The 72,089-nt window shown below is 38.8% G+C and overlaps 2 protein-coding genes across 2 annotated transcripts in view; both read left to right on the top strand.

The window, feature by feature from the left end:
• The first annotated feature begins 30,211 nt into the window (after window positions 1-30,211).
• Window positions 30,212-43,367, top strand: LOC114316588 (phytochrome-associated serine/threonine-protein phosphatase 3). Its single transcript, XM_028263271.2, has 10 exons — window positions 30,212-30,595; window positions 33,335-33,481; window positions 33,596-33,663; window positions 34,151-34,208; window positions 41,099-41,209; window positions 41,298-41,348; window positions 41,882-42,025; window positions 42,106-42,201; window positions 42,702-42,773; window positions 42,890-43,367. The coding sequence occupies exons 1-10, from the start codon at window positions 30,512-30,514 to the stop codon at window positions 42,971-42,973; spliced, it is 915 nt and encodes a 304-aa protein (XP_028119072.1). The 5' UTR covers window positions 30,212-30,511; the 3' UTR covers window positions 42,974-43,367.
• Window positions 43,368-68,176: 24,809 nt separating this feature from the next.
• Window positions 68,177-72,089, top strand: part of LOC145812688 (uncharacterized) — a 16,347-nt gene continuing 12,434 nt past the window's right edge. Inside the window, exon 1 of the mRNA XM_082907695.1 lies at window positions 68,177-68,535. Within this exon, the coding sequence (XP_082763821.1) occupies window positions 68,266-68,535 (270 nt within the window). The 5' untranslated portion in view covers window positions 68,177-68,265. The remainder of the gene's footprint in view (window positions 68,536-72,089) is intronic.

Raw genomic sequence — 72,089 nt, 5'->3', positions numbered from 1 at the left:
AATCATTGGCCACCTTTTCAACATTATGCAGGCATGTGTAATGGGGATCATCAGATCCTGGAATAGTTACCAGCCCATCAGACTTATGTTTTTCTTCTGTTGACAATCTACTCCAATCCTTTCCAAAGCAGTGACGAATTCCTCATACATACTTTGCAATGATCATGAATGCGATGCCCCTTATATGGGCACTCGCAGCTCGTTCATGAATTCCACACATGGACTTGTTTAAGAGCTTGGGGTGAACCTTCGGTTATGGAATTTAGGCAATGCCACTTTGTTAAACTTTTGAGCGATAGACACATTATGGTAACTCGATGAAAAGTGCTTTTGAGCGGCAGACATGCTATGGTGACTCAATAAAGAGCACAAACTAAGACAAACACCGTGCATGACACAACAGAACTCACAACTGACCCAAGAGCAAAAAAAGACTCAAGGTAACTGATCATTCATAGTGCCCCTAGTATTACTTAGGCTCCCTTTAAAACTCTATTTCGATTCCTATTTTGCTCAAGATAGAGACTCTACTAATAAGTTCAAGTATTGAAAATTTCCCCACTTGTTGATTCAAGTTAGTTTTTTCTTACCCAGCGCAAGTATATGATATGCACAACAGTCAGTGTAGCTCATGGATTAATGCGAATCTGACGATGTGAATTGGGCAAGGTGATTGGGTTGAGATAGATATGGTTGAGACCGAACTTCAGGATGAAGTTGCCTATGTATCCCAAAAATGGGAATCAGGTCAACGTAGTTCATGACTGAGATTCACTTGGGTGTTGACACTCTCATTTTGCGCTGTAACTTTTGCCAAAGTCGGCCCTTCGGGATTTTCAACCTTGCGAGTTATATTTTTTTGATTTCTCATTTGTCATGCTCTAACTTTTGCCTAGGTCGCCCTTTCGGGGTTTCGGCCTAGCAAGCCTCTCAAGGATAGCGTTACAACACTTGTGGTGAATTTGGTCAATAGTCAGCCTTACCCTAACATAAGAACTGGCTTCGCCTTGATTTGAACTTGGTTCTCCATTTTCTTATGCATGTCTTCTTCTTTTTTTTTGGCTCCATTTGCAGAGTTGGTTCTTCTTGCACTGTGGTACCTCCTCGCATCGGCTTCCCCAAATTTAGACGAAAGTTCCTTTTCTCATGGTTGATTAAATTTCATTCCAATGGATACCCCTAGCTTGATGGTTGACTTCTCTTCATTTTCTTTTTTCTTTTATTTCCTTCTTTTCTCTTTCTTTTGTTTTTTTTTTTTTTGGTTTCTTTCTTTTTCTTTTTCTTCTGTTTTCTTTTTTCTTTTTCTTTTTTTTTGGTTTCGCTTATCATTTTCTCTTTGAAATAATGAAAACACCAGTGGAGCAATTCTATGATTATGAGGTCTGAAAGCCACCTTGCACTTGCAGGTCTGAAAGCCACATTGTGCTTGCCAACAATGATCGCCTAACGGCAAAGAGAATCCCAAGGACAATATAAAATACCACGCACAATTTTGAACCTATCTTTGCAAGTCTGCAAAAGAAATAGTTTAAACTTTTAAATCATGAAGGATTTTGTGCTGATAAATCGAAATTCACTCAAACCATTTGGCGGATCCTTCTCAATACCCGAGCTGATAAACGGAATCTCATTCAAAACAATTCAAAAACAAATTCAAAGCCTTTTTCTATTTGTAAAAGGTCACACATGCATCACTATAAGCACAACAAAATGATCAAAAACTTGACTGCCACTTTCTTATAAAGATGAAGACTTGAGGGTACATGAGAACGACTCAAAGGAAAAGACTCAACTGACGTAACAACGCAAGAAAAGACAAAGAAAACAAAACTCACAACAACTATTTACAAGACACAACTCAAAATAAAATAAGCATTTCTAAGACAAAATGGGGTTTTCCTTGTCCAAGTCCATCTGTAGAATTTTAAAAACAACTTCAAGTAGCCCACGGGAAGGTCCAAACCTGCCTTCAATTCAGCAATACTAACATTCACACCCAGAAGGATTGATTTTCAACTTTTAAATTGGGTCTCACAGACTAAGCCTCACAATTACGTTATCTCCACACATCTTCTTAACCGAAACAATTGTTTTTTCACACCATGCCCCTAGTTCAGAAGGTCTTTTCCAAATGCTTTCGACAATTCCCTAAGCTGAGACTGAGGTTCATCATTCCAACCATCAATGTTGGCATCTCTAGAGAGCCCAATGCTTCATCCAGCTTGAACTCACCAAAATCGAGTAAACTTTCTATCTCTTTAAAGATTTTGTTCCTTTTGCTTAGATCAGAATCAGAAGATTCAAGAATGAACAAAATGGGTTTGGGCTCATTGGCGGGTATGCTGTGTTGGCTAGGGTAATAGTTGGTTATTGGCAAGCTGTGGGTGGGTTTTATGTTATGAAGTGGCAATCTATTGCGGTCAAGAAGAGGGTTATTGACAGCTTTGGGATTTTCAAGTAGGGTGATGACCTTATTGTCAATCAAGTCTTGAATTTCATGGCGAAGGTGAAAGCAACGGTCAGTATGATGATCGTACTGTTGAAGGAATGCGCAATATTAGGTAGAGTCATGTTTAGGTGGGAGAGGATTAGGGAGAGGTCGAGGATTGAGTGGTTTGAGATACCCTTTCTCCATCAATACCTTCAATGCACATGTTAGGCTCATATGGAGTTGCGCGAAGGTTCGTGTCACGACCCCAAACCGCCCCTAGTAGGATGGTGCCGTGATGGCCAATAATCCGAGATTACCGAAGGCCAATTTTCAAAATCCATACACAACAGAGTATAAATATATGGGACTCACAAGTACGGAAGCAATACATACAAATTAGATTAGTCCATAAGAGCTGTGCGTAAGTCAAATGAAATGGAAAACATCTTCACATGGGTTACAACTTAGTACAAATGAAGTAAAGTACTTATTACATCTTGATCAAAAGGCTTCTCAAGCCGATGTATGCAAAACACAAGTGTTACAAGTCGAGAAGCATAATTTTCAAGACTGCCGACATGAATACAAGTCAAGCCGACATAACAAAAATCCAAAACAAGCTCGCGAATCACATCTAGGCGTCACCGCCTTCTTGCTCATCACCTACATATATATAGAGAGGGTGAGCTTGGATACTCAGTGAATGATATAAATAATAAAAGGTTTGCATGAATAATAGCCGAAGTCTTTTCAAAACGATACATATCAAAATTTTATATAACAAGGGATGGACCTCGTCCATCTAGTAAATCTTCAAAGCCTCAAGGGGTGCTTACTAGCATCAACATATTACAAAGGATGACATTCCGGACAAACAAACCCACGCGGTAAATCATCAGTGACAAAACAAGACGAAGCAAGGGAGATATCTCAAATAATGGTGTAGTTGCATTATAGTCCCCTGGCACTAAGGACTCTCAAAACAAGATGTGCAGTTGAATTATAGTCTCCTGACACTAAGGACTCTCAAAACAAGATGTGCAGTTGCATTATAGTCCCCTGGCACTAAGGGCTTTCCGAGAATGTCATCAAAACAAGATAATACTTGATATATAAAATAGGGACAATCATTCATGCTTAACAAATACTTTTCAAAACAAAGCAAAGCAAAGCTCATCAAAACATTGATAACATGACTTTATTAAAAATACCACTCACATAGTTCTTCAAACGTCGGAGTCAAGGCAAAAGTCCGAGTCCTACAAACACACAGCAAAGTCTATTGAACGTACTTCCAAACAAGATTCACATGCAACCGAATGATCTCGGCGTTCATCAAAACCAAGTTAAATCAAAACAAAACACTGTTTTTCATCTCGGGAAAAAATATGCTGGGCATTAACCAGGTCTTGGCCGAGGTCCCACACCTTCTCGCCGAGGTGTGGTCCCGATGGCCACATTCAAAAGCGAAGTCGGGAAAATCTGGGTTTCCCTTTAAAGAACATGAAGAACATGAAGATGGAGAAGATGAATGCTAAAATCATAACTTATTACTACAAAGTCTGAGATTTCGTGCTATGAGTTCGAAAACATGGACCTGGGTACCCATACTCAAAGATCTTGTGAGAACAAACACAAAAACATGGTTCTTGATGCAAACTTTCGGATCAAAACAAGACTTTTCTTTGAGAACACATGAACACTATCTTCTCTTACTAAACCAACTTTAAATCGATGCAAGGCATGCAGAACAGGTTCGATCATGCAATGCAGCTAGACGATCAATAAAAACAACAAGAATAGTTTAAGATTCTAACCTCAAAACTCGGATCTAACGGTTCAAACTCCCACGGTCAAGCTTGGAGGTCCACTCTCTCACTCAAAAGCTTCTCCTTCTTCTTCCTAGAGTCTCTCTCTCTCTAGAAGACAAGATTTGATACAAAAATGATATGTTTTCTCGACAGTCACTGACTTAACCCTCTGTTGGGACACGTGGCATCGGCTGATTGGCTCTACTAAAAAAGGTGACTGACTGACAAGACAAGACCATGACAAAGTGTATTCAACAAGCTAGACGGCAAGAGCACTCCGGCAAGTGATGATCTCGGCTAAGGGCAAAGCTTCGGCAAGTAGGGTGACAACGACATCGGCTTGGAAGGACAACACTTGACTAAGCTGTGCCACACCTTGGCCTAGATGTGCCACACCTCAGTCTAGGTCATACCATTCCAGGAACAAAATCACTAAGTGCAAGGATCAAGGATCTAAAACGCCTAGATAATAACATCTCGGCCTAGATGATGCACATCTCGGCCTAGGTGACGCACTCCTCGGCCTAGATGATGACATCTCGGCCTAGATGATGACATATCAGCCAATATGCCAGGGTGAAGATGGAGGCCAACAGAAGTGGTTCCAAGATAGTTCTAAGTGTGGAAGGGTTCCTAGGTGTCTAGGCTTAAGATGACCTCGGCAACACACCAGGCAAGAACAAAGCATGCAGTAACACTCAAGCAAAACAAGACAAGATTTGGAAATGCACATAACAAAACAAGATCATACATAAATGTATGCAAGTATGACTAAGTTGAAGTGAGGGTTGTTACATCCTACCCCCCTTAAAGAAGTTTGGTTCCCAAACTTGAGTTACCTTGTTCCAAAAACAATTCTGGATGTCGGACTTTCATTTCTTCTTCCATTTCCCATGTAGCATCCTCACCGTAATGCTCCTTCCAATCAACTTTCACCATTGGTATCGACTTACTTCTCAACTGTTTCACCTGCCTATCGATAATTCGTATCAGCTTCTCTTCGTAGCCTAAATCCTCATTAACTACAATCCCGAAATAGTTGATCACATGCAGTGGATCACGAATATACTTCCTCAACATCGAAATATGAAACACATTATGGACTTGGCTCAATTCTGGCGGCAAAGCAAGTTTGTAGGCAGCGAGGTTAACCTTCTCAAGAACTTCAAAAGGCCCGATGTAACGGGGTGCTAACTTACCCTTCTTCCCAAATCTTGTAACTCCTTTCATCGGCGAAATATTCAGGAATACATGGTCCCCGACTTCAAATTCCAACTCTTTTCTTCTTTGATCGGCATAACTCTTCTGTCGACTCTGAGCGGTTTTGATTCTTTCCTGAACGAGCTTAGTCTTCTCGGTTGTTACTTGAATTAACTCGGGACCAAGCAGAGCTTTGTCTCCCACCTCGGTCCAACATATCGGCGACCTGCACTTTCTTCCATACAATGCTTCATACGGCGCCATGCCAATGCTAGCTTGATAACTGTTGTTGTAAGTGAATTCCACCAATGGCAAATGTACTCCCCAACTTCCTTGGAGGTCCAATACACATAGTCTAAGCATATCTTCAAGTGTCTGAATCGTCCTCTCTGTCTGCCCATCAGTCTGGGGATAAAAAGCTATGCTAAACCTCAACTCGGCTCTGAAAGTTCTTTGTAGGCTCTGCCAAAATCTGGAAACAAACTTCGGATCTCGGTCCGACGCAATTGACATCGGCACTCCATGAAGTCTAACAATCTCATTCGTATACAACAAAGCAAGTTTATCGGCGTTACAGGTGGTCTTAACAGGCAAGAAGTGTGCTGACTTAGTTGGTCTATCCACGATGACCCAAATCGAATCCATACCCTTTTGCGTCTTCGTCAAACCAACCATAAAGTCCATGGAGATGTGTTCCCATTTCCATTCAGGAATCAGCAAAGGTTGAAGAAGTCCTACTGGCCTTTGATGTTCTGCTTTCACTTGTTGACAATACAGACACTGGGACACGAACTTGGCTATTTCTCCTTTCATATTCGGCCACCAAAACGTCTGCTTCACATCTTGATACATCTTGGTGTTCCCTGGGTGAACAACAAACTTGGAACCATGAGCTTACTGCAAAATTTTTCTTTTCAACTCTGGGATGTCGGCCACACACAATCTTTCTTCAAACTTGAGCACTTGATTTTCTATGGTGTACCCTGATCTCGGCTTTGTGATAATCTCATCGGCTACCTTCTTGAAGAATTCATCCTCCATCTGACTTGTCTTTACTTCCTCAACAATAGTCGGCTCCACTGAGATCGTGGTTAGACATGCCAAATTTCCAACCGTCTTTCTGCTCAAAGCGTCGGCTACAGTGTTAGCTTTACCTGGGTGATATTGAATCTGCATGTCGTAGTCTTTCAACAACTCAAGCCATCTTCTCTGTCTCATATTCAATTCTTTCTGAGTGAACAAGTACTTCAAACTCTTATGGTTTGTAAAAACCTGACAAGAAGCTCCATACAAGTAGTGACGCCAAATCTTTAAAGCAAATACCACGGCCGCTAGTTCTAAATCATGGGTAGGATAATTCTTTTCATGTGGCTTCAACTGACGAGATGCATATGCTATGACCTTACCTCTTTGCATTAATACACAATCCAAACCCTTATGCGAAGCATCACTATAAACTTGAAACTCTTCATTACTTGATGGTAGTACCAGAATTGGTGCTGTGACTAATCTCGTCTTCAACTCCTGGAAAGCTATTTCCCTATCCTCAGTCCATTCGTAAGCCGCTCCCTTCTTAGTCAGTTGTGTCAACGGAATTGTAATCTTTGAGAAATCCTTCACGAACTTTCTGTAATAACCTGCCAATCCCAAAAAACTACGAACCTCGGACACATTAGTCGGCCTCAGCCAATTCACAACGGCTTCAATTTTACTAGGATCGACCGAAATACCATCGTTATCAATTACGTGGCCCAAAAATAAAATAGTGGAAAGCCAAAACTCAAACTTGTTAAACTTAGCATATAATTTTCGATCCCTCAACGTCCGTAAGGTAAGTCTCAAATGATCCTCGTGTTTAGCTTTACTCTTAGAGTAGATCAATATATCATCGATGAAGACAACCACAAACTCATCTAGATATGGCTTAAAGACTCTGTTCATCAAATCCATAAATGCTGCAGGGGCATTGGTCACTCCAAAAGGCATTACTAAAAACTCGTAGTGGCCATACCTCGTTCGAAAAGCGGTCCTCTCAACATCCTCAGCTTTAACCTTAAGCTGATGATAACCCGACCTAAGGTCAATTTTGGAAAAGACTCGTGCTCCTTGCAACTGATCAAACAAATCATCTATCCTTGGTAACAGGTACTTATTCTTAATGGTTACCTTATTCAGTTCCCGGTAATCAATACAAAGACGAAGTGTACCATCCTTCTTCTTAACAAACAAGACGGGTGCTCTCCAAGGTGAAGTGCTCGGCCTAATAAAACCCTTATCTAGCAACTCTTGTAGTTGGAGTTTCAATTCCTTAAGTTCGGCGGGGGCCATCCTATAGGGTGTTTTAGAGATGGGCTGGGTTCCCGGCATGACGTCAACAGTAAATTCTACCTCTCTATCGACTAAGTGACCAGGCAAATCATTTGGAAAGACGTCGGGGAATTCATTAACAACTGGGACGTCGGCTAACTCAACACTTCCATTCAGATTACTTAGTACACTACACAAATAACCTTGACACCCTTTTTGGATCAACCTATAGGCTTTCATAGACGAGATTAAGTAAGGTGGGGATACTACCCCCTTACCTTGAAACGACCTCGACTAGGTTTGGGGGTTTTAACGTGACACTTTTAGAAACACAATTTATGGATGCGTGATTTGCCACTAACCAATCCATCCCCAATATAACATCAAAATGAGTTATGTCCAATGGCATTAAATCAGCTAACAATTCAACATTCCCAATCACAACAACACATGCTCGATAGATGGATGCAACATTCATAGATCTCCCAGATGGAGTAGATACAGATAACACATAATCAAGGGGTTCTAGTTTCCTATTAATCTTCTCGGCAAACTTAGCAGAAACGAATGAATGCGTAGAACCCGAATCAATCAATATATATGCATTTTGAGAGCAAATTGGGAGTATACCTGACACCACTGTCTCAGCATTCTGAGTGTCTCCTGGTACTAGTGCAAAAACTCTGCCCTGCCTCATCTGTCCTTTCCCAACGTTACCTTTCTGTATGGAACCCGAGGTATTCTCATCCTTCTTACTATCATCAGCCTTTGTTTTAGGACAGTCCCTCACATAATGACCTATTTCACCACATTCATAACAAGCTCCAGACGCCCGACGACAGACCCCGAAATGTGGCTTCCCACAACTAGAACATGTCGGCTTAGTACCACTTTCCTGCCTTGGGTTGCTCGAACTGCCAACATTCGCTTTCTTCTTGGTACCAAATTGTGCTCGGCGATTGTCATAATTCTGTCTCTTCCTTTGGCTCTCTCCCGAACTCTGGTATCTGTTTAAGTTAGCTTCGGCCAGAATGGCTTTGTCCAATACTCCGGCGTAAGTCGGCATGTTGAGCATGTTAACTCGGCCTTGTATCGGTCCACGCAGCCCACTTTCAAACTTCCTAGCCTTCATATATTCATCGTTGACCATGTAGGGTGCATACCTCGCCAACTCGGTAAAGGCACGGTCGTATTCAACCACTGTTCTACTGCCTTGCGTCAAAGTCTGAAATTCGGTAGTCTTGCGATCTCGAACACTTAGGGGAAAATGCTTGGTGTAAAACAACTCTAAAAGTCGGGTCCAGGTCAAGTCTGGATTGCCTTCTCGAACCATCATCCACCATCTGCGAGCGTCGTCATCTAGGGTAAAGGCTGCTAATGTCACCTTCTGGGTGTCGGTGCTGGGAAAGATCTCGAACAGCTTCTCCATTTCCAAAACCCATGCTTCGGCTTTCATCGGCTCTATACCCCCTTGGAATCTAGGTGGCTTCATTTTCTTGAACTCTCTGATCAAAGCTATCGTGTCGTCCCCATATAAGGCTGGCTGTGGGGGCACTTGTGGTACTGGAGGAGGTGGAGGTGGAGGCGGAACTGCATTTCGGCCGTTTGTCTGCTTGGCCTGAGTTGAAGTAGCGCTAGCGTACTGCTGTCTTGTCTGCCTTAACTCGCGGGCCAAACCTTCAACTAACCTTTCCAGTTTGTCTAATCTGTCCTTGGACTGGTCTCGGCCAACTGGAGGTCTACCTCTCTTCATGATGCTATGAGTACGCAAAATGCGACTTTAAAACAAAATGAACAAATAAACACATAGGCAAATAACAATTAAGCATGCCGAGACGATGCACACCTTGTTCAAATAGCAAGCAATATGATACAATCCTAACATCCTTCAAAAGGGAAATCCTATGCTCTTTAGGACTCAAAGTGTGTGAATAACGCATACTAAGGAACTTGTGCTCTGATACCATTCTGTCACGACCCCAAACCGCCCCTAGTAGGATGGTGCCGTGGTGGCCAGTAATCCGAGATTACCGAAGGCCAATTTTCAAAATCCACACACAACAGAGTATAAATATATGGGCCTCACAAGTACGGAAGCAATACATACAAATCAGATTAGTCCATAAGAGCTGTGCGTGAGTCAAATGAAATGGCAAATATCTTCACATGGGTCACAACTTAGTACAAATGAAGTAAAGTACTTATTACATCTTGATCAAAAGGCTTCTCAAGCCAACGTGTGCAAAATACAAGTGTTACAAGTCGAGAAGCATAATTTTCAAGACTGCCAACATGAATACAAGTCAAGCCGACATAACAAAAATCCAAAACAAGCTCGCGAATCACATCTAGGCGTCACCGCCTTCTTGCTCATCACCTACATATATATAAAGAGGGTGAGCTTGGATACTCAGTGAATGATATAAATAATAAAAGGTTTGCATGAATAATAGCCGAAGTCTTTTCAAAACGATACATATCAAAACTTTATATAACAAGGGATGGACCTCGTCCATCTATTAAATCTTCAAAGCCTCAAGGGGTGCTTGCTAGCATCAACATATTACAAAGGATGACATTCCGGACAAACAAACTCATGCGGTAAATCGTCAGTGGCAAAACAAGACGAAGCAAGGGAGATATCTCAAACAATGGTGCAGTTGCATTATAGTCCCCTGGCACTAAGGACTCTCAAAACAAGATGTGCAATTGCATTATAGTCCCCTGGCACTAAGGACTCTCAAAACAAGATGTGCAGTTGCATTATAGTCTCCTGGCACTAAGGATTTTCTGAGAATGTCATCAAAACAAGATAATACTTGATATACAAAATAGGGACAATCATTCATGCTTAACAAATACTTTTCAAAACAAAGCAAAGCAAAGCTCATCAAAACATTGATAACATAGCTTTATTAAAAATACCACTCACATAGTTCTTTAAACGTCGGGGTCAAGGCAAAAGTCCGAGTCCTACAAACACATGGCAAAGTCTATTGAACGTACTTCCAAACAAGATTCACATGCAACCGAATGATCTCGGCGTTCATTAAAACCAAGTTAAATCAAAACAAAACACTGTTTTTCATCTCGGGAAAAAATATGCTGGGCATCAACCAGGTCTTGGCCGAGGTCCCACACCTTCTCGCCGAGGTGTGGTCCCGACGGCCACATTCAAAAGCGAAGTCGGGAAAATCTGGGTTTCCCTTTAAAGAACATGAAGAACATGAAGATGGAGAAGATGAATGCTAAAATCATAACTTATTACTACAAAGTCTGAGATTTCGTGCTATGAGTTCGAAAACATGGACCTGGGTACCCATACTCAAAGATCTTGTGAGAACAAACACAAAAACATGGTTCTTGATGCAAACTTTCGGATCAAAACAAGACTTTTCTTTGAGAACACATGAACACTATCTTCTCTTACTAAACCAACTTTAAATCGATGCAAGGCATGCAGAACAGGTTCGATCATGCAATGCAGCTAGACGATCAATAAAAACAACAAGAATAGTTTAAGATTCTAACCTCAAAACTCGGATCTAACGGTTCAAACTCCCACGGTCAAGCTTGGAGGTCCACTCTCTCACTCAAAAGCTTCTCCTTCTTCTTCCTAGAGTCTCTCTCTCTCTCTAGAAGACAAGATTTGATACAAAAATGATATGTTTTCTCAACAGTCACTGACTTAACCCTCTGTTGGGACACGTGGCATCGGCTGATTGGCTCTACTAAAAAAGGTGACTGACTGACAAGACAAGACAAGACCATGACAAAGTGTATTCAACAAGCTAGACGGCAAAAGCACTCCGGCAAGTGATGATCTCGGCTAAGGGCAAAGCTTCGGCAAGTAGGGTGACAACGACATCGGCTTGGAAGAATAACACTTGACTAAGCTGTGCCACACCTTGGCCTAGATGTGCCACACCTCGGTCTAGGTCATACCATTCCAGGAACAAAATCACTAAGTGTAAGGATCAAGGATCTAGAACGCCTAGATAATAACATCTCGACCTAGATGATGCATATCTCGGCCTAGGTGACGCACACCTCGGCCTAGATGATGACATATCGGACAATATGCCAGGGTGAAGATGGAGGCCAACAGAAGTGGTTCCAAGATAGTTCTAAGTGTGGAAGGGTTCCAAGGTGTCTAGACTTAAGATGACCTCGGCAACACACTAGGCAAGAACAAAGCATGCAGCAACACTCAAGCAAAACAAGACAGGATTTGCAAATGCACATAACAAAACAAGATCATACATAAATGTATGTAAGTATGACTAAGTTGAAGTGAGGGTTGTGACAGTTCATTTTTTGAAGGAGGAAGCATTAGGTTTAGAAATATTGGCAAATGGGTTGGCGGGTGTTGGTCGAGTATTTATGGGCTTGGGACTAGAATCAGGATGGGTGTTTCTGGTAAAGCATCCATTTTCATTGTTTGCCCCTTGATTCAAAATGCTCTTAACTTGAGCGATAAAAGTGTCATTCACAGTCTTGGCAACAACTTTGAGCACTTGCTGCTTATTCAACCCTTTGACCTTCAAAGTCTCAATAGCCCACCGAAGATGTGCATAGGGATCCATACTTGTCCCGGCCTTATTATTGTCACTTGCTTCAACTTAGCCAAGGGATTGGGTGGCTATATTGAAGCAAGACCTATTTGTTGTTGATCTGTCATCACCCAGACTTGAGATAGCTTTAGGTTAGCCCTTTTCAATTGCAGTTCGTCCCAAGATTTGGGAGCTTTTTGATGGGATCGAAACCCCAAATGTTAAATCTGCCACTGTTCCTTGAAGGTCTTCAATCATTTCTAACATCTCAGTAGTAGTGGGTTCGGCCATTTGGCGCTTTTGGCGTACCTAAACCAGATTGGGTGCATCCATCATACACAAATCAGTACTTTCAACAATGAACACCTTTGGCTTGGGTAGATGGGATAGAGTGATATATATATTGATATTGAAGATAGATAGGAGTATATAGATGAGGTTAAGGTGAGGAAGAGGTACTTGGTCATGGATGAGAAGTGGGTTGGTAGTAACATTAGGTTCTCGGGGTGGAGCTATTATTTGGTTGTCGATGAGATTCTGAAACTCATGACGAAGGCGGTAGCGACGATCGGTGCCATGACAGCGCTACTGATGGTACACACAGTATTTTATAGGGTTATGTCTAGTAGGGAGTGGGTCAGGAAGTGGTTGGGGATCAAAGGATTTGAGATACCCTCTTTCCATCAGGATTTTTAGTGTGTTGGTTAGGCTCATACGCAGGAGGGTAAAAGTTCTGCCTTAAGTTCGGGTTGGGCCAACTATTTGTGGGTTGGTATTGGCAAAAGGGTTGGCAGTTTTGGGATTGGTGGTAACGGTATTGATTTCAGTGGGTTCAAGAATAGTGCTACTGCTAGCATTGGTACTCTCGGAAAACACCCTCCTTGTTGGTTTGCCTGTTCTAGGAATAATCCCCTTCTTAAACACACTTTCAATCTGCACCCCTAATTTATGCAAAATTTTGAAAGTGAACAGTTGAGCGACTATTAACTTTTGTAACATATCAGGCTCAAGGTTCTGCACCACTATTCGCACTTGGTCCCTCTCAAAAGGTTGATCTGTCATTTGTGCAACATTTTCTCTCCACCTTGCAATAAATTCCACAAAAGGTTCTGTAGAATTCTAGTGGGTTACTTCAAGTTTTTGAGTGGTCATTTTAATTTGGGTATTGTAAGAATACTGATTGATAAACGCCTCAGCCAATTCTTCCCAGTTCTGCTTTACTTTATCTTTCAACTTGATGTACCAAGTGGCCACTATACCCGACAGGGTTCTTCCATACAGAGAGAGTTTCTGAGGCCTAGTCAAACCCATCGGTTTCAGGACGTCCAAGAAAAGCCAGCTATGTACCATAGGATCTCCAGACTTGTCGAAACGGTCAATGTATGGCATTTTGAATTTGTCTGGGAGTCTTACGGTAGCCTCGGTGTACCCATCCTCAATGTCGGGAACGAAGTTAAGTCCCTGTGTCTTTTTAAATTGCTCCTCAAGGTTAGCAATTTTTAACAAGGTTGGGTTGAGATCATTAATATCAGGGAGATAAAGCCCCTTATTAGGTTGCACTAGGGGTCTGAAATTAAGAGCTTGAGCCAACCATTCTCGAGGATCTAGGCCGTGCAAATTTTCAGCTGGCGGAAGTGGGTCAAAGTTTGAATGGGGGCCCAGGACTAGATGTATGGTAGATGCCCCAGATGGGCATTGCATTTCAATATTGGTCTCGTTCTACATGGCAATTCCCTGGCTTAGGGCCATTATTAGGGCCACAACTTCTTCTGGACTTTGTGCCATCACGGGTCTGCTGAGTTGAAGATCGGGTAAATGGATAAGTGTAAGCTGAGAGTTGACTAACAAGGATTTCAACCCGGTTATATTTGATGTATTTGAACTAGATTAGTTTGGACGGGGTTTGATTGGATTGGTCTTTTTTGAATGAGTCTTTTGGCATTGAATGGATCTTTTCTGAATTGGCCTTTGGGTATCAGATGGACTGGGCCTTTGCTGAGTGGATTTTTTTTGGGATTGGACGGACTGTGATGGGTTAAGGCTTTCTGGATCGGATTGGTCTTGGCCTTTACTGAGTTGGGTACTACTCCTTTGGCTCAGACAAACCTAGCATTAAAAACAAAATGCCCCATCAGATCAGAATATCGGGTATGCTGGTCAAAACAAAGCAAAATACAATTTTGGCCTTGGTTCTGGTCTTGCTGAAAATTCGTCGATATCAAACACAAACCCTTGGATTTCGACCCAAATTCTGATTCTGATATGACCCTCAAGTTTAAAAAGAATCGCCTCAAGATTAAGACTCTTCCAGGATTGCATCACGCATTTCCAAAGATTTCACATGTTGCATAAAAGCATTCAAAACATCCCTATGAGAGGTTAGGGCTTCCTTGTCCTAGCTTTGGAGTGATATACGGCTTTACTATTCAAACAAGTGGTATCACATCATCTTGTATATGGGAGAGCATCCTGTCCTAGTTTGGAACAGTCTCTATGGTTTTACTATATGCAACTAGGCCAAATGGTCAAAGGGGTACCTCAGCAAGACTACCTACTATACCTTCACACCTAACATCGAGAAGTGAAAGGAGGATCAAGTGGTACAGTGATAGTCCAGATCTAAGGGCTGTGTTCCCAACATGGCAGAGCCCACAACCGATCAGCCATTTGGCAAGCTTTTGGGCAAGCCTTTGGCAAACCGTCTAGGAATAGCAGATGGCAAACACAGTGACTTAAAGAACCAATGCAAATGCAATGCAAAGAACATATAAGTGTAGATAAAATTTCATATCATGATGTCCAAGTCAAGTTCTCTAAATTCCCCAACAGAGTTGCCAAAAACTATAGCTCGACTTTTCGTGCTCCTTTCGGATACGATAGCTCCACAGTTCAGACTCCTGTGATTCTGAATCTGATTTCACAACTGCAATGTGAAATAGATAAATACAAAAGAGTCCAAATCTAGCAAATCTTTTGAAAAATCAATTTTGAATCAAAATACCAAAAATAGACTGCTTTGCCAGATTACAGAGTCGCCACCTACATATTTTTGAGAAATTTAGGAAACCTATGACTCATGCCAAAGGCCACGTGTCCGTCATCATCAAGATTGTCTCGGCTCGGAAACTTAGGTACGAGAAGGGAATGTCATGAATTGAGCACTCCACTCGCCCGATCAAAGATCAGCCTCTACTAATCATGATGTCATTCTTATTAAAATTATATGCTCTTGTTCCGGTTACTAGGCTAACATGACTATGCGTTGCACACAAGTATAGACTAATTTGCAAAAGTTGGAATATTTGATTTCAAGTTTGTTTTGAATAATGTTTTGGATATGTTACTTGAAAAAGTGAATTCATATGTACTTTGATCAAACTATTCCAGTTTAAGCAATTAGCCTCTATCCATAGGCATTCAAACAGGTATAGCAATTAAGCAGTTAGCCATATGGCAAACATGCTAGATATGACAACAATCGCACTCATGCAATATACTAAAGCAATAAAGCTTATCCCAATTCCCGAGGCGAGCCAAAAGAGAAACTAGTTAAAAAAATGCATGATCCTAACTAATGAAATATGATTAATACAACACATGTAAATGCAATTAATAGGCTCAACTACTGATATGACATTTTGAAACAACTTGATAGCATGCAGTTTTAACACCTTTTCAACGAAATATGTAAACTACAATGCTTTGTTAAAATGATGAGCCGAACCTCATACATGCCAAAACAAATGGATACAAACTTGGGAAATGCTAAAAGAAATATGATATTCTAAGCTACTCATCATAAGCGAGTAAATAAAAGGGAGAAAGACGTGGAGTTGAAAGACATACATATTATTACATATTAGCACTCGCACAAGAGGGTCCGAATAAATGTCCTAGCTAATTACCGAATTTACTAACTATTACAACCCAAATGAAATAAATTAACTATGCTAGCTAATTATTATAACCCCATAAATTAACTAACTACTTTAGCTAATTAATTAAGTACAACACAAAACTAACTAGCTATTCTATCTAAACTAACTGATTAGTTACAAGTCCACTACTTTAAGTACAACGTACTACTATTACAACATTATTTTAACTGATCCCGAGAATCGAGGGATGGTTCATGCATGGATGTGGATTTCCACCCGAAAATGCTCTCCGTTTTGCTACCGAAATGCTTCTGTTACACAGTCAGGAGATTGCATTGATTTTTTCACCTCAGTTACTGCTCTGTTTTATTGGAAAAGGGACACTGCCTTGTGGGAAAAAGTGGCCGGCAGCTCAAAAGTAGTGGCCTGCCGCCTAGTAAAGGTAGCCTGCCGGCCACTAATGTTGGGTTTCCCCTGCTACAATAAACAACAAAGAGAGCACAAACAGAGCATTCTCAGGAGATGTTTGTCCACTATGTCTTTCCTTATAATCAAACAGCTCAAAGAAGGGGTGGGCTTGATTCGCAAGCCATCAATCGACGCAATTTCATTGCGTGATGACTTATGAATCAAGGGACACAATTTCAATAAATGGTAAGGAAAGACTAACAAAACCTCCTCCCTATCATGGATTGATCAAGGGAAGTGGTTGACCTTGGAAACTTGAACATTTTCATCACTAACAAGTATGAAATGACTCAAGTCTCCATGTGTTCAATTAACGTCCGATTGAACACCAAATTACTTTATTATCTTGGTCTATTTTATTTCAATTTTAATTACCTTTCCATTCCTTAATTTATTTAGTCAAAAAATGAAGATTAAGTCCTTTAACGGAAAGAAGTGTCAAACAAATGGTTGTTTTAGGCATGAGAGAGATGTCATGCCGTTGATAATGAACCTTCGAAGAGATTAAACCATTAAGCACAACGACCTCAATCTTAAGCTTAATCGAACAATCGGTTTGAAACTACTCTCAAAGCAAAGGAAAAGCCAAGAAATGAGAGAGGTTGCAGAGATGCTTAGAGGTGAACACAAGTATGGAAAACAAAAAATAAATGTTATCAACTTAAATAGGTTGGTGGCTAAGGCTTAAACCACCGTAATAACCCTCACCACTGATTACTGATAACCCTACTGATTACTGCTAAACTGAGATTGATTATGAAAAGTAATTGAATCGACTGAAATACTGAACTGACTGATTAAATGTGCTAGTTTAAATGCATATCTATCTGTTGACTGTTAAACTTATCTGTCCATGTTTTATGTTTAAACTGCAAATTGAAGGCTTATCGGCGGCCGAATCTGAAATTGATTGATGACTTATGATCATTAGAATTTATGTGATTTTAAGGCATATTTAATTAAAATGTGATTTGATATGTTAAAATTAGATTGAATTGAGCTAAATCGCAATAGTAGGCTTAATTACCAACATGCCACTTAGTGGACCACTTAGGCAACACATATTTGAGCTTCATTATACATTCAACAAAACATTTCATCAGCCTCTTTCCTTGTTATTGCCGACTTGAGAGAGAGAGATAGGGAGTTGGAGTGAATTCATCTTGTATTGCTTGGAAATTGAGAAGATTGGAAGAGTTTGTGATCAATTGAGCTTCTAGACTTGTATTTGAGAACTTAGGTAAGGAGTTTATCCTTTTAATTGTGAATTTAAGTTAGTCCTTGCATGTTTCATGCTAATTTGAAGGGTTGAGCCTAGAATTGGTTTAAATTGTTGCATTAGAGCTTGAATCATGCATGCATGTTTATACCCTAGCATTTTGATGTTGAAGACATGGAATTTGGAACATGCATGTTCATATTATTGGTGTAGCCCATGGTTTCATCATGTTTTGGAAAGAATTGGCTCAATTGAGCTAGCTTTTGAATTTGAAGTTGTTGAATTCATACATGTTACACATTCATCATGTTCTTGAAGTATTGTTTGAAATTGGATTTAATTCCCTCACTTTTGGGCCTTGATTTTACAAATTGAGCTTTGAATCATGTCATACTATGTATTTACAAGTGTTTTCCAGGAAATGGGCCCAAAGGAATCGAATTTGTTACATTTGTAGTTGAATATGAGCTTGAGGTTCAAATCTGGGAATTCCAGATCTTGAACTCACACTCGAGCGGGGTGACTGGCGCTCGAGCGTGGAAATCGTGCTCCCAGCATTTTGTTCTGTTTTGAAGTCAGCTCGAGCAGGGTAATTTACACTCGAGCGGGACCTTGTGTCTTACGCTCGAGCGGGTGTCGAGCGCCCAATCGAGCGTGAATTTCACCTATCCAGCACTTTTGACTGTTTTCAGTACGCTCGAGCGGGTAAGTCTACGCTCGAGCGGAAACCTTTGTTTTCATTTCCGCTTGAGCGAAGTAACCGACGCTTGAGCGGGAACCCTGTTTTCTGAAAACTCTAAAAATGCTTTTAAAGTGCATCTTTGCATCCACATTTCATCCTAGGCATTCTTAGGCCTAGTTTAAGGCATCTTATTGAGGATATAAATGTAGAACCACACCGAGTCTAAGTAGGGACTAAGTCTTTGTTTCCCGAATGTGAACTTAGTATGTGTTCATTCTGTAAACTGTGTAGGGTTGGTATCTGAGGACGCGCTCTAGCTTAACTGTAGCCCAGAACTCTGTGAGTAACAACTGTGTAAAGATATGTTCAAATATGATTATCTTCTGAACAATTGAACTGTACTGTTTTCTGAAATGATACTGTTACTGAATGAATGATGTCCTAATTGTGAACTGTATTGTGGCATCCTTAGCAACTACTGTTACTGTTACTGTTACTGTTACAGAGATCTCTGTCGGTTCCCATGTTGGAACCACTACTGTTTACTGATATGATGGCCATCAACTGACTGTTCGGTCTGATAAGACCTACTGTACTGTTTTGCTACTGGATGTACCACATATGACTGTAATGACTGAATAACTGACATACTGATTGAAATGATTGTTTTCAATATTGTAAGGACATTCATTCTTAACCTCTTTATGCATTATGTTATTCACTGGGCTTTAGCTCGCTACTCATATATATATGTAGGTGTGCAGGCACCGGACCGTTGCTAGACGCGTCGGGGTAAACTCCAATTTTGTCAAGCCAACCTATGTGCCTTACTGCGAGGTTTCGAGCCTGCCAAGCTATGGCTTAGGGGTGTTTTAATTTTCCCCCGTCTGTCTCTGTATCTGTTTTGTATTATTGTATAGACTGATATCACTGTACTGTACTGTCTTAATAGGGATCAAGTCCCTGACCTGGATGATTGTAAATGTTGTACAAACTATTTTGCACTGATTGTATATATGTATGAAAAGTCTTTTGCATACAGACTGTCACAGCTCATTGGACATCGTCTATTTACTGTTTTGGCTTCCGCCATGCCCCTGTACTCTGTATTATTGTTTGATTGTTAAGCAGGCCTTCGGTAATCACGGATTACTAGCCGGTTACGGTGCTAAACCCATAGGGGCGGGTTTGGGTCGTAATAGAGTGGTATCAAAGCAATACTTAACCACGAGTTATACCGCACACACGTGTCCAAATGAGCTATAGGGTGTCCTAGAAGAGCAATTAGGGCATCACATGAGCATGAAAGTGTGTGTGGACGTGACATGAATATGTGTTAATGTGTTGAAACATATAACTGCTTATGTTTAAATGTTTAAAGTATGCAACTTCTATGTTTATTATTACTATGTTGCATATAGTGAAATGGATAATGCAAGCACTGTTAATGAAACTGAATCCTCTGAGGTAAGAATGACGAGGTTGGAAAGAATGGTGGAACTATTAACTGCAAGACTAGAACAACAACAGAACCAACAGCCCCCACCTCCTCCTCCGGTATAGCCGGAACCGAATGTTAATGATGGGGATATAATTGCTCTCACCCAGAAGTTCAGCAACATGAAACCGTCATCCTTTTAGGGAGGCCTCGAACCGCTAAAGGCTGAAGCTTGGGTCCTTGAGATAGAAAAATTGTTCGAAGTTTTTCCATGTTCTGAAGCACACAAAGTGCTATTGGCCACCTTTACACTACAAGAAGAGGCCAGAAGGTGGTGGATATTAGTCCGCGACACCAACACTGTTATGACTTGGGCTCAATTCAAGGAGTCCTTCTTCGAAAAGTATTTCCCTCAGTGTGTCAGGGACAGAAAAGTGACTGAGTTTGAACAGCTGAGACAGGGTACCATGTCCGTTGCTGAATATGAAACAAAGTTCACCGAACTTGCTAGATATGCACCACATATGGTGGACACTGATTACAAGAGGGCTAGAAAGTTTGAGGGCGGCCTTAATGTTGTAATACTGGACAGAATAAATGTTTTAAAGCTATCGAACTATGTAAATGTTCTTGACCGAGCATTAATGGCTGAGTCGAACATCGAAGCACTGAAACAAACTGAAGCACCAGCGTCTGAATGGCGTGGTAAAAGGCAGGGTTTTAAGTTCAAGAAAGGCAAAAATAACCCATTGAACATGAAACAGAATACGGGGTCAACAATTAGCCCCAAGCAGGGGAGTGGTTCCATACCACCCTGTTTGAGTGTGGCAAGAAACACAAAGGGGTTTGTTATAAATTATCTGGTGCTTGTTACAGGTGTGGCAAGGTGGGCCACATGGCAAAAGATTGCCCCTCTGCTCCTCAGGGCAATAGTAAAGCTGCAGCCAGCGGTGCAGCATCAACTGCTCCACCAAAACCTAACCCCAAAGCTACTGGGAAAAAGCTTATGAGGCAAGGCCGAGTGTTCACACTCGTATTGGGTGACGTACAAAATACCGAGACCGTGGTGTCAGGTATCCTCTCTATTTGTACCAAAAATGCTTATGTACTGATTGATTCGGGGTCTACACATTCATACGTGTTGCATGCTTTTTCGCGAAAATTGAATAGACCATTAGAACTCATGAATTATCTGTTAGCTGTATCTTCACCTATTAGGGGATCTATGACTTGTGCTTATATGTACCCTGCATGTGAAATTATTGTTGGGGATATGCATCTGTATATTGATTTACTGCCATTGAACATTGACCATTTTGATATAATATTAGGGATGGACTGGTTACAAAAATATCATGCTACTATTGACTGTGTAACTAAACAAGTGATTTTCTATCCACCTGGGTTACCCAAATTTGTGTTTAATGGGGTTGGAGTAGTACCTCCCCCATATCCGATTTCATCAATGAAAGCCTGTAAATTGATTAAGAAGGGGTGTAAAGGGTATCTGTGCTACGTATTGACTGTACCGACTGATGATAATGCTAATGTGAACAGTATTCTTATAATCAGAGAATTCCCAGATATTTTCCCAGATAGTCTACCAGGGGATTTGATTGATAGGGAGATTGAGTTCATTGTTGATGTAATTCCAGGTACACAGCCAGTATCTAAAGCTCCATACAGAATGACACCTACCGAATTGAAAGAACTGAAAGTTCAGCTGCAAGAACTGTTAGACAAAAAGTTCATCAGGCCTAGTACTTCACTATGGGGCGCACCTGTCTTGTTTGTGAAAAAAAAAGACGGCTCACTGAGACTTTGCATCGACTACCGTGAATTGAACAAGGTAACTGCGAAAAATAAATATCCATTGCCGCGTATTGATGAATTATTTGATTAGTTACAGGGTGCTCAAGTTTTCTCTAAGATTGATCTTAGATCCGGATATCATCAGCTGAAAGTTAAACCAGAAGACATTGATAAAACTGCTTTTCGAACGAGGTATGGACATTACGAATTTTTAGTTATGCCTTTCGGAGTTACTAATGCACCTGCTGCATTTATGGACCTCATGAACAGAATCTTCAAACCATTCCTCGATGACTTTATTGTTATATTCATTGATGACATTCTGATTTATTCCAAGAGTATAGAAGAACATGAACATCATATGAGACTTGCCCTACAGGCCCTAAGAGAACAAAAACTTTTTGCTAAACTGTCTAAATGTGAATTTTGGCTTGATCATGTTATGTTTTTGGGACATGTTATTAGTAAGAATGGAATTTCAGTTGATCCACAGAAAGTTGAAGCAGTGGTGAATTGGCTTAGACCAACGAATGTTACAGAAATCTGAAGCTTTTTGGGATTAGCTGGATATTATAGAAGATTTGTCAAAGATTTCTCTAAAATTGTCTTACCGTTGACTCAGTTAACTCAGAAGGGAATATCATTTGACTGGACTGGCCAAAGGGAATCAGCTTTCCAAGAGTTGAAAACTCGACTTGTGACTGCACCGGTTCTTACCCTACCTTCAGGTACGGATGGTTTTACCATTTTTAGTGATGCTTCTCATAAGGGTTTGAGATGTGTTTTAATGCAGAATGGGAGAGTTATTGCCTATGCTTCCCGACAACTGAGACCGCATGAAAAGAACTACCCGACCCATGACTTGGAACTTGCTGCAGTGGTGTTTGCCTTAAAAATCTGGCGCCATTACCTTTATGGGGGATATGTGAAGTATATACCGACCACAAAAGTTTGAAATATTTCTTCACACAGAAAGAACTGAACATGAGACAGCGGAGATGGCTGAACTGATTAAAGATTATGACCTACAGATTTTGTACCAGCCGGGGAAAGCCAACACCGTTGCCGATGCATTGAGTCAGAAATCGATCGAGAACTTAGCCTGTTTACTCACCGGATAGAAAGAGCTACTTTGTGACCTTGAAAAATCTGAAATTGAAATTGTTTTGCGAGAACAAGGTGGAACAATAGCTGCTATTTCTGCTTAACCGGCACTGATTAAAGATATTAAAGAGAAACAACAACAGGATGACTTCTTGAAGAAGATCATCGAAGAACGGGAATCTAAACCGAGACCGGATTTCAAATTTGAAAATAATGTACTGAAATTTCAGGGAAGACTGTGTGTATCGAATGATACTAAACTGAAAAGAAGAGTTCTGCAAGAGGGCCACAATTCGAAACTGTCTATCTATCCAGGGAATACAAAAATGTACCAAGATTTGAAACTGAATTTCTAGTGGCCGGGAATGAAGAAAGAAATTACTGATTTTGTATCGAAATGTCTTCATTGCCAACAAGTCAAAGCCGAACATCAACGATCTGCAGGCTTACTGCAGCCCTTACCTATACCGGAGTGGAAATGGGAACATATCACCATGGATTTAATCATTGGTTTACCTCGCTCCAGTAAAGGTATGGACTCAATTTGGGTTATTGTTGATAGACTGACCAAATCTGCTCACTTCTTACCTGTCAAAACAATTTATAATGCGGACAAATTAGCTATACTCTATTTTGATGAGATTGTTAGACTGCATGGAGTGCCTGTGTCCATTGTTTCTGATAGGGACTCGAAATTTACATCGAGATTCTGGCAAAGCCTACAGACTGCATTGGGTACTGAACTGAGACTGAGTAGTGCATACCATCCTCAGACAGATGGCTAGTTAGAAAGGACCATCCAGACTCTGGAGGACTTACTAAGAATGTGTGTCCTTGATTTTTAGGGAAATTGGGAAAGCCATTTGCCATTGGCTGAATTCGCCTACAACAACAGTTATCACTCAAGTATTGGTATGGCGCCTTTCGAGGCATTGTATGGCATAAAAATGTCGATCTCCGATTTGTTGGGCAGAAGTTGGAGATGGGCCTTTGCTTGGGCCCGAGATTGTGTATGAAACGACTGAGAAAGTAAAACTGATACAACAGAGACTGAAAACTGCACAGAGCCGACAGAAAAGTTATACGGTGTCAGAAGATGAGACAGAGAGTATGAAGTAGGTGATCACGTTTTTGTGAAAGTGACACCGATGAAAGGCCAGACTCGTTTTGGAGTCAAGGGCAAACTGGCGCCGAGATATGTTGGACCGTATGAGATTATTGAGAAAATCAATCTGGTGGCGTATCAAGTAGCGCTTCCTCTTGAAATGGAGCATATGCATAACGTCTTCCACATTTCTATGTTGAGGGACTACCTCCGGGATCCTTTTCATATGATAGAGCCGACTTGTGTAGTGCTGGGTGATGACTACACTTATGAGGAACGGCCTATTCAGATTGTAAACAGACGGATCAAGAAGTTGAGAAATAAAGAGATTCCGTTAGTGAAAGTTGACTGGCAAAACCATGGTGGCGTGTATGCCACTTGGGAAAGGGAAGACGACATGGCCAAGAGATATCCTGAACTGTTCCCTTTGAATCCCGTTTTCTTCCAGAAATGAAGGTAACTCGAGTTTAGAGGACTAAACTTTTTTTAAGGAGGGGAGACTGTAATAACCCTCACCACTGATTACTAATAACCCTACTGATTACTGCTAAACTGAGATTGATTATGAAAAGTAATTGAATTGACTGAAATACTGTTTTTAAACTGACTGATTGAATGTGCTAGTTTAAATGCATATCTAGCTGTTGACTGTTAAACTTATATGTCCATGTTTTATGTTTAAACTGCAAATTGAAGGCTTTATCGGCGGCCGAATCTAAAATTGATTGATGACTTATGATCATTAGAATTTATGTGATTTTAAGGCATATTTAATTAAAATGTGATTTGGTATGTTTAAATTAGATTGAATTGAGCTAAATCGCAATAGTAGGCTTAATTACCAACATGCCACTTAGTGGACCACTTAGGCAACACATATTTGAGCTTCATTATACATTCAACAAAACATTTCATCAGCCTCTTTCCTTGTTATTGTCGACTTGAGAGAGAGAGATAGGGAGTTAGAGTGAATTCATCTTGTATTGCTTGGAAATTGAGAAGATTGGAAGAGTTTGTGATCAATTGAGCTTCTAGACTTGTATTTGAGAACTTAGGTAAGGAGTTCATCCTTTTAATTGTGAATTTAAGTTAGTCCTTGCATGTTTCATGCTAATTTGAAGGGTTGAGCCTAGAATTGGTTTAAATTGTTGCATTAGAGCTTGAATCATGCATGCATGTTTATACCCTAGCATTTTGAGGTTGAAGACATGGAATTTGGAACATGCATGTTCATATTATTGGTGTAGTCCATGGTTTCATCATGTTTTGGAAAGAATTGGCTCAATTGAGCTAGCTTTTGAATTTGAAGTTGTTGAATTCATACATGTTACACATTCATCATGTTCTTGAAGTATTGTTTGAAATTGGGTTTAATTCCCTCACCTTTGGGCCTTGATTTTACAAATTGAGCTTTGAATCATGTCATACTATGTATTTACAAGTGTTTTTCAGGAAATGGGCCCAAAGGAATCGAATTTGTTACATTTGTAGTTGAATTTGAGCTTGAGGTTCAAATTTGGGAATTCCAGATCTTGAACTCACACTCGAGCGGGGTGACTGGCGCTCGAGCGTGGAAATCGTGCTCCCAGCATTTTGTTCTGTTTTGAAGTCAGCTCGAGCGGGGTAATTTACACTCGAGCGGGACCTTGTGTCTTACGCTCGAGCGGGTGTCGAGCGCCCAATCGAGCGTGAATTTCACCTATCCAACACTTTTGACTGTTTTTCAGTACGCTCGAGCGGGTAAGTCTACGCTCAAGCGGAAACCTTTGTCTTCATTTCCGCTCGAGCGGAGTAACCGACGCTCGAGCGGGAACCCTGTTTTTTGAAAACTCTGAAAATGCTTTTAAAGTGCATCTTTGCATCCTCATTTCATCCTAGGCATTCTTAGGCCTAGTTTAAGGCATCTCATTGAGGATATAGATATAAAACCACACCGAGTCTAAGTAGGGACTAAGTCTTTGTTTCCCGAATGTGAACTTAGTGTGTGTTCATCCTGTAAACTGTGTAGGGTTGGCATCTGAGGACGCGCTCTAGCTTAACTGTAGCCCAGAACTCTGTAAGTAACAACTGTGTAAAGATATGTTCAAATATGATTATCTTCTGAACAATTGAACTGTACTGTTTTCTTAAATGATACTGTTACTGAATGAATGATGTCCTAATTGTGGCATCCTTAGTAACTATTGTTACTGTTACTGTTACTGCTACTATTACAGAGATCTCTGTCGGTTCCGATGTTGGAACCACTACTGTTTACTGATATGATGGCCATCAATTGACTGTTCGGTCTGATAAGACCTACTGTACTGTTTTGCTACTGGATGTACCACATATGACTGAATAACTGACATATTGATTGAAATGATTGTTTTCAATACTGTAATGACATTCATTCTTAACCTCTTTACGTATTATGTTATTCACTGGGCTTTAGCTCACTGCTCATATATATATATATATGTAGGTGTGTCGGCACCGGACCGTTACTAGAAGCATCGGGGTAAACTCCAGTTTTGTCAAGCCAACCTATGTGCCTCACTGCGAGGTTCCAAGCCTACCAAGCTATGGCTTAGGGGTGTTTTAATTTTCCCCCCGTTTGTCTCTGTATCTGTTTTGTATTATTGTATAGACTGATATCACTGTACTATACTGTCTTAATAGGGATTAAGTCCCTGACCTGGATGATTGTAAATGTTGTACAAACTGTTTTGCACTGATTGTATATATGTATGAAAAGTTTTTTGCATACAGACTGTCATAGCTCATTGGACGTCGTCTATTTACTGTTTTGGCTTCCGCCACGCCCCTGTACTCTGTATTATTATTTGATTGTTAAGCAGGCCTTCAGTAATCACGAATTACTGGCCGGTTACGGTGCTAAACCCATAGGGGCGAGTTTGGGTCGTGACAACCACCAAGCCTATGAGGACCATTACACTACAAGCATGTAATACAAAGCATAAATGAAACTAACACATAAAAACAGTCCTAAAATAGACTAAAACAATGCTGGAATTGAAGTCAAAAGAGCTAAAGGAGTAAGCTACAATAATGAAGAATTTAAGCTAGTAAACAAGCCAAGGAAAGGGTGGCTAATCCCTCCATTTTTGGGACCTCAAAACTTGATTTTTAGTCTCTGAAAAACTCTGAAATTCAGTGGTAAAAAGCTCAAAAAAGTTGAGAAAAAAATGGGAAACACAAGGTCAAAAGCTTAGAGAGCAAGGTTTAAAAAATGGTAGTTAACCTCTCTACCTTTAATAGCCTTAAATCACAAGCTTTAGCCCATAAAAACAGTTGAAAAACAGTTCAAAATCAGCAAAAAAAGATAGAAAACAAGTAGTGTAGATATGCTCAAAATTATACTTCTTGAATCAAGGCAACTCTTTTGTTAACAAACCCATAAGTTCTCACTCTCAATGGCTGAAATTTAGACTCAATAATCTCAGTAAAAAGAGCTCCAATATTGGTTTAGGAAGTGTTTGGTTAATATGTGTGCGTTGCAAGATAAAGATAGAGAGAGAATTTCAAGTTTTGGGGTTTTTGGAATTTTTTGTAACCTAATATCAAGAGGGTTGGCCTTATATTTATAGAAAAATAGTCTCTCAGGTCGGAAATATCTGTATAGAAAAAATTGGAGCTTATGGAGGAAAGCTGGCAACAAATATCTGTGTTTTACATAAGTGGCCGGCAAGCCACTAAAAGGGGGCGGCTGCCTACTAATAGTGGCCAACAGGCCACTGTGCCGGCCAAACAAAAATCTGCTCCCAAGCTCGACTTCAAACTGGCATATCTCCCTTATCCGGACTCAGTTTTAGGTCATTCTTGAGTCTAAATTGAAGCCCCAGAAGTCTACTTTCCAATTGTAGTGCTCTCACATCTAAATTGTAAGTGTGCAAAGAGATATGCCTATTTTTGTGAAGGCTGCTCATTTTTTATCTTAATGGATTAATGCCCAACTTTTTCCCTAACTAGTTTTTTTCCCTTTCCTCTCCTTCAATTTCCTTCAACTCTAAACTTATAAATAAGATGTTTGTAAAGTTTTTTCAAAGAGTTCACCTCCCTTCAATTTATTTTTACTTTGTCCTTACTCGGTTTCCCGAAAAGTGCAATGTTTAACGAATTGCGAGCCTCGAAACATCGTAGAAACATTTGGAAAAATATTTTGAAAAAGAGGGTTTTAAGGTCTAAAATAGTTTTGGTCAAAAAATGGGGTGTAAGGTTGGGATTTAGAAGCTCTTCTTACTGAAATCAAACGTTTGTACAGCATAACTTTCATCATCGAGTGATCAACCTGAGGCGTCTAAGTCTCAAAGGCGGTAAAAAATGACGTGTTTACACATTGCATTATATTTGGCAACTAAAATAATTTTAGTCGCCAAATACCTTCCGCGACAATCCTTCAGCGACTACTCTTGCGACCAAAATATTTAGTAGCTAAAAATTTTTGGCGACTAAAAGATGGCTTTTGACGACTAAAAATTTAGTCGCCAAAAGTGTAAATTCTTGTAGTGTAGATCTATTGCTATTATAAGTTATAACAAATGTGAATGTTTGTGGATATTTCTAACAAACCATTGTTTTTAAAATGAGCACTACTGTGTAGTTCGAATTTGAGCTTAGCCCGAATGGCTCGGAATTCATCTTGTGGTCGTCCGGCGATAAGGCTGATAGCCGCGGTCGACAAGATGACAACTGCGGTAGACAAGTGTTTTATCCAGTCGTCCGGTGTGGACGTTCGGTCGATCATCCGGCCGGTCGTCCGATAAACAGCCATTCGGGCCATTTAAGCTCATTCTTTTCGGGCTACAATATATTTTCCTTTTAAAATTTATTTTTTTGAAAGGTATTAAAAATTAATTTAGTGAAAAAAATAATAAAGATAAAAGAACTCATCATTTTCTTTTCTCTCTCTTTTTGGGGTTAAAAAATGATTTAAAAAATATAAAAATATATTTTTATTGTTTATTTTGAGCAAATTAATTTTAATAATTTTTTAGGAAACATATTTTAAAAACAAAACCAAACCATTAATCACCATTGTTTTCATTTTCAGTTGGTGTCTGATACTCTCTTCCTGCAAATATAAAAGTATAGGTTAGAGTGAGTTAATATAAATATGGGGGAGGCAAATATAATTTGTATAAAATGAGGGGGCATTAATGGAGTATAACAAAATACGAAGGGGATTGTCAATTTTGTCAAAGAGAAATAAAGAAATCTATCTATCTATACTATATATTAAACAAAAGAGAGTTTTTAACACCTAAGACCTATGAGAGTTTTAATGTCACAATCTGAATTTTCTAAATTTTTTATTTTTTATTTAAAAAAAACACTCAGTATTTATTGGAGTTCTTCCTAATAAGTATTTATTAATTTTTTTTCAATTCACATGTCTTTCCACATGCCTGCATTTATTGATTTGGTCAAAATCCCATGATCAACATTTAAAATTCCCTCATACAAATAATTATAGATACAATCCGTGTATAGTTACTGCAGTACCCTTTTCAACTTCTCCCATACGCTATGGTTAGCGATAAGAATGTTAATTATTTTTATAAAAAATCTTAAAAAAACATAATTTATATATTAAAAAAAATCTAAAACAAATATATATATATATATATATATAATTATCCCGTATATATTAAGTAAACGGGGATTTTTAACCCCAAGTCTTGTGGGAGTTCAAATCTTCCAATCTAAATTTCTTGATTTTTTTATTTTTTTTTTTAAAAAAAATCTTAACATTTATTAACTTCTCCCAACTCCTAAGTCTTACCATCATAATAACACTTTAATACATTAAGAACAAGCATAAAAAAAATTTTTTAAAATCCAACACATATGAAATCTTTGAAAAGTCTCAACACATACGAAATCCTTGAAAAGTCTCAACACATACGATTATTATCTCTCATAATAACACTTTAATGCATTAAGAATAAATATAAAAAAAATTTCTTAAAAAATCTAACACATATAATTATTATCAAAATATTAAACTTTAATATAATATAAAAATAAAAAAAATATTTAATTTCTTAAAAAGTCTAACACATATGATTATTATCAAAATATTAAACTTTAATATAATATAAAAAAGAAAGACATTAAAAAAAATTTAAAAATCATAATCCACACATATATATATATATATATATATATATATATATATATATATATATATATAAATAATTATAAATACAATCCGTTCCTAATTTTATATAATTGAAAACTAACTCCTTCTTGGAGCCGTCTCTTCCGTTTTTGGTTCTTGGTCTTTGGGTAGAACGAGCGTGCGAGAGAGGAGGGGATTCATTCACACAGAAGATAATACAATAATTCTCTCTTTGTGACAGACCACTACACGTTTGTTGGTGTGTGTTTGTGTGATTATATACATATACACGCGCGCGCGCGCGCACACACACACACATACCTACCTACATACTCGCAGAGGCATATATACATACATAATACGATTCGTTGAAGTGGGGATGATGGATTTGGATCTGTGGATTTCCAAGGTTAAAGAGGGCCAACACTTGTCTGAAGATGAGCTTCAGCTCTTATGTGAATATGTATGTATTACACACCTCTCTCTCTCTCTCTCTCTTTCTCTGTCTCGGATGCCATTTAGGGTTTTGTACACTTCACCATTTTTTAATTTTTTTTTATGTGGTGTTTAATTAATTAGGGCTATGTTATGCATGTAGCTTCATGTAGAAATGAGGGTTCAAAGTGGAGAAGTGAGACGGATTTCTTGAAAATGAAACCCTAATCTTGTTTAGTTTTTATTTAGTGTATCACTTCTGCGGTTTGAATTGTGACGTTGATGCCTAGGATACCTCTAATTTGTTGCTTATAAAAGAAAGATCCCTAATTTTTGGAGTAAAATTGGGGTTGGTGATGCCAGAGATTGGAGTATTGAAAAGTGGAGTCTTTGGATCTGCTTATGGTTGTGGTTTGGGCTTGTTCTTGGAAAATGAAATAGTGGTTTCGGCATTGTTGCACTGTTATTACCAGTGCTGACATTATCGCAGTAGAATGATGGTTATGGTGCCTGATTATGTGGGGTTTGTTCCTCATTCTTTTTATAAAAATAAAATAAAATTTGTGGCGGTGATTCTGCATAGTGACATTTTGGTGGCAATGATGTTTGGATGTTTGTTGTGGTATCAGCTGGAGGTGCTGGAAGCTGTATTAATGGTTGGTGGTTCAAAACCAAACCCACGTGTTATGTTAGTTAAATTGGAAGCTCTTCCCTCCCTCCCTCTTACTGAACAAGTTTTCCTGGGTTTAGATGTGAATTTCTTACCCTGTTCCGACCTTTTCAGAAAGTGGAATGCTATATCTGAACCCACTTTGATCCAATTCTTCAATTGCATGTACCAAAGTATGTGAATAAGCATTGAACAGTGGAATGATATATTTTTTAATTATGCACCATTTTTTGCGAATTGGTTTGTATTGCTAGGGGCTGGGGGGACATGGACTACATTTATTTGTGCTGAAAACTGTTGCTGCTAGGAGTACATAAATTAAATGAGTGAAAAAGCACTATGAACCTAATAACTGAACCTCTCAAAACATAGACCAAAGGGGTATCATTTTGTCACACAGCCATTAGTTCATGATGGCCCTGTTTGGTAGAGTTGTGGGAAAGTGCTTATAGCTTATGCCTAAACAGCTTATAGCTTATAACTATGAACATAAGTTGATTTCTGACTTATAAATTAAGCATCTCCAGCCCCACTCAAAGAATAAGTTGATTTCTGACTTCCAAAAAGTTATAAGCTGTAAGCTATAAATTAAACCAAACACATCAAAATAGCTTAAATTAAGCTGAAAGCTGAAATAAGCTGCTTTTAAGTTTTGCCAAACAGGCACGATATCACCTATCAACTACGGTTGTGTTAACGAATTTTATTAATAATTTTACCCAGTTTCATTTTACTTATCTTTATACTTAGTTTGCATGGAAACTAGGTTGACCAGAATGCTTAGTTGCAAACCAATGTATCTTTCATCCCTTCACAAATTGGGCACTCTTGAACAATTCTACCTCTATCGTACCATATTTTAGAAAATGTTGCATGCGACGTTCCCGATCCCATTCCACATACTGAAACAATCCATGTTCCAGGTAATATAGGTTTATGTTTGGCCCCTTTCTTGCTGTAGAGTAGCCTCCTAGGAATTGTAAAATAATATTTATGAAGTTAAGTGTAGTATGTGAGCCAACTTGAATAATCTCGAAGCTTGATTATAATTTGATCTATATAGTATTTATCATTTTTCTTTTTTATTTATTGTTCTTCTATTATTGTTCATTTGTTGTGGGGAACTTGGTTTAAAATGGTCTTCACCTGTTTTTCTTATGCATTGAGGTTTTACCCAACATGGTATTTTTTTTGGTATAGTACCACTGCAGTAATGTATAGTTTTTGTATAATTCACCCTTGGCATACTAAGGAAAATGGCTGATCTAACAACAGAACAAATACAGACACCAGTGGTTGGGATTAAGGTTTGCTAGTTCTCAACTGGGCTTCATTTGGATGTTCTATTATTTTTCCTTGGAAGTGATTTCTTACATAATTAACATTGGGGATTTTCATGCTACTGTTCAATGAAGTTATTAGTTAAGGGTCTTTTGTGGTCCTGCCCTTATTTTGGGGCACTTATATTATGTTTGTTTCATGTTTTTTGTTTAAGAACCATGTACTATTTTTACTTTTCAGTTTTGTTGTGTTGTTGGCTTGAGAGCAGGTGATTAGGTTTTTTTTTTTTTTTGTGTGTGTGTGTATTTTTTTGGAAATGTTAGTTATAATCACTTTGCTTGGCTAGAGTTTTCCAAATACATTTTTCAAAAAATTTTACTTTTTTGTTTTCCGTGTTTTTTTGTTTTTATTGATTTTTTTTAATATTTTAAACAATTTTTTTAATTTTTAGACATACCTAACATAAATATACCTAAAAAGTAAAAAATTTGTGAAAAAAACCTTTTAAAAATTCACTAAATACCAAAAATACAATAAAAATACGAGAATTCAGTACATTTTATGTATTTTTATGTATTTATTAATTTTTTAAAATATTTTTTCACAATTTTTTTACCTTTTAGATACATCTAAGTAAGGTGTATCTAAAAAAGTAAAAAAAATGTTTAAAATTTTAAAAATATTCATTAAAAACAAAAAAAACATGAAAACCAAAAAACTCAGTTTTTAAAAAACTTAATCCAAAAAACTCAAACCAAACGCATTGAATTGTTTCCTTTGTAATAATATCATCATTTATGGGCTATACTTTGTCAGGTGAAGGATATCCTGATAGAGGAGTCCAATGTGCAGCCCGTCAATAGTCCAGTAACTGTTTGTGGTGACATCCATGGCCAATTCCATGATTTAATGAAACTCTTCCAGACAGGGGGGCATGTACCTGAGACAAATTACATTTTTATGGTATGCTTTATACAGTGGTTCATGTTCATTGCATTTGTTGATTTTCTGCTTTTAAAATTTTCATTTACTCAACGGTTAATGTTTATTTTTTTGAAACGTTGTAATTCATGGCAGGGAGATTTTGTTGATCGTGGGTACAACAGTCTTGAAGTTTTCACTATCCTTTTGCTTCTTAAAGCAAGGTATACAAGAACATGCTGATGGATGTTGTATTTGTGTGCTTATGCATATTTAAGTGCCACTTGAAGCATATTGCCACTCAAACATCTCTTGGGTTGTTGTACATATTTGTAAAAAAGTTTAAAGTTGTTGCATGAAAATCTTCTTATGTGATGGTAAAAAGTATTGGTTGTTGAGGTCATATTTTCTATTGTTTTTTTTTCTCTCCAAATTTACTTGATGCTAACCCATCATTGTTAGGAGGATCTTTGTGTTTGAAGTATAATCTTTTTTTAATTTTTTTTTCTTTGTTGGCTGCTATTCTATAAATGTAATTCTTTTTACTCCGTAAGGGCTTTTCTTGTTTAGAACAGCCTTTTTTTAAAGGAGTTCAGTACTATGATGTCAGCTTGGATGTTTACAGTAAGAAGCTGATATTACTTCTCTAAAGTCTGTTTCTTTTTCTCTCGGTTCGGTTAATCTTTTTCCTGGGCTTGTGTTTGGTACCAGATACCCTGCTAACATTACTCTTCTACGTGGAAATCATGAAAGCAGGCAACTAACTCAGGTATTTTTTTTTTTGCATTACTGTCGCTTGTTTTTGCTGGGTTTTTGTATTGTTGATGAGTTATCCCATTTTGTTGTCCAATAAGTGGGGTTGCCTCGTGCATGCAAAATGTTTCCAAAATGTTGGTTTATAATACATCCAGTTCTAAAAAAAAATGTTAAATTGAGAAATGCTAGAGACCCATAATTTTAAACCCACAAATTCACCCACGGTGATGTGGCAAAGGAGTTGGGCTCTGTATGATCGAGTGTGTAACAAATCAAATATTGACACTATCATGCCACATCATTGTGGGTCAAATTAGAACTTTTTTAAGGGTCTTAAACATTTTCCTGTTAGATCAGGGTTCTATGTTCCAGTGATGCATATATTTGTCTGTTGGATGCTGATCTGCAAATAGGCTGGATTTCATTTGAGAATTATTATCATGAAATGGGCTAGTGTTAATTGATTGATTGATTTATTTTTTAAATCTGTCCTGTTGAGCAGATATCTTTATGTACTTGCAAGGAAGCTATGTTATGCTGTGATGGATAATCTCTGTTAGTTATTGGATATACTCTGCCTTGGTAGTGTATGACTGTCTATCTTTTTTATTCATTTGGCTTGAGAATGTGTCTAAGGCAGCATGGAAGCAAACCGTGCACTTAAGAGAAGAGAGACGTCTGCAATTACTACCACAAGAAAGCTGCCCCCCTATGTCTATCTTTTTCATTCATTTGGCTTGAGCATGTGTTAGTGTTCATACTTTGAAGTCCAGATTCTGCTTTTATGTGTGCCCATGTTGACGAGCATGTCCATTATACTATTTGTTTCCTCATAAAAAGAAGGCACATTCTGAATTTGGAAAGATGATTATCCAGATGGCACCAAAGAAGGCTAACAATGCCAAGGTTTCTAATAATTATGTACTAACACCTGTGTTACATGGACTCGGCACTTTGGGGTGAAGTACCCGTGTCGTGTCGTGTGGGATCTATGTCGGATTCGCGTGTTCTCTTTCGGACACGGCTCTTTATAGACAGCAAAAGAGATGAAAGAGGGAGAGAGAGAGAACCTGGTCACCTATCGAAGTGGCGAAGACATCGGTCGACTGCTTCGACATGCTCAATGCTCGATCTCCATCTCCTGCTCTGTCTTCTCTCTCGTCTCTCGATCTCCTTCTCTGTCTTCTCTCTTCTCTCTCGTCTCTCGATCTGTCAATCTCTCTTCCTCTCCTCTCGTCTCTCGATCTCGATCTCCCTTCTCTCTCTCTCGGTCGCCGACTTCTTTGTTCTCTTCTCTATTCCTTCTTCTCTTCTTTGTTCTCTCGATCTCCCTCTATTAGTATATAATATTAGTAGATAATAATATAATAATATATTGGTATATAATAATAATAATATATTTATTAGTATATAATATTAGTAGATAATAAAAATCTCATAATATAATAATATAATATATAATATTATTCTTTTTTTTTTATTCAAATATAATATTATTCATATCATATAATATTATTCATCCATTATTCATGTTACATTTATATTAACATATAGTATAAATTACATTAATATAATAATATATAAATTATTCATCCAAAAAAATTATATAATACAATATATCATAAATAATATAATTTTTATGTCTAAAATAAAAATAACTTATTTTATCATATATAATATAATTTATTTTATATCTAAAATATTTTTTATTTGTTATTTATATAATATAACTCATCTTCATATAATAAATATATATTTTTTAAAACAAACTATTTAACGTATCCCCGTACCCGTATCCAAATTTGGATACATATCCACGTATCCTTAATTTTTAATTTTGAAGTGTCCGACCCTTAGATACACACCCGCACCCAATACCTGTATCCGAGTCCGTGTAACATAGACTAACACAGACTTAGGTTTCTAACAATTTCAGGGACAGCTAAATAGCTGTCTGTTTAAGGGATGGGTAGAAAATGATGATGTCACAATTTCAAAATTTAAATGTCAACTTTGGCCTTGTTTAACAAAACTTTTTCTAGAATAATTTATGTACACATTTATACTGTATTACAAAAAGTATGTAAATCTTTTTGTTAGCAACCATTAATAATTGACCACTTCATTGCTTGGCTTTTAGACCTTTTTATTAACAACCATTAATAATTGACCACTTGATTGCTTGACTTAAAGGCTCTTCCTTGATTTGTCAACTGAACATGTTTCCGACTTGTGCAACCCGGAGAGTAAGCCAAGAGCAGGAGTTTATTCTAAAAAATGAAGTTTGTTTCGTTTGTTCCCTCAAGATGTTTACTCAACGAAGAAGCCCACTCACTAGATAGTGCTAATACAGAAACAGATACCACTCACTAGATTCTGTAACACAGCAGCCAGCACATCTTTGTTCTCTACAATTCTGTTTCTTTCTTTGTCTGTCTTTCTTAAAGCCAAGACCTGTCATGGTTACTGACCTTGTTGCCAAACCAAAGCCATTAGATGTACATTGCTAGCCCTCCTTACAAGCATAGCAATAAACCGCCACCCAGCTGCCATCTTATTACTATTATCTTTTCTTTCTTGAACCAAAGCAAGCTCCACTGGTCTCCATTAGAACCACCACCTCAATGCCACTTATTTCTCTAAAGAGATGTTGAGTGGCAATGGAGGGAGGAGTAGGAGGAAGAGAGAGAAGAGGCCCAAGGTGTGGGGTCAACAAATTATTATGGGTGGGTTAGGTGTTTGTGCTCATATATATATGTATGTATGCCGGTTATACATATGTAAATCACAACTAGTTCGTGCGCGCGTGCACTGTTGAAGGAGATTGAAGTTGAATCCATTTGGGTGTCCAAGATGGAAATCCACCATGGGGATTGAAAAAAAGTAAAAAAGAAAAACTGACTTCAAATTGTGTTACAACCACTATGGCTCCCACCATCTGACATCAAATATGCTAATTTTTGTGTCTTTTGCAAAATTATGACAATTAATGCTTACAGAGAGAATTATCATCAGGGGATGTTAAATGTAATTTATATTTATCCAAAAAAAAAAAAAATGTAATTTAGCTATTACTTTGTATGAGGAATCACTACTTTGCCTCTTCGTTGTCATATTTTCTTTAGTTTTTTAAAGAAAATTGACGAGGGGTAGAAGTGTTGTTCTAGAAACCTGAGGGGGTGTTGTCAGCAATCTAAGGAGGTGTTAGTGTAATTTACCCAAATACTATTCAAATGCACTCGCGAAAGAAGGAATCATAGCTTTAGGAACCCTTTACAAATTTTGGCATCTTTATGGAATGCTATTTTGTAGGTTTATTGTTGGGTTTAGAGTATGTGAACTGTTTTGGTTCCATAACAACCACTGTCATCTAAAATTGCATGAGTTTGGCTACCTCAAGAGCATTTGTAAACCTCATATTTCTTATTGTGTATTTCCTTACTTTTTGTCACATTAATTACCACAACTCTTCTTCTTCTTTTTATTTCTTTATTTTTATTTTTTTAATAAGTAATTGAGAAAATTGCACTAGAGACTGATTACAGGTAACTCTATTTCTAACTCATTTTTTATGTGTTGTTAACTCATTTTTTATGTGTTGTTAGAGATGGAAAATATTAAGAGATGGAAAATATTAAGATATGAAACGCCAAGGGATTGGCCGAGCGGTAAAGACTATAGGATAAGATCCAAGGTCTCGGATAAGCTGGCCCGAGCACCGAGTTATCAAAAAATATAAAAATATAAAAAATTAAGATATGAACTCTATTTTCTAGATCAAAGAGTTGACGAATCTAAAAGTTTCTTTCTTGAAGGAATGACATGATGCCATTTTTAGTTCTAGAGATTGGAAACTAGATCGTCTCCAGCTATGCAATCAATTTATATTTGATTATAGTTGTAATTTTTCAACTATAGAGGATGTAGTTACATTGAAATAAAGTAGATATCTAAAATTGTAGCCACTATAAAGGCATTAAGTTAATGAATCATCCAATGAAATTGTGGGAGAATGATTATTGAGCATCGTTTAAGAGTTGGAGGGAGAATGATTATTGAGCATCGTTTAAGAGTTGGAACAATAGTGTCAATGAATTAGTTTGGATTTATACTTAATAAACCAAATATGGAAGCAACATGTATTTACTGAGAAAATTAATATAGAAGTCCAGAGGGAAGAGGATGGATCTTCATATGCTTTATAGATTTAGGAAAAAACTTTTGATAGGATGCCTAGAGATAGAATGAGGATGGTGTTAGAGAAAAAGGGTGTTAGTAAAGGGCCATATTGATGTGATAAAAGGACATATATGATGAGGTTATTTGGAAGTTACCCTGGAGAATGGAAACATTTGGAAGGTATCACCAATAGTAGAAAATAAACTAAAACAATTGGATGGATATGATTTCACCATGTTTGTTGGGCGTTGTGGTTCAATAAATTGTTATCTTGACTTGTCCAACTCCATGGAGCACATGCACAGATACGAGACATGGATGGATACAATACGTACACGCCAACACAACAACTTTCAATAAAATCAGTATACAACAAAATAGGGACACAACCAAACCAAACCAAACCAAATCAAACCAAACCAAATCAAACTAAGCCTTAAGTCCTATCAAATGGGGTCGGCTACATGAATCCTTCTTCTCCACGTGGCCTTATCAAATGTCATTTTGTTAGTCAAATTAAGTAGATCCATATCTCTATTTACAACGCTAACCAACGTTAATCTAGGCTTACACCGTCCCCTAACGCTTATATTTACCGTTACAGCATCGCATTTCTTCACTACTGCCTCTGTTGGTCTCTGTTGAATATGACTAAACCATCTCAATCAATTCTCTCTCAACTTATCTTCTATTAGTGCTACTCCTACCCATTCCCGAATACACTCATTCCTAATTCTATCTTGTCTAGCCTTGCCACACATCCACTTTAGCATTCTCATTTCAGTCATACTCATCTTATCTGCATATGTTGTTTCTTTGTTACCCAACACTCCGTTCCATACGTCGCTGGTCTAATAGCCGTTCTATAGAACTTACCTTTAAGTCTAGTGGATACTCGTTTATCGCACAGTTCCCTAGACGCACTTCTCCACTTATACCATCCTGCCTTAATCCTATGGGTTCAAGGTTTTAAAAAGCGGCTGCAACCGTTACGTAATGGTTGTGGTGGTTACCGCCACTTGTTACAGCCGCTTTTGCAGTGTGATTGAGATTCACAAGTGTATCGGCCGTAGCAGTTGCCGTAATAGCCGTAACGGCCTGTTACGCACTGTTACGTAATGGTTCCGAATTGTTTTTTTCAAAAAAACACACAAAAAAAAGGCTAAAAATGGGGGAAGATGAATAGAGAGAGAAGAGGGAAGACAAAGAGGGAAGATGGAGGAGCAAGAGATAGAGAGAGGGAAGATGAAGAACACGTTATTGATTTGTTGAAGCTATAAGACTTATGTTATCCTATTCAGCTGCTATCACTTAACCATTTTTTTTGTATGTGTCTATCTATATATTGTTTGATGATAATAATAATAATACTAATAATAATAATAATAAGTGTGGTCATTTTCTATTTGGCTTGATTAAAATATATATATAAATATATATTTAGGTTTTTATTTATTCTCTTATTTTTGTCATTGTTTATCTTATATATAATAGTTAGTGATTGATTTTTTGTATAATATAAAGTCATTAATTATTAAAATAAAATGTAAAAAACTCAGTTTATAATGATTTAAAAATATGAAATATATTGGATCATACTTAAAAATTTATAAAAATTGATCAATATTTATTTTAAAACCCAATAAATATGGTCATGGAAAAAAAAATATGTGTATCGGCAAATTTTTTTCAAATTGTGCGAAAAATAAAAAAAATCACAGTTCCGATTACCGCAACTGTTACGCTACAACCTTTACATCCTACAACCGCACTACCGCCACCGTTACGGCAACCGCAACCGCTTTTCAGAACCTTGTATGGGCCACATCCACATCAGTCTCCCCTGCTGTTGTGATAATCGACCCTAAATAACGAAAATGTTCACTCTTAGGCAGTTCTTGGTTTTCAATATTCACTTCTCCTCTGCTTTCATTGTTATTGTTACTAAATTTACACTCCATGTACTCTGTCTTAGTTCTGCTTATCCAGAATCCTTTAGATTCAAGAGTTTTTTTTCCAAATTTCCAACTTTGCATTAACTCCTTCTCTAGTCTCATTCACTAGAATTATATCGTCTGCAAAAAGCATACACCATGGTACGTCATTCTTGATATTTCTCGTCAACTCACCCATAACTAAAGCAAAAAGATAAGGGTTTAAGGTAAATCTACATTGTTTTTATTTTATCATTGAATCTCAAGTTAATTTCTTCGAACTTGCAACTTGTTTCATGTATATCTAAGCAATGCATTTGTGTGTCCCAACAAGTGTCTAGCTCTAGACTTTTTAAGATTTTGGACGCATGTTTAACATGTGTTGGGTAGTGTTTGACGAGGTAGGCATCCGTCACGTGTCAAACACTGAACCTTCTAGAAGTATCTGTGTTTCTTAGGTCCAATTGAAGTCCTCAATGAAGTATGCTGTCTCATTTCCTTTGGTGTATTGATGCATATTATTGCAATTTTTATATAATTTTTTTAACGATTTTAATATTTAGTCTTATATTGAGTGTCATGATGATGCCGTTTTACCAATGCGTTTAAAAAATTTTGTAACTATAATTGTTTATGTACTTTCCAAACTACTTTCTCTAAATTTTTTATCTTAATTCTCTGAGTTGATTTCACTTATCAAAAAATTCAATGAGATCATCGCCTTTTGAAACAATGAGGTTCTGTGAACTATGAAGTTTAATTATAACATGGTGTTATCCATCTTTTCTAGGTCTATGGCTTTTATGATGAATGCCAAAGGAAGTATGGAAATGCTAATGCTTGGCGGTATTGCACCGACGTATTTGACTATCTAACTCTGTCAGCAATCATAGATGGAACAGTATGCCCCTCTCTCTCTCTCTCTCATATACTTGTGCAGTTTTGATGGTATATTGAATATTGAACATCTTGTCCATTTGTGATTCTAGGTTCTTTGTGTCCACGGTGGTCTTTCTCCTGACGTTCGAACTGTTGACCAGGTTTCCTTCGCTTGTTTGACAGTAACTGGCTCAATTTGTATCTTATTAGTGTTTTGAAATTTAAAGTGGTGATTCAATTTACTTGTCGCAATTAAGACACCATTTTGCGTGTAGGTCTATTTTTGTGTTGGACCTGATGGTTTTATTCAGCATTTTTGCTGTCTATCAAGGACATATTCTATGAATTTGCACACACACACACACATATATATATATATATTTATTTAGACTATGGTTTAATTATTATGAGCGTAGGGATCTTTTCAATTTATTTCCACAAAATCTAACTTTTTAAAATGTAGATATTAGAGGATTGGAATTGTCTACTGGCAATTTTTCTATTTATTTTAACTTTTGTGTTGTCCATCAGCAAGCACATGCTCCAATGTAGTTGAACCCACCTGTTATCTTGGAGATAATCAAAGGCTTGTTGACACTTCACGTTTCTTGCAATCTTTTATTGTGTGTAATTTCTTTTGACTCAAGATATGGTGTGAATTTATAAAAAAAATAATTTGCTTGTAACTTGGCAGATTAGAATTATTGAACGGAATTGTGAAATTCCTCATGAAGGGCCCTTCTGCGACCTTATGTGGAGTGACCCTGAAGATATCGAAACGTGGGCTGTCAGCCCTCGGGGAGCAGGCTGGCTTTTTGGATCCAGGGTTACCTCAGAGGTAAAAAGTAAAGATTATATTAATCCTGTGATTCTGTGCCACACATTATGCTAACACTACAACTTGTTCTGTTTCTGCAGTTCAATCACATTAATAAACTTGATTTGGTTTGCCGGGCCCACCAACTTGTGCAGGAAGGTCTTAAATACATGTTTCAAGATAAAGGCCTTGTAACTGTGAGTTGTGAAGTCTTTAACTCAGTGTATTATGTTACATTGACACTTCTAAACATATGGCTGGAGTAAGGATATGGGCTGTGTGTCCAACATGTCCAGTCAAAACTGGGCCCAACAAGCATGTTTGGTTATGCAAATTTACTGTGTAATTAATTGATAGACCTCCCTTATTATGTTTCTTTGTGACATGATTGCTTTAGAGCAAGTGAAGTGCCATCTTGAAGAAAAGTCACCATTCCACCTTAGGAAATAAAACACGAATACTAAGAAATTGTTTTTTATTTTTTCATTTTCTGTTGCTTTTACAGTGTCTTACATAAAGTCAGTATTCTACCTTGAGAAATAAGAGAAACATGCCAAGAAATTTGGGAGTTTAGATGTATAATATCCACACTTGATAGGGGGACTTGAGTCTATGTAACATGACTAGTGTATATAACATCACCTTCAGATTTGGTGATATTTTAATTAATTTTACTGTGTGCTTCTTGGCTTATCAGGTATGGTCCGCTCCAAATTATTGTTATCGCTGTGGTAATGTAGCTTCAATATTGAGCTTCAATGAGAATATGGTACTGCCACTAAACATTTCACTCTTTTAACTTGGTTGTGGCTTTTTGGCTCATTTATATAGATTTGATTAATTGAATTTTCTATGGGTGCTGTGTTTTACCCCTTTGTCTGTTAGGAGAGAGAGGTGAAGTTCTTCACTGAAACAGAGGAAAACAACCAGATGAGAGGCCCCAGAACTGGAGTGCCTTATTTCTTATGAGTGAGGATTTGTTTGCTTCATTACCCTGTACTATTGTTTGAAGTTTGATGCACTGCTGTTTTCATTGTGGGGGGAGAGAAAGAAGATATGGACAGATGTTTTCCTTAGAGGATCCCTGAAAAAGATTACATGAATATTCTTGCAACATGGAATACATTCAAGCTTTTGTTCCTAACCTGCTCTGCTTTTAAATAGCTTGTTTGTGTTGTAAACGCCTACTTTTCCTTTTTCGTTGCATCTGTTTTAGTTTATTATACATTTTTTAAAAATCTTTTATCTAGTTTGTGAGTTTATTTGGAATCCGATAAGCTTACACTTAGTAGTTGGCCAGTGCTAGATCAGATGATTTGGAAATTTGAGAGATTAAATCTATATTCCTCATTGAGTTAAGACATTTTATTTCGGATTGACTATTGAGTGAGTTCATTCTCTCGTCTCTACTTGTAGCATCCATTCTAGGGGAACCTACATGGATCTCAAACGCCACACCAGAAGGCTAAATAGGTAAGTTTCTTCGAAGGGCTATCAGTCCACCAGCAGCAGCCCAGTAAAAATTTAAGGTTGTGTTTGGATGTGTAGAATCATTTTATTGTTTGGTGGTTATTGTTTGGTGTCATTTATCTTATTTGTTTAAAAATTTGCAGCTACCCCTTTATAATTTTTTTTGGAACTAAATGTTATATGAGGATCTACCTGCAATTGACTGCCTTGAAGATCACAAAAGACCAAGTTCATCACATTTGAGAAGGAAATAAGATTTAATCTTTGTTGATGAATTCCCCTACAGATGAAGAGAAGCAAAAGTGGATAGACATCTGAAAGCAACATCAACAATCTGGATGCTCTCTTAGGGCAGAGGCATAGTATGCCTTCTTACATGGCATCTCTGATTTCATCCATTAGCTACCCACTAAAAGATGACTCAGATGATGAAAGGGTAGCACTGCCCTAATGTCAATCCAACTTGTAGAAGCTAAATGTTGAGCTATGGGAATGATTCAGACAAAATTCAAATGTAAATTGCCCAATGGATGCCGATGGTATAGGGCCATGTTTTCCTAGACTCATCCGAAGGCCTATTTGGCTAGAAACCTGAAATGCATGTATTGGGAGAACTTCAGTTGAGAATTTGATACCTACCAAGATTTTCTTGTAAAATTGGTTCTTTGTACAAATTGTAATCACATTTTCATATATACCTGACGGAAAAAAAAGAACAAAAAAAAAGAAACTCTAAACTCATATCCCTAAGGTACTAGCTATCCAAGGCTATCCGGGAGACAAGATATTGAGTCAAATGCTGCCCGCGACATTATAGTTTGGACATACAAGGGTCATTACCCATGCCACTGACCAAAATTCCTTGAAATTGCTTATGGCTACAACATATCAAACGCGTCTGGTTTTTTCCAAGCCTTTACACCTCTAGGCATGAGCGGCCATGGCAACGAGCTTATAAGGACCTAGACTTTGAGCTCCACAAGAAATTTGAATTGAGTAGGTTATGAGGGTATTCGTTATGAGCAAATCTTCAAAGAAACGGCTTATCTAAGAGTACTTATTACAAGGACCCTAATTATAAAGTAGCTAATGTTGATGCAAGTGTTTTGTCACGAGATTGATATGAACTGAAATCGTAAACAAACTTTTTTTCATGTTTGCAAGGCTTTTGGCTTATTTTGGAAAATAAGTTAAAAGTTAATTTTTTCACTTTTTTTTTAAAAACACGTAAAAAAGTAGAGAAGTGATATTATTCAAAAAAAATTAAAAAATTAAAAAGCTAACTTTTAGCCAAGTTTCCAAAATAGGCCAAAGTTGAGCTCTTCTAAGCTTCTTGGCCATCAAGTTCAGGATCAATTCGTAACAGTCATATATTTTTACATTTTTAAAATTAGGAAGTTAGATTTTTATTTTTATTTTCTCTCGAAGAAATTAAAAAAAAAAAAGTAGGAAAAATAACCAATAAATCTTATTTTGCTCTTAATATTACTAATGAGTTCTATCCAGTTTCAATATGGACAATTAAAAGGTTCCCAAAAGATTCATTACTCCATAATGGTATGTCTTATTCCAATTTTACCATTCCTATTTAATATGAACAACAATTTTATAAATAATTTTAAATTAATTAAAATAACAATTTTATAAATAATTTTAAATTAATTAAAATTTAAAATTGTAATTGTAAAAATTGTTAATCTTATACTTATAATATTTTTTTATGAAAAATCATTTAATTTGAACAATTAAAACTAATTTAATTATAAAATTTTTAATAAATTAAAGGAAAAATTAGTCTAAGGTCCCTCCCTCATTTTTAGTAATATAAGAGATCCACAATATTATTTTATGAAGTCTAAGATCCCTTAACCCCACACCCATATATCACAGAGAAATTTGACTCTCCCAACCATGGCACTCAATCTCTGACAAAGACAAACCAGTATTTCTCTCTCTCTCTCTCTCTCTCTCTCTCTCTAAATCTATCGATCTAATTTTGTTGATATTTATTCATTCATATATAACTCTGATTTGCAGAATGCATAAATCAAATGCTGAAACTGAACCAACCAGTGAATTCAAGTGGAACAGCGAATAAAGAAGTTTACATGATCTTGATCTACTACAAGTTATGCCAAGACATTCTCTCCCCTCTCATCTACATCACGGACCTCCGCAAGCATGGCGTAACCCTATACTTCCTCATTGACGAGGACCGCAAGCCTGTCCACGATGTCCCCACCGTCTACTTCGTCCAATCCACTCACCTCAATGTTCACCGAATCGTTTCTGATGCCTATCGATCTCTTTACGATTTCTTCTCCCTCAATTTCTCATCTTTGATTCCTCGTCTTTCCTTGAAGATCTCGCATCAGGGACTCTCAATTCTGAGTCCATCAATCGAATTTCCAAGGTACATGAACAGTACTTGGAGTTTGTAACCCTAGAGGATAATTTTGTTTTCTCTTGCGGATAAACCTTGTTATGTCCAACTGGTTGCCGAATTATGTGTTGGATGATCAACATTGGGGTGAGATTAAGAGTTGTTTTGTTGAGTTTAAGATTTGTAGGAGAATTGAAGATGATATGGGTGTATATATATATACAAATTTTGAAAGATTTGTATATATAGATATGGCAATGATGAAATCCAAGTGAGGTGTGAGAATGAAGCTCAGAGGAGTTTCATTACATTACAACAGTAAAGAGAGAAAGAGATTTAAAGAGAGAAAGAGATTTACAGAGAAATTTCAATTCTCTGTGAACAAAGCCTGAGCCAAAGAAATTCCATGCCTAAACCAGAGAAATTCTCTTATCTGACTTTAAGTTCATGAGCTTGATTGGTGTATTTCCATGCCTAAACTAGAGAAATTTTCTTATCTGTTTTTTTGTTTTTGTTAAATTTTTTCTAGTTTGATCAAAAATACAAATTTTCTTTGGATAGAGCCACACAAAGCCACACAAATTTTCTCTACACAATTTTCTCTGGATAGAGCCACACAAATTTTCTCTAACATAATTTTCTCTGGATAGTGCTTACAAATTTCTCTGGATAGAGCCAAACAAAGCCACACAAATTTTCTCTATACAATTTTCTCTGGATAGAGCCACACAAAGCAAGACAAATTTTCTCTAACAAAATTTTCTCTGAATAGAGCCACACAAAGCCACACAAATTTTCTCTAGATAGAGCCATACAAAGCCACACAAATTTTCTCTGGATAGAGCTTACAAATTTCTCTGGGTAGAGCCACACAAATCTAACACAATTTTCTCTGGACAGAGCTTACAAATTTCTTGGGATAGAACCACACAAAACCACACAGATTTTCTCTACACAATTTTCTTTGGATAGAGCCACACAAAACCACACAGATTTTCTCTGGATAAAGCCACACAAATTTTCTTTAACACAATTTTCTCTGGATAGAGCCACACAAAGCTACACAAATTTTCTCTATACAATTTTCTCTGAATAGAGCCACACCAAGCCTTACAAATTTACACAATTTTCTCTGGATAGAGCCACAGAAAGCCACAAAAATTTTCTCTAACACAATCTTCTCTGGATAGAGCTTACAAATTTCTCTGGATAGAGCCATACAAAACTACACAGATTTTCTCTACACAATTTTCTCTGGATAGAGGCACACAAAGCCACACAAATTTTCTCTAACACAAATTTCTTTGGATAGAGGCACACAAAGCCACACAAATTTTCTCTACACAATTTTCTCTAGATTTCTTTGGTACTGAGAGAAATTTCAATTTTCTTTGGTTTGAAAGATGATGAATGGAGCCTTGTGAATGCACCTTGCAATAAATTACAGATTTATAGTCCAGAGAAATTTTCAACAATTCAAATTTACAGTCTAGAGAAATTCTCAATAATAATGAAGCCTTGTGAACCAGAATTTCTCTGTGAAGTCCAGAGAAAATTCGACGAGAGAAATTCTCTGTGAACCAGAATTGCTCTGTGAAGTCCAGAGAAAATTGGACCAGAGAAAATCTCTGTTAACTAGAATTTCTCTGTGGAGTCCAGAGAAAATTCGTCCAGAGAAATTCTATGGATCGAATTTTCTCTGACTAACTAAGTCTAACTGATTCAATTTCCCATTTCCACAGCTTGTATTATATCTGTCAACTACACAAATGATGTGTTCTTGTACATATGTGCTTTTGGTTTTGTTGTTGTTTCTTGGTAATAAAGTTTGTGCATCATTTGTGCTGTTTAGTTACTGATATACAGTTTTTTAGGTGAATGTTTTATGATTAAGCCCTGTGCTTAACTTGTGTTGTCATGTCATTCAAAATGCTCTAGACTTCTAAAAAGAAAAGAAAAAAATGTTTTCTTGATTTAGGTGTAATATCTATATATTATGTTTGCAATAACTGTTCACTCAGTTTTTCATAGCTCTTCATTGCAACGTCGCAACATTTTGCAATGCCCAGAGTGAATGTTTTCTGATTTGTCCAGAGAAATTTGGTATTGGTTCGAAGAAATTTGGAATTTTCTCTATGATTTGTCCAAAGAAATTTAGAATCTTCTCTGTGATGTGTCTAGAGAAATTTGAAATTTTCTCTGTGATTTGTCCAGAGAAATTCTCTGGATCAAATTTTCTCTGGATCGAATTTTCTCTGGATTGGTATTGAGGGACCTTAGACATTATGAAAATATTGAGTGTCCTTTATGCTATAAAATCTTAATACCAGGGACCTTAAAAAAAATCCCCTAAATTAAAATTATTTATGAAATTTTTTGTTCATATTTTAATGAAAAAGATAAAATGAAAATAAAATATACTATTATGAACAATTGATTTTTAAATTTTTTTTTGTGTATAACAATCTATTAAAAAAATAAGATTTATTTGTTAATATTGAAATTGATATAACTCAATTATAATTTTCAAAACAAAATAGAACTTTTTGATAATTTTTTTTAATACAATATCATAATTTTTATAATTAAAAAAAATATTATTTTATTTAGATTAAAAATATTTTCATATTAAGATAACATCCACAATTATAAAGTACTAAACTTTTTGAAAATATATTATGAAAAATAGGACTTATTTGCTTGTGTTAAAACTTGATAAAACTTGATAGAACTTATTAAGTTATTTTTCCTAAATAACCTAGGTCCTACAATTATTGGACTAACAGTTGTGTGATTTTTGAAAATGACACCAAGGAAAACTTTAATTGACGAGAGAGTAGTGTGTTGTAGAATTGGTTGAGAAAGAGAAAGTAGGAAGTGGTTTAAATTAGGGGCGAGCAGTTGATATATTGATTTGTCTAAATTGATTGAACTGAATTGATCTATTGCATTTTGGACGGATGTGTGATGACGAGCAGACAGTTGCGAATTTATTTTTTTCAATTTGCCTGGTTTTGGAAGAATGGCAGATTTGAGATTCTTTTGGTAGCAATCAAACCGCCAAACCGCGAGCACCCCTAGTAATTTGTAAGACTTTGTGTTTTCCAATTTGTGTAGATATTTTGTTTGTATTTTCAATTGAAAAAGAGTTTAAATATTCTATTGAATATATTCTGTTGAAAAAGAATTTTCAATTTGAATATATTTTTTGAATTGAAAAAAATAAATGTATTATTATTATTATTTTGGTTTTTAAATCTAACTCTAAAAATAATAAATAAAAAAGATGATATATGCTGGTTAGTTTTTGTTTTCGAAAATAAATATAAATGTAACAATATAGAGGCATACAATCTCTATTACTGCTCTGTTTATGGTTTTGGTGGTGTGGGGATATATTTTCTGAGTACCAACACGTGGCCAAGGTGACGCTGACGTGTCAGCCGAGATGCCACGTGTCCTGGTCGTGACGCCGAAGTTATCTCGGCTAGGCCGAGGTTATCTCCGAAGATATCAGAATCCGGGATAAGCGGATAAGGGACAAGAGTCCTAGAATGAGGAAGGACTTCAGCCTGGATAAGAATAAAGCTCTTAGGGAGTTTATCTTTATCTATTGGAGAGCCCAAGATAAGCACTGAGCAAAAATCCATTGAAGCTAGGCTTCTATTGAGACAAGGATTGAGTTGGCTATAAAAGAGAGGCACCCCCATGGGTCTAAGGTACTTAATTTATATTTTGAATAGTGAAGTTTAGCACTTTATCTATCTTTGAGAGATAACTGACTTGATCATCGGAGTGTCCCCGGGTGGACGAACCACCGCCGGAATCTCTTCTTTCTGTTGCAGGTCAATCAGGCGCCATCTATTCTGCCAGTGCTCTCCAGCTGAATACTGAGTTGGCAGTGTGGTTGGAAATTCACTCACACAATTTGGCGCCTTCTGTGGAAAAGAAAGGAGAATAGATGGCCAATGACGGACAGAAAGAGAAGATTGGGGATAACACTCCTATTGGGAGTGGGAGACCTATCGACCTTGATGTCGAAAAAGACAATTGCAACGAAGAAACTCGTGACCAGAATCACGGAGGAAATGACGTCGACCAGGAAGGTGACGTACCAAAGAAAACAGAGCAAAACGGGTACTACAACGAGGACGACCTCCAGGTGTGGAAAAAAAGATGTCTGCGGAGGGACGATGAGGTAAAGACCATGGCGAATAAATTGGCGGACCTGCAAACAATGGTCAATTTCATGATGCAAAATAATGACATGCAGCCACCGTTCTCACTGCACGACACGCCGATTCCAGCGGCCAATGCCCCGAAGGGAGGGCAGAAAACAATCCCTGTAGCCCCCTAGCACATCAGAAGCGAAAAACACTCTCACTGGCCGTTAAGGGAGGTCGGGCGAGGAGAGTCGAGAAGAGAAGAATCTCGAAGGACACATCGCACCAAGGAGGCAGACCCCAGAGAACATTGGCATGTTCAAAGGCAGGAGTTGCGCTTCGATGCGACCAATGAAGAAATGTCGAAAAGGGCTCACAACAAAGCTGAGAGCAGTGTACCTAAAAGATTGAAATTAGGAAATAACCGAGCTCCTGGGCGAACCAAGGAGGACTTGAGAGATTACCTCAAAAGGAAGCAACAAAATACCGAGGTAACTTCCCCTGTTAAGCCGAGAACACCATTCTCGGTGGAGTTGGACAAATTTGAGGCACTAAAAAGATTCAGTATGCCGAGATTCTAGATATACGATAGGAAGTCAGACCCCAACTTTCACGTCAGATTATATCTGAACTCGATGGCACTGTACATTGGGAACGAGCCGTTGCTCTGCAAGGTGTTCCCCTCATCCTTCAGGGAGATTGCATTGGACTGGTTTCACAAATTGCCGAAGGGAAGTGTGAAGACCTGGGAAGGCCTGGCCGAGATGTTCGTGGCCAGGTTCGTGACAAACAAACTACAGCCATTAAGGGTGGACGCCCTGATGGCTCTGAGAATCAGTGAGGATGAAGACCTTAGGGCCTACGCAAAAAGGTATTATAAGGTGTTCAACCAAACACCCGAATACAACCAAGAGGTGGCGGTCGTGTCTTTCAAGAACGGCCTGAAAGATGATTGCGCACTACGAATGTCATTGGCAAAGACATTGCCAAAAAGCATGGAGGAGCTCATGGCCAGAATTGAGAAATACGCCAGAGCCGAGGACGACACGCCAGGGATTACGGCGACAAAGCAGGAGAAAGCAAACGGCTCGCCGAAGCGAGGCCAAGGTAACAACGGAGCCAACAAACAAGAGATAGGACTGAGAACTGCACAGGCAGTCACGACTGTGTTCCGAATCCCAATTCACAAAGTTCTGGATAAAATCCGAACCCAACCCTATTTAAGAGCACCGGAAGAGAAGAGTAGGCAAGACTGCCTCAGGCACCAGCAGCTCCACCTCCCCCAGCACAGCAGCCGCAGACAGGCGGACCTCGGGTAATTAATGTAATTCACTCGAAGGTCAACGAAAATGAAGTACGGGGGCAGACACAGAAGGTAAAGCACCTACAACATGTGTACAAGGTCCGACAGAAAAGACCTCGGGCTGAGGAGTTCTAGGGACCAGTAGTGTCCTTTACTGAAGCCGACCTAGAGATGGTACAGCATCCGCATAACGATGCCTTGGTAGTATCCCTCCAGGTTGGGGAGTGCCAAGTAAAGCGTATCCTAATTGACCAAGGCAGCTCTTGTGACATCATGTATGTTAGATGTTACAAGGAGCTTGGCCTTCACCCAGACGATATGGAACAATCCAATGGCCCAATGGTCGGGTTCAATGGAACGCCGACGTAGCCACTGGGAGCAACAAACCTAGAGGTGCAGGCTGGTACCAAGAGGGTGAAGACAGAATTCACCATAATCGATACACCATCCCCTTACAATGCTATACTGGAGAGACCATGGCTGCATGCAATGGGGGTTGTACCCTTAACACTGCATCAGCTATTGCGGTTCCTAACAGAGCATGGGATAGAAGAGGTCAGAGGGGATCAGTTACAGGCAAAAAACTGCTCCATGACAACAATAAAATCCACCTGCAGCATACGAGAACCAGAGACAGTAGAAATCGAAGACGAGGACGTGGAGGTCCTAGAGGATGTTGGCAAAGAGCCAGCCGAGAAGAGTGAAGAAGCCCTAAAGAAAATCCTTGTCCAGTAAGGGGTTGAGGAACGCTTCTTCCTTCTCGACTTGGGCTTAGCCGAAGAAGAGGAAAAAGAACTGGAGGAGTTATTGAGAGCAAACATTGAAGTGTTTGCTTGGACGCCTTATGAAATGCCAGGCATTGACCCCGAAGTCACTTGCCATAAACTGAACGTGGGCAGGTCGGCCAAACTCGTGATCCAACTGGCAAGAAGACCGACGTTGCTGCATGTTGAGGCAGTGAAAGAGGAAGTAGACAGACTTCTGGAGGCCAGAGCCATTCGAAAGGTAAATTACCCGCATGGCTATCGAATACAGTGGTGGTGAAGAAAAAGAATGGTAAATGAAGAGTCTGCGTAGACTTCACCAGCCTGAACAAGGCCTGTCCCAAAGACAGTTTTCCATTACCCAAGATAGACCAACTGGTGGATGCCACTTCAGGGCATGGAAGGATGAGCTTCCTGGATGCCTACAGGGGGTACCATCAGATAGCCATGTACCCCTCAGACGAGGAGAAGACTGCGTTTATCACCCCAAAAGGGCTGCATTGCTACAGAGTGATGCCTTTTGGGTTGAAAAACGCAGGAGTAACTTACCAGAGTTTGGTAACCAAAATGTTCAAACACCCGATTGACCGAACAGTGGAAGTTTACATCGATGATATGGTTGTGAAGACCAAGGAACCTGAAGGTCATCTGTCTGACCTAAAAGCAGTCTTTGATATCCTTAAAACATATCGGCTCTGACTCAATGCATCCAAGTGTGCATTTGGAGTTGGATCCGATAAGTTCTTGGGATACCTGGTGACCAGAAGGGGCATTGAGGCCAGCCCAAATCAAATCAAGGTCATCCTAGAGTTGAAGAGCCCGACGTCGGCAAAACAGGTGCAGATGCTGACTGGAAGGGCTGCAATCCTGAATAGGTTCATAAGCAGAAGTTCTGACAAATGCAAACCCTTCTTCAGCTTAGTGAAGAAGGCCACAGACTTCTTGTGGACAGAAGAATGCGAAGTCGCCCTGGCTGACTTGAAAAAGTATTTGACCACGACTTTAGTTCTCTCAAATCCACAACCTGGAGAGGAGCTGTTCCTGTACTTAGTAGTTTCGGAACATGAGGTAAGCGCAGTGGTAATCCGAGAAGAAAAAAGGAAACAAAAGGTTGTTTACTATGTAAGCAAAACCCTGGCTGATGCAGAAACCAGGTATTTACCCTTGGAGAAGTTAACACTAACCTTAGTAATGGCTTCAAAGAAGCTGAACAATTACTTTCAAGCCCACAAAATTGTGGTGCTAACTGAACATCCTTTGAAGTCCATGTTGCAACAGGGAGATCGGACAGGTAGAATAGCCAGATGGGCAGTAGCCTTGGGCCAGTATGACCTGGAATACAGACCCAGAACAGCAATCAAAGGCCAAGTCTTGGCCGACTTTGTGGCTGAATTCACTTCAGGAGCCATCGTACATCGGGCTCCGTTGAGCCGAGGTGAACGATGTCTAAACGAGTAAAGAGGAGCCCAGCTGAAGGCAACATAACAAAGGAAAGAAGAAAAACTCAGGCCCTGCAGTATTTACATCGGCGACTCCTTTCGACTGTTTGTTGATGGGAGTTCAAATCGACAAGGAGCGGGGGTAGGAGTAGTACTGGTATCTCCAGATGGACAGATACTAGAACAATCCATTCATTTGGGGTTCAAAGCCTCAAACAATGAAGCAAAGTATGAAGCACTGATTGCAGGACTGAAACTGGCAGTAGTAGTAGAAGCCGATGAGGTGATAGTCTTTTGTGACTCTCAGCTTATAGTCAACCAGACAACAGGCGAGTTCGTAACCCGAGATGAACGTATGTCGGCATACGCAAAGAAAATAGGCAGATTGGTGGCCTTGTTTCAAAATTGCCGACTACAGCAGGTAGCCGAGATGATAACAGTCACGTCGATGCCTTGGCCAACTTGGCTAGTGCCATAAAACCTGGAAAAACAAGGACGATAATGGTTGACTACTTATCAAGCCCAAGCATCGAACCACTGACCACAAAGCGTGAAGCAATGTATGTGGACATAGGACCAAGCTAGGTGGATGCAATAATAGCTTTCCTGAAAGAAGGAAAACTGCCAAATGATCACAAAGAGGCACATAAGATCAGATTGAAGTCGGCAAGATTCAATCAGACAGCAGAGGGACATCTCTACAAAAGATCCTTCACTGGACCCCTTCAAAGGTATGTACATCCTTCACAAGTGGAAGATTTTTGTACGAAATACATGAAGGAGTATGTGGAAGCCATACTGGGGGTAGATCGCTTGCTTATAGGGCTATTACCCAAGGATATTTGTGGTCCTATATGCAGAAAGATGCAGAAGCCTATGTCAAGAAGTGTGAAAAGTGCCAAAGGTTTGCACCATTGATACACCAACCAGTAGTAGACCTGAACCCAGTATCCAGTCCTTGGCCGTTTGCCCAATGGGGCATGGATCTTGTTGGAAAACTGCCCCAAGCAACTGGGCAAAGGAAGTACCTGCTGGTAGCAACAGATTACTTCACCAAATGGATAGAAGCTGAACCCCTTGCCAAGATCTGAGACGTGGATGTGAAGAACTTCATATGGAAAAACATCATCACCAAATTTGGGATTCCAAGAGCAGTAGTTGCCGACAATGGAACACAATTTGACAGTAAGCTAATCAAGAGCTTCTGTGCAAAATTTAAAATCAAGAATTATTTTTCAACCCCAAGCTTTCCTCAAAGCAATAGCAGAAGCATTGTAATAACCCCGGCCTCCGATTAATGCTAATCCATGATTAGTTATGCCTAATAGTAATTTAGAAGGAATCCGGAATTAATTTGCATATGTATTGCATTATCTTTGCGCTTCTATCTGTTTGCCATAAAATGATCTGTTCATGTTTAAACTTTGAACTGCGAATTGAAAGCCTTATCGGCGCCCGATTTCGAAATTGATTAGTGTTTAATACTAGTTAGAATATATGTGATTTATGGTAGATTTAATTAAAATTTGATTTGGTATGATTAAATTAGATTAAATAATGTTAATTTACACTTGTTTGAGTTATTACAAGTTTGTCACTTAGTGGCTTGATTCTAGACAACCTTTATTTTGCTTTATTACATATTGGATTCACCATTTGCTCATCTTCTTGTGACCAAACCGATAGAAGGAGAGTGTGGGAGAGAACAACTTGATTTCAACTAGGATTTGGCTTGAAGTTAGGAGAATTGAAGAGAATTTGCATATTTGAGCTTTCATACCTAGAATTGAAGACCTAAGGTAGGGAGTTCATCTTTTTAATTATGAATTTGAGTTGTCCTTGCTAGATTCATGGTGAAATTGGTATTTAAAGTCTAGACTTAGCTTAAGGTGTTGTTTTGAGAGTCAATCCATGCATGCATGCATAAATTTCTATGCTTTGAGTTTGAATTCTAAGATTTCTTCCATGCATGTGTTAATTTCACTCACATTATGGTCGTTCATCTTATTGTCCATCAAATTATCAAGTTTGATTATGTTTTGGAGGGTTTGAATTCAAAGAGGTTCTTGCATGTTGAATTAATAGCATATTCATAAAGTTCATGTTGATTTTGCACAAATTGGGTTGCTCTTGGGCCATGATTTCTTGAAATGATTTTTAATACATGTTGTTTTATGAGTTATTATATTTTTCCTCAAACATTGGCCCAGAAAAATGAGTTTTAAAGGCTTAAAGGTTGAGTTTCATGCTTGGAGGTCAATCTGGATTTTCCAGAAATTTGACCCACGCTCGAGTAGGGACTTTCACGCTTGAGCGTGAAGCTTGAGTACATGCACTTCTGCTCGAGCGGCGAGAGTCACGCTCGAGCGTGAAATATGTATACCCAGAAGTTTGTGTGTTTTGCAGTCCACTCGAGCGGGGGAAACCACGCTCGAGCGGGGGTCGAGCGCCCGTCGAGCGTGAATTTCTTGCATCCAGCATTTTTTCATAAGTTTGCAGTCCACTTGAGCGGGGAAGGCCATGCTCGAGCGGAGATTCATTGTCTGCATGTCCGCTCGAGCGGGGAAAGCCACGCTCGAGCGTGGACCTTATCTTCAACAAAATTTGAGAAATGGTTTTCAATGCATTTTTGCATCCTCATTCCATCATGGGCATTCCTAGGCCATGTTTAAGACCCCATGATGAGGATAAGAGATTAGAAACACACTAAGAGCGAACGAAATAAATTTTGTACAATTAGAACGTATGTTTCAAGTGTGCATCTGTTATGTGTTGTGTAGGTCACGTGCCACATACCGTTTGACTAAGTTTACTCCGTCTGTCTGTTTCAAGGCCCACTGTGAGTAATAACTCTGTAAAGTTATGTTTGCCTTAAGTATTTTCTGACTGGCATGGTATAATCTGTTTTCTGAAATGCTATCTTACGAATTATGAATGAATGTCCAATTTTCTGAAAAGTATTTGTGGCACCCTTAGTTCACGTGGCCCTCGCCCGGGGGTAACAATACCGCGGCCAATCTGCACGTGGCCCTTGCCCGGGGGTAACAATACCGCGGCCAATCTGCACGTGGCCCTTGCCTGGGGGTAACAATACCATGGCTACTTGCGCGCAAGATATGGACCTTTATGGTTGTTGGTACCAACTATGCATGTGGGTCTCTGGACCAAATTGATCTGATAGCTAATGGGTGTACCACGTATGATCTTATGCAAAATCTGAATATGAACATGAGTGTGTATCTAAATCCATTTCTGTTTTGAAGTCTGAATATGTTCTGATTTAAATACTGGATCCTAACTTGTGCTGGACATCATTCATACAACCCCTTTACTCTGTTATTATTCACTGGGCTTCCGCTCACAGTTTATATTTTGTATGTAGGTGAGCCGGCGTGTGACCAGGGCCAGAGTTGACGGTCTTCTGTTCTGTTTTTGTCAGCCAACTGTTATGCCTCCCGAGGAGGTTCCGAACGAAGCCTAATGCCATGGCTGTTTTTGTATTCATACTAGTTTTTGTGTATGCTCTGTAAAGTCAGGTCTTGAGAAGTACATTCTGTAAATACCTAGTAAATATTGTGTATCTGGACTGGCATGTTTATGTATATATAAATAAGTTTTGAAATGTTCTGTCCCATGTACGTTATCACAGCTCATTGGACCTTGTCTATTTTGTATTATTGCTTCCGCAGCCCTTTATTATTTGTTAATCTGTCCAGAGGCCTTTGGTAATCCACGGATTACTGGCCGGTTACGGTGCTAAACCTACAGGGGCAGGTTTGGGTCGTGACAAGCATCCAACAAAGTCATCTTGGATGGGATTAAGAAGAGGCTGCAAGCAGCAAAGGGGAAGTGGATAGATGAACTACCAAGTGTAGTCTGGGCATATCGAACTACGCCGAGAAGATCAACTGGGGAATCCCCATTTGCCATGGCTTATGGCACAGAAGCAATCATTCCTCTAGAAGTCGGCGTCCCAAGAATTAGAACCCAGGGAGTAGAAAATGGGACTAATGATGTATTATTAGCCCGATATCTGGATCTGGTAGAAGAAAGAAGGGAGAGAGCTGCAATTCAGCTGGCAGCATACCAACAGTAACTTGCCAGGGCTTATAATAAGAAGGTCAACCTAAGCGAGTTTCAAGTCGGTGACCTCGTCTTGAGAAAAGTCGTCGCAACAAGAAGGATTCCAGAGAGGGCAAGCTTGGCCCAAATTGGGAGGGATCCTATAGAATCATCTCGGTATTGGGCAATGGGGCATATCGGCTTGAAGATAATTAGGGCGAAAAGTTGCCAAGGCCCTGAAATACTTGCAATCTTAAGTTTTTTTATCATTAAATTTTCTTGTTCTTTGTTATTAGCGGAAGTAATAAATAAAGCTTGATTTTTCACACTTGTGACTAATAAAATAGTTGATGATGTTTCTAGAATACATACATAATGAGAAGCCAAGTGGAACTTAAGTTCACATTAGGGGACAGAAAGTTGGAAAATGGTTCCTGGCAAGGTAGAATATACAAGCTAAATTCAGTCTAACACTTGTTGAAATTTGTGAAAAATTTACAAGTTGAAGTTAGACCGAGATCATGTTTAACACTTGTTGAAATTTGTGAAAAATTTACAAGTTGAAGTTAGACCGAGATCATGTTTAACACTTGTTGAAATTTGAGAAAAATTTACAAGTTGAAGTTAGACCGAGATCATGTTTAACACTTGTTGAAATTTGTGAAAAATTTACAAGTTGAAGTTAAATCGAGATCATGTTTAACACTTGTTGAAATTTGAGAAAAATTTACAAGTTGAAGTTAAACCGAGATCATGTTTAACACTTGTTGAAATTTGTGAAAATTTTACAAGTTGAAGTTAAACCGAGATCATGTTTAACACTTGTTGAAATTTGTGAAAAATTTACAAGTTGAAATTAAACTGAGATCATGCTTAAACACTTGTTGAAATTTGTAAAAAAATTTACAAGACAAAGCCAAAAGGTTGCATTAAGAAGAGTACTTATGTACTTACCGAGGAAATTACACAGATAAGGTGTATTCTTGAAAGCATGCAAAATTATTCTAAGTATAGAAATCATACAAGATAGTAAAAGGAGGACAAAGATACAAACATTCACAAGAGAAAGTTATATTTATATTCAAAAGAAGGCACATCGGCCACATGAAGTGCTTACATTGTTCCAGAGAAAGAAAAAGTACAAGGTACAGAAAAAAGAAAAAGAGCATCAAACTAAGATTCTTCAGCACCACTAGCAGGTTGGGTCTGGAGCTCAGAAGACTACTGAGAAGACATGTTGGCCGCCTTTTCATCCGCAAGCTCGGCATCTATTTCCTAGAGGGTTTGGTCAAGGCTCTTATCGGCAATAGGCACGTCCGATATTGCCTTATCAGGAGTAGCATCTTTGGGAACCTTCTTACCCTCCTCATCTTGAGTCAAGTCCAGGACTTGCTCATTTGAAGTTGGGGACTTGGCCCCAACAGCTTCCTTTGACTTCCTCACCAAAGCTTCCTCCTCAGACTCAGAATCGTCGTCGGATTGGCTTGGAGTTTGGGGGAATGGCAGGGCAAGGACGTCGGTGTTCCTGAGGGGGAAGTCCTCGGGGATTTCAAGCTTTTTCAGTAAAGTCATCCAACCAAGGGTGAAACCCTCATTGCATGCCTGCTTCACCTGTTTCTCATATTCCGTCGTGACATCGGCCACCCCCTCATTGTATCCCTTCTCATCGGCGGCCTTGAGATTAGCGTCTTTTGTGGCCAAGGCATCCTGCAGCTCTTTCTGGGCCTCGGCCGTCTTTTCTTCGACCTCTTTTTTCTGGGACTCAAGAACCTTATTTATGGCATCAGCAGCACCTGCCGTTTCCTCGGCCACGTCTTTGGCTTTGACAGCAGCCTCGGCCTGGTCTGCCAAAGCCTTCATTTTTTATTACAAGTTTTTGTTGGTCTTCTGCAGACTAGTAACCTCCTTAGTCTTGTCGGCCAACGCCTTCCTTGTCTCAAAAGATTGCATTGAGAAGGAGTGGGCGTGCTGGATTGCCTGAAGAAAAATGGACAGAGCATAAGTTATTAGAAAATTTTCTACGTATAAAAAAGAAAGAAAGATACTTGTAGACGTCCCCGAACGTCCCGGGAGGGAAATCCCGTTCTGTTCATTTGGGCTCACTACAGTTCAGACTCAATGTCACGGTCCTGTATCTAATCTCGCAGAGTGCAATGCAAGACCGATGAATCACCAAAGAGTCCAAATCCGGTAAATCGTTTTTGAAAACTGATTTTTAAAAAAGAAGTGCCAAACATGGACTGCTTTGCCAGATACAGAGTCGCCGCCTAAATGTTTTATTTTGAGAAATTTAGGAAACCCTGACTCGTTGCCTAATGCCATGTGTCCGTCATCACCAAAGTTGCCTCGGCTCGGGAACTTGGGTACGACTGGGGAAGGTCACTTCGTGAGTACCCCCGCTCGCCCAATCAAAGATCGGCCTCTACTAACAATATCGAGTTTTGAAAACATATGTATTCTTATTCCGATTTATTAGCCTAGAATTACTATGTGATGCGTGCAGCATACAATTATAGACCGGATCGCCTGAATTGGAACAAAATATTTCATGTTTTTTTTTTAAAGCGGTTTGCTACTCACAAGTAAGCTTAAAATGCAGATTTTGCCACCCTCGGGTGGGCTTAGAAAACATGATTTTGCCACTATCTAGTGGGCTTAAAACTAGCAATCAATGAATTGTTCCAATCCAAGTAATCCAACCTTCACCCACAAGCATTCAGGCAGTTATATCACATAAGCAGTTAGCCTCATGGTAAGCATGCTATCATGGAAGTCACTCACACACATGCAAGGATGCTAAAGTATAAACACTTACCGAGTACTCCGAGCCAAAGAAAGAAGCTAATTAGAAATCATGCATGAATCGTAACTATTCTGAAATACCTAATGCAACACATGTAAAAATGCAACTAAGACAAGCTCGGCTATTCTAAGATGGCATATGAAATGCAACAATTGATACACGTATTCAACTTGGAATTGAAATACGATGCAGTTAGTATGATACGCCAAGCCCGGTGCATGCAAAACAGATGAATGAATGCAAACATGCTATCATAAGTATACGAATTGAAACATGCCCTAAACTAACCATCATAAGCTGGTAAATAAAAGGGAGAAAGACGTGGGGTTAGAAGACATACATCACACACACGCACACTTATTACAACAATTGGCCCTCTCTCGGAGGGTCCGAATAAATAATACAGTCCGAATAAATAATTAACTACTCTAGCTAATTAAATATTACAAAACCCTAATTAATTAACAAATTAACTAGGAAAGCGAATAAACTAGAATGCAATACTACAAGTAATGGACTACCTCAGCTTTGTTCTGAATGATGAAAGATACATGCATGCTCGAGTCGCCTTGTCGGGAAATTCCTCGCGATGCCCCGATTTGCCTCTGTTTGCAATTGATCCCGGAACACTGTACAACGCTCTAGAAGGCTGCTGATTTCTGGTTTGCTGCAACAGAGAGCAAGAAAGGGGCATGGCAAAGTATTTTCAACATATATGTGCACGACTACTCTCCCTATCATTGCACAAGCTCTAGGGAATGTAGTTCTCGATCCTCGTGTCACTTATCACGCATTTCGATGCATGATGGCCGAGGAATCGAATTGCACGACTCGATGTGAAACGAATGCACATATAAACACAACAAGGCCTAGACTCCATCATAGGTAATCCGGAGTGTCGACGACTGAGAATCGAGACACGTTTCGTCACTTGGAGTACAAAACGTCCCTCGTTTCCCGTATTTGGACTAAACCCTACTCCAAACACAATGCAACACACATGACATGCATGAATGCAACTCTAACATGCAACCTAAATGCAATGCCACTAAATGATGCAAATATGCAAGTAATGATATGCAAACATGGTACTAGCATTCACAACGCTATGAAATGATCAAAGGCATACTCAATGCACATGAGGACTATATGGCATACGCAATGCACACATATGAAGATGGACATACACAAAGGCATAATCAAGGCATACACAATGCGACTATCAAGCATGCGACAATACGGACATGGCATACACAATGCAAGATGGACTTAAACTAAAATGAATGGGCCTCAACCACACCCAAATCAGTGGCCAGTAGGATGAAAATAAGGCAACAAAATGCATGCACACATGTACAAATGCAAGGGACCAAACCTAAGGCACCAAATGCAATTCTACCAAAGCATGGCAAGGATGAAATATGGCATACAATCACATATTTTCTAGCTCTGAAATGACATAAAAGATGGTCTCGAATCATGCAAATATGTCACACAATGCATGCTTGATGACCCGGATACCGAAACTAGTGAAGTGGATTACACTACAGGTACACAAAGCAATGCACATATGGAAAAACCAACCCCAAACAGACCCTAGACAGGTCCAAGATAGTGGGAAAATGGTCTAAAACGATGGCTCGGAATGCATTCAAATGAAGCCCATGCAATGGCCGGTAAATGAGGCATACAAGCCCGACTCTCTAATGCACTTAAAGAGTGAAAATCATGGGAATATGGCATGCATATAAGCTCTGAAATATGATGTGCAATGGCCCCAAAACATGAAAACACCTCAGTATATGCATGCGATGGACCTCAAAGCTCAAAGTTAAGCATGGCTATTGAACTACAGGCATGCAAAACAAACATCATTCGACCATGAGACCCAAAAATAGAGCTAAGGCAGTCCAAAACATGCACAAAATCAGTTTAAGGCATGGCCAAAATATGTTAGGAAAAGCGGCCAAAATATCATGCAAAACAAGCTAGTGAACCATGATTTGCACTACAACTATATGAAGCACATGAGAGGTCACCAAACCAACCAAAAACAGAAGTATGCCATGCCGAAATATGACCAAAAACCCACTGAAACTCAGTCAATGCACGCAAGAATGATATGTCCCTTTGAAAGGCCAATAAGAGGGTTATTCTACACATGTATAATGGACATACAAAATGGCAAAACCACCTCTAGATAGAGGTTATGAGGGCCCTAAAACTCACTGAAAAGGACCTAAAATGAGGCTAGGAAGCATGCAAATGAAGGCTCCTTTGAAAGGTCATGAAGAGGATTACTCTACACATGCAAGATAGACACCTAACATGGAAAAAACAACTCTAGAAAGAGTTTATGCAGGTCATAAAACTCACAAATAATGGCCTAAAACATGCTCAAGAAGTGTGCAAATATGGGCTCCTTTGTAAGGTCAATAATGCTAGAAAACAAGACAAGGGGTGAGAGGGTCACCCCTCTCTAATTTTGAGGCTCAAAAACACATAATAACCACTGAAAATCCACTAGATTTCAGTGGTCAAAAGGGCTAACAAAGCTCAACACAAAGGCCCTAATGCATGGCTCAAAACAAAGAGAAATGAAGCATGCAAGGGGGTAGATGACCCCCAACAGAAAAAAGGTCTTAAACAAGCATGTTAAGAAGCTTAAAACAAGAATTTTTTCAATTTATGACAAAGCCCAAATATGCTTGCAAACTAGGCTAAGATATGAAACAAAACAATGCTAAAAAGGGAAAAAATGAGAGTTACCCTTGTAGTCAAAAGAGCCAGCAGCTTCTGGACCAAAATAGTAAGCCTTCAACCTCTGAAAATCAGCTCCAAGGTGCTTAGAGTGATGGTGGAGGTTTTAGGATAGGAGGTGTAGTGCAATGGTGCAAGAACATGGAGCTTTGGAGCTTGGATGTAGAGAGATAGAGAGAGGTGTATGTATATGCCTTAGCCAAAATTTTTCAACCCTTGCAAGTGGAGAGGAGGGTCTCTCTTATAGAAGAAGAGGTCCAAGGCTTCTCTTAGAAGCTTGGAGCAAAGGGGCCAAGCTTCTTTTAGAAGCTAAAGCAAAAAGGGTCAAGCTTCTTGAGGAAGCTAGAGTAAAGGGGTCAAGATTCCTCAAGAAGCTAAGAAAGGTTCAAGCTTCTTGGAGAAGCTAAAAAAAAAGGGTCAAGCTTCTTGGAGAAGCTAAAAAGGGTCAAAAGGTTTAAGCTTTCTCAAGAAGCTAAAAAAATGTTCAAGCTTCCTCAAGAAGCTAAAAAAAGGTTCAAAAGGTCAAGCTTCCTCAAGAAGCTAAAAAAAAAGGGTTCAAAAGGTTCGAGCTAAAATAGACTCGGGAAGATGGGCACCGACCATGCATAGCCGGGCGCGCGGCCTAGCGCCCCGAAAACAGGCTGTTAAGCACCGAGAGCGGCGTATGACCACAAAGGTGGTCTCCCATGCCACAATGTCCCTCTAGAGAGAGGAAACAAGGTGTGTGCCAAAAACCAGAGCAAACGGAGAAAGTTAAATGGTCCCGAACCGAGGCGCACGGCCGATGGCTCCGAAAAACCTGAAACTGATCTCCAAACGGGGACAGTGGTCTACGACCACAAAAAGTAGCCTACGGCCACTAAGAGATGGTCTACGAGACCTCTCCCTCCTTTCAGGAAGAGAAAATAGAACCTGGTTCGTAAATTGAGGCAAAACACAAAAGGGTCCCGAGGTCCGGGGGTAAGGCTCTCAGCCGAAACTCCGAAACCTCAGAACAAGCACAACATGAGCAATCACCGAGCGCTCAATCGATGACGTCTGAGTCTTAAGGTCGGTCAAAAATGGGGTGTCTGCAATACCAAGTATGAAGACTTACTTGAACAGAACGCTGGAGCATCAGAGCAAAGTTTTCATACTCGCTCATCTCGGCGTTTCGGTCGAGATCTCCAAGAAGAAGCAAAGTGGTACTAAGAGCGACGCCGACATTAACGTCGTTGGCACTATTGCCAGCTCTAACTGGCCTGTCCTCTAGAGTGATTTGGGGGGCCCAGGGGGAATCAGACTTCATGGAGCCCGAAGTTGTTGCAGAAGACGACCTCGGCCTCTTTGATCTTGTGAACTCGGATGGTTCGGCCTCGGCAGGCCTCTTTTCGGCAGCAGATAGGGCCTTATCACTCTCAGCCAATTTGGAAATTGGCAAGGTGTCCTCAGTATCACTCTCAGCCAACTGCTTTCTGGCGGCCCATCTCAGCGGCAAAAACTGTTCGGCGTCGTCGACGGCGTTGAGATGGCGGGATCAACTGTGGAGCTGAGGTAGATGGTTGGTCTGCTGGATTTGAACCCTGATCCGGTCGAGATGAAGAAGCTGTTGGTGGAGTTGTGGCGGAAGGAGGAGACTTGCCTTTCTGCTTCCGTAGGACGTCGGGAAGTACCAACTTGTAAGTCGGGATGAAATTAAGTAGCAAAGGGGCTCTCCGCTTGTGTACTGGCAAAGCCAATAGTTTCTTCAAGTCTTTGCTGGGAAAGAAAGACTTGCGAAAGCCCTTTGGTGGCTGGGGGAGAACTGCAGAAAGGAGAGCACAGACGTTAGAACAAAGTATTGAAAACTTTAAAAAGAGAGTAAGAAAAAGTGACACTTGGCCCTTACCATCTTTTTCCCCGAAAACTATTCGGCTTAGGGGATAAAAGTAGAGGTCATCGTTGGGCTGAAACTCCCAGTTGCCCGAGACGATGAAGTAATCGTCTCCAGCACCCTTGTTTGAGTCTGGGAGGTCGACAATGAGCTTGTACTCAGTGGACCTCGGCTTGAGGTAATAGATGTGGCCTTTTTCCGATTTCAGGCGACACATAGTGTAGCAAGACTGGAAATCGGCAAGAGTAACCCTAGCATTCTCTTGTTTGGCTAAGGCTATTGTTCCGGTTATGACTCGGTAAGAATTGATGGAAAGCTGCATTGGGTTCAGTTTATGATAGTGAAGGATTTCTCAGAAAAAGGTGTCAAGTGGAAACCAAAGTCCACACTCGATAAAGGCCACTACTAGGAAGGGCATGAGGTTCACATCGGGTATAATGGAATCCTCCTCCCTTGCCAACCTGAGGTGGACGTCGGCAGGGATGGAAAACTCCTGCCTAAAGTACTCTAATTTGGTCGGGGTGTCTACCCTATGCTTCCACATGCCCATGACGTCGACTTAGGGGGAAGGTGTATAAATTGGAAATAAAGGTTCTATAAAGGCTCAGAATACCTTGGCAAAACCTAAAGTTCACACTGGGGTAAGAATTTGTGAAGATCAGAAAGGGATTCGTCTCAGTTTTCCCTAAGATTCGTATGTTCTAGGGCAAATCTCAAACCTAAGTCTAAACGGAGATTGAAGGCAAGAATCTGGAGAAAATACAAAAAAACACAAACAAGAGCAATGATTCAGAATCAAGAATCATCAAGAACACTGTGACAGAGTGTGTGCAAGGGTACAGAGCCAAGAACAGTGACAAAAGTGAACAAATTTGTGAGTAGTATGTGAATGTTCAAGACACAAATTGGGCAAAAGCAAAATCGTAAAATAAATGTGCTCAGATACGTGGTTTATAAATCACGAACATGAGCATAACAGCAATGGCAAACAAATAATAAGGTAAAACTTTCTCAAAAACTGGAAACCAGGAGGGAACAGAAGCTTACCAGAGGAGTGAAGCCGGTGTTGAAGACGCCGGAGTCAGGAGATGATTACAATCAGAAAAGGACAACGAAAGCTTCACCAGAGGAAATGAATGAAAGCTGTTACAGAGCTTGAAAATCTGGAAACAATGGCGTATTTTAGAGAGAGATAGAGAGTTGAGAGCTTGAGAATGAGGATGCAAAAGTGAAGAGACGGAGAGAGAGAAATTTATTTTTGATCAAAACGCAGAGAATGGCGGCAAAACACCATCAATGAGCCTAGAACGACGTATTGATCAGACGGCGTACGCAGGAGTGAGACGACTTACAGGCGCGTATCGAGTACGGTCTAATAGGGGACAAACGCGTGGCAGAAATGGATGATTTATTTTGCGTGACGGCTCATACGTGTAATAAAACTCTTGGAGTTCTTGGTTTAATGAAGCAATGACATCGGCTGATAGGAAAATCTCGGCTAAATAAGCTCGATTAAACTTGGTTAAAAATTCTGAAGCCTTGATGAGACAGACTACAGGACCTGGTTGTGAGAAACCGGTATATTATGACTTCAGTAAATTTATGATACAACAAGATAGCCGACATTAACGATATATGTTCCATCACCTCAGGATGCCGAGGTAATAGAATCTAGGGGGCAATTGTGGGGATATATTTTATGAGTACCAATACGTGGCCAAGGTGACGCCGACGTATCAGCCGAGATGCCACGTGTCCTGGTCGTGACGCCGAAGTTATCTCGGCTAGGCCGAGGTTATCTCCGAAGATATCGGAATTCGGGATAAGCGGATAAGGGACAAGAGTCCTAGAATGAGGAAGGACTTCAGCCTGGATAAGGATAAAACTCTTAGGGAGTTTATCTTTATCTATTGGAGAGTTCAAGATAAGCACTGAGTAGAAGTCCATTGAAGCTAGGCTTCTATTGAGACTAGGATTGAGTTGGCTATAAAAGAGAGGCACCCCCATGAGTCTAAGGTATGCAATTTATATTCTGAATAGTGAAGTTTAGCACTTTATCTATCTTTGAGAGATAACTGACTTGATCATCGGAGTGTCCCTGGGTGGACGAACCACCGCCGGAATCTCTTCTTTCTGTTGCAGGTCACTCAGGCGCCATCTATTCTTCCAGTGCTTTCCAGCTGAATACTGAGTTGGCAGTGTGGTCGGAAATTCACTCACACAGGTGGTTTGAATGGTTTTTTTATTTTAGGAACCACAAATTGTAATACTTTATGTGAGATGAGGCATGCTGTAATTGTAATATTCTAAAATTTCAAACTTTTTTTCTTTGGACTGCAGTGATTATAATCAGTGTGTTTGGTTTGAATTTTTTGAATTAAATTTTTTGAAAATTGAGTTTTTTGGTTTTCGTGTTTTTTTTTTTTAGTGAATATTTTTAAAATTTTAAACATTTTTCTTTACTTTTTAGATGCAGCTTACTTAGATGTATCTAAAAAGTAAAAAAATTGTGAAAAAATATTTTAAAAAATTAATAAATACATAAAAATACAAAAAATATACTGAATTCTCGTATTTTTTTTAATATATTTTTGGTATTTAGTAAATTTTTAAGAGATTTTTTTCACAATTTTTTTACTTTTTAGGTATATTTATGTTAGGTATGTCTAAAAAGTAAAAAAAATTGCTTAAAATATTTAAAAAATTCAGTAAAAACAAAAAAAACAAGGAAAACAAGAAAGTAAAATTTTCTGAAAAGTGTTTTTTGAAAAGCCTAACCAAGCAATCTGAATACTTTTTTAAGTCATTAATTGTAATACCTTTTTTTTTTTTTTTTTGAGGAAGTGGACAAGTTGAATTATGTTGAAAATTTATAAAATTTTAAATCGCTAAACCGATTCGCATTCATCAGCCAATCCGCTCAATCCACATCTGCCGGATTGGCGGACGAATGCGGATTGATTTTCTTCAATCCGTCAATTTGACGAACGGATGGCAGATTGGAGGTTTCGTGTCCGCAACCGACCCGTACTCACCCTTAATTTAAACAATTACAAGTAAGTAGTAGTAGGGAGTAATTTTTTCATAATAGTGTGGGCTAAATTGTAATAACAGTATTTCTGTGGGAGGGGGAGGTCAGCGTAAATAAAATTATTTATTTATTTATTTTCATTTCTTCTTTCCTTTTAAAAGTAGCATAAAACGATCAATAACAACATAGGAGAGAGCAACAGGAGGAGGAGAAGGAAGAGCACGAGGCATAATGATGGGCGGCGAAGAAGAAAAAGAAGAAGAAATTGGGAAAAAGGATGAGGAGGAGGAGGAGGAGGAGATGGTGGGGAATATTGGATCGTACGGAGGGAGGGTGAGAATGGTATACTCGTCGGCGGCGGCGGCGGAGATGATGCTGCTGTGGGGGATTCAACAGCCAACGCTCTCCAAACCAAATGCATTCGTTTCTCACTCCTCCCAACAACTCCGCCTCGACGCTTGCGGCCGCACTCTTTCCATTCTCCAATCCCCTTCTTCCTTGGTAACTTACTCCCTCCTTCCTTCCTTTACTCCTCTGTGTGTGTGTGTGTGATGATTGCCATTCTGATGTGTACAAGTGAATCAATGGAATGGGAGGGTTGAGTGGTGGGTGGGGCGTATGATTATGATAAGATATGATATGCAGCAAAATTTCTTAATTAATTAATACCTAACTTAGCTGCCCTACTACTTGAAAGTTTAATCTCTCTCTCTCTCTCTCTCTCTCTCTCTCTCTCTCTGTGCAATGCAAGAAATCACTTCTAGGTGAATATTCTATTCTGGCTAAATGGCTGAATTTAGGGTTCTTTCTTTGGCATTATCAGATCATAGCAATACAATCATCGTCTAGCTGGATGTGCTCTAAATTGTGAAAATTATGTTGACAACCTCTATTGATTTTCATTTTCATTTTCATTTTCATGGTCTATATAAAATGGTCTTGATACGCTAATCTCTAAGGCCACTATATGCAATAAATACTCACCATTTTCAATTTCATTTTCTACACTAAAGCTTTTATATTAGTAAAAAGTGTTGGAAATTTTGGTTTTAAAGGCTTATGTTGGGCCATCTTTGAGTCCAAATTTCAGTGGGGCTCACACGTCATTTGAGGTGGGTCCAAGTGGTGGTGTGTTCTTTGCCGCATGGCAAGTCACAGGATGAAGATGGATCGTCAAAACCATTTATAAGTGAATGAGAAGTTAACGTTGTTTTCGGTTTGGTGAAATGAGAAGTTGAAGAGTCAAATGTGGTTTTAGGTATCCTACATAGAAACAATAAGAGAGCGCTTATATGAGTATATAAGCTTTAAGTTGACATGCTTGGGATAGGCCCCAAGGGGCACCCCAAGTTTTGTAAGGAGAGAGTTATGGACAAAGTGGGTTTGACCCAAATCCACCACACGCGCCGCCGTCGTCCATCCAGCCGGGCCGGATGCGGGTCGTGGGTCAGGTCCTAGCTTTAATTTTTTGGACGAAATTCGTTTGACTTTTTTCAAAATTCTTGCGGGAAAATTTGAAATCCTAACGGATTAATTCAAACTGTTGTGCCAAAATTCGAATTCGATTTTTTTGCTTCTTGGAACAGTGCCGCTCTGGTCACCTCTCTTCATTTTCCGGCGGTTCTAGGTTTCACACCTGTTCGAAGGGTTTTCTACCCTTCCAAACAGACACCTCTTGGCCTAGAAATATAGGATCCTTCAGCAGATTCAATTCATTCCATTGTTTCCTTTCCCGTTTTCCTTCTATGCTGCATTATTCTTCATACTAGTTCTTAGAGGTTTAAGAGAGTTTCAGAACTCAGGTTCTGGTTCGCCAGAATAGATTGTTTGTAATGTTACTACAATCTGTGTGAATGATCATTGTATCCTGGGAGATAGACACCGATAATCCGTGAGCACCTGTGCGGTGGTGAATCTGTTTTAAGGATAGAGTGTTACACACTTGACTTGATCGTGCTGTTCTTCTCGGTACAAGAACTTCCTGTATGTAATTTATTTATTTTATTTCAGTTTTTTATTTTTTTACACAGAAGATTGTTCCATCAATCTTAAGACAAATTCGAATTATTCTGTTTATACAGAATTTTTCGTTTGTTTCCTTTTTAAAATTTCCTTCTAGTTTTTTTTTTTTTTACAAAAATTATTTTGTGTGAAATTTGTCAAAAATTAATTCTAATTTTTCAGAAATAATATTCTAGGTTTTCATTAATTAAACTTCTGATTTTCAGTATTTTAATTTTTGAAGTTTACAGGAATAATATTCTGTGTGGAATTAATTTGATTAAATAAAAGTTTATTTTCAAATTACTTTGAAATAAAAGTTACAATTTTGTTTATTTTATTTTTTACAGAATTATATTGTGTTTTTTTTGGTTTAATTTTCTGTGTAGAATAAAATTTTAATTTTAATTCTATTTTATAACTTAGAATTTAATGGCTACTGAAACTTCTAATCCAATTGGTGTTGCGGCTGCCTCAATCCCTTCTGCTGTTGTGACAATCTTGGTAAATCACGGGAAAAAGCCAGAAAAGTTCCTAAGAACTAACTTTAAAAGATGGCAGCGAAAAATGCTGTTCTATCTTACGACATTAAATCTGACGCTTTTCCTTCATGAAGATGCTCCTGTTTTGAAAAAGGATGAAACCGACCGATAAGTGGTTGCTGCGGTCGAGCTTGGAAGCATGCGGATTTCCTTTGCTGCAACCATATCTTGAATGGGCTTGATAATACATTGTACAACATTTATAGCCTATCAAGACGACAAAGGAATTATGGGAGTCATTAGAGAAAAAATACAAAATAGAAGATGCTGGCTGGAAGAAATTCGTGGTAATTTTTGAATTTTGTAATGGTTGATTCAAAAACAGTGATTAGTCAAGTTCAGGATCTCCAACTCATTCTGTATAACATCTATGCTGAAGGCATGTCCCTAAGCGAGTCCTTCTAAGTTGCTGCCCTAATTGAAAAATTACCACAAGGTTGGAAGGAATTCAAGAACTATCTCAAACACAAGCGCAAAGAAATGACTTTAGAGGAATTGATTGTACGTTTGAGGATTGAGGAAGACAAGCGAACTTGTGAGAGGAGGGTTAGAAAACATTCTATGGAGTCAAAAGCTAATGTGGTGCAACATGTACCAAAAGCAAAGAAACGGAAATATACCGTAGAAAATTCCTTATAAGGGTCTAAGGGAGGGGAAACCAAGAAATTTAAGTTTAATGGCAAATGCTACATCTGTGACAAAGAAGGACGCCAGACCAAAGATTGTCGTAGCAAGTGAAGAAACCTGCTCAAGCCAATATCATCGAAGTGGATTGAATCTCCAATGGTATTGATGACATAAACCTTTCAGCCGTTGTCTCTGAGGTCAACCTTGTCGGAAATCTCAAAGAATGGTGCGTGGATACTGGTGCTACTCGTCACATCTGTGCTGACAAAAAGATGTTCTCCTCATATTTTGCTGTGGACAATGGAGAACAACTATTCATGGGCAACTCCTCAACTTCTAAAGTCGAAGGACAAGAAAAGGTTATTCTGAAAATGACATCTGAAAAGGAACTCATTGTTAACAATGTGCTGCATGTACTGGATATTCGCAAGAATCTTGTTTCCGAATCTGTGTTGTGCAAGAATGGGTTAAGGCTAGTTTTTTAGAGTGACAAATTTGTACTTACTAAAATCGGGATGTATGTAGGAAAAGGTTACATGAATGATGGCATTTTCAAAATAAATGTAATGACTATTGTATTTTCTATGATTAATAAGAATACATCTTCTTCTTACTTGCTTGAGTCTTCAGATTTATGGCATGGTGGACTCGGACATGTTAATTATGGATTTTTGCGTAGATTAATTAATATAAAATGTTTATCTAAATTTGAAATTGATCCAAATCATAAATGTGAAATTTGTGTTGAGGCAAAATTAACTAAAACTCATTTTCATTCAATTAAAAGAAGTACTGAACCAGTTGAATTAATTCATAGTGCCATTTGTGATTTTAAATCAATTCAAACTAGAGGTGGGAAAAAAATATTTTATCACTTCTATAGAT

Source organism: Camellia sinensis, chromosome 15 (assembly GCF_055761805.1).
Source record: "Camellia sinensis isolate YWXY chromosome 15, ASM5576180v1, whole genome shotgun sequence".
Classification (NCBI taxonomy): domain Eukaryota; kingdom Viridiplantae; phylum Streptophyta; class Magnoliopsida; order Ericales; family Theaceae; genus Camellia; species Camellia sinensis.
Note: the sequence above shows the minus strand (reverse complement) of the source record. Positions and strands in the feature narration are given on the sequence as shown.

Coding starts and splice junctions, on each gene's coding strand:
- LOC114316588 (XM_028263271.2), top strand. CDS start 30,512: ATGATGGATTTGGATCTGTGGATTTCCAAGGTTAAAGAGGGCCAACAC. Junction 33,482..33,595: donor AGACAAATTACATTTTTATG/GTATGCTTTATA, acceptor AATTCATGGCAG/GGAGATTTTGTTGATCGTGG. Junction 42,774..42,889: donor TGAGCTTCAATGAGAATATG/GTACTGCCACTA, acceptor TTTGTCTGTTAG/GAGAGAGAGGTGAAGTTCTT.